This window comes from Bos indicus, chromosome 6 (genome assembly GCF_029378745.1).
Source record: "Bos indicus isolate NIAB-ARS_2022 breed Sahiwal x Tharparkar chromosome 6, NIAB-ARS_B.indTharparkar_mat_pri_1.0, whole genome shotgun sequence".
NCBI classification, from domain to species: domain Eukaryota; kingdom Metazoa; phylum Chordata; class Mammalia; order Artiodactyla; family Bovidae; genus Bos; species Bos indicus.
In genome coordinates, this window is record NC_091765.1 from 73,640,799 (window position 1) to 73,712,887 (window position 72,089).

General features: G+C 38.2%; 1 long non-coding RNA gene across 1 annotated transcript; it reads right to left on the minus strand.

Moving 5' to 3' along the window:
* Nucleotides 1-11,546: 11,546 nt before the first annotated feature.
* LOC139183641 (uncharacterized) lies at nucleotides 11,547-58,991 on the minus strand. The gene is made up of 3 exons (XR_011567207.1): nucleotides 58,792-58,991; nucleotides 18,620-21,822; nucleotides 11,547-12,699 (listed from the first exon to the last, which is right to left on the minus strand). It is a non-coding gene; the product is annotated as an uncharacterized lncRNA (long non-coding RNA).
* Between the last annotated feature and the right edge of the window lie 13,098 nt (nucleotides 58,992-72,089).

Sequence of the window (72,089 nt, forward strand, 5' to 3'; positions counted from 1 at the left end):
AGTGGCAAGGTATCATTTTTTTTCATTGGATCTTTGTCCTCGACCCTTCTGTGTAATACCACAGTTCAGTGCATGTCAATATTTAGATTGAAGTCCTGGAAAGAGCTCTAATTACTTACACTCACTCTTGGGCCTGGTTTTCATAGTCCGAACTCCTTGTATGACCTCTATGCCCTGGTATTTCAAAGGAAGATTGGATAGCATGTGATGATGAAGGTTACTAAAAATGACAAATAACTGACCCTTTAATAAGATTTAATAACAGGTTTATTGAGCTGTGAGGTTGTCAGTGGTAATGAGATTTTATTCTCATTTTCTCACATCTCTTTTAATTTACAGCAAATTGGAAAAAAATTGTTTTTAAGGGCTACCAAAAATATGATTCATGGCTTTTGCTCATGGATATGTTAAGTTCATTAAAAAAGTATGAAGATGCATAATGCCCAGGGTAAACTGAAGCCTCATAAAACATTTTACTTAAGGTAAAATTGATTTCAAATGTGCTGGGGGAGTGAATATTAGTTAGCCTTAGATTAATTCCCTTTAGCTTGGAGACTAAATGTACGGGGCAAGGTAGTTCTTTAAATTAAAGATGGCATAATTAAAAGTGCAATAAATTGAAAGAATTACTTTATTTGATATAACTCTATGCAGTCCGGTCTCACTGTCTGATTCTGTTATGGCATTGCCAATGAGTGGTGACGACCAGGTACTGATTTTCAACTATATTATTCTTCACTGTAATCACCTTTCATTATAACACTTATCTGAAAGGGTACATCGATCAGAAAATGCCCATTAATTACACTGCTAATGGTCAGCAAGTGAGAGGATTATGCTAGAATGAATAGGGAATGAGCTGTAAGTACCTTTGGGATAGCGCTCTAAGTACAGCAGTGGTACCCTGGGCGATGCTGAATTGGTAGGCAAAGCTGCCAGCCTGGAGCCAGCAGGTAGCATGCATTATTGAGCTTTCATTTACTTGGAAAACTGCAGGAGCCTGAAGCCCAATATTAACCAATGATACTCAGAGCTTCTCTGGCATGGAAAGGCTTGGGAATGTAGTCCCCTGATAATGCACAGAGAAGAAGATGTTTCTAAATGGCATGGCTTGATTATGCTTTAGGTTTTTGAAGGCTCCCCTTTTCTGTGCTGAAGAAGGATGAAATTTGAAACATGAGCTACAAGCTTTTTATACTTGAATGTAAAGTATGGCAAAGAATAATGATTTTTAGATAAATTGTTTCCAAATATCTAGTGGGTTAATGGGTGCATTTATTTAGTGTACTTGTATATTGATTTTTCTTGAAACAATTTCCATATACTTTAGAACTGTTGCAATGTTTATTAATATGTGAATTTGTCATAGAGTCTTTATGTAGCAATATCTATCTTTGACTCCACTGGTATTGAAATTACACTTTTATTTTTTTTAAAGCTTTATTTAATGTTTAGAAAAATCACAAAAAAATTTGTCTTGTTCTTGTATGGTGAGATATATTGTTGTTATAGATTTTAATTACTTTGTGTTTAAAAATTAGAGAAAAAAGAAATGAGATAATTTTGACTGACTTTAATATAGAAGTGAGGAGTAAAAAATTTAATGATTGGAGAATGAAGAAAATAGGATGATTATGGACTATTCACTGGAGAAATTAGGGTATGAATTGATTTTCATGTTTGAAGTAAGGGAAGGGAGAATAGGCAGGAGAGCTGCAAAGACTTTTGAAAGGGAGTGAAGTTACTCCTCCTTTATCCATCTTCACTGCTAACACAAAAGAGAACATTGTGGTGCTGTTCTTGAGATAAGTCAGAAGTGGGACCCATAAGAAAGAAGGAGCATCCCAAAATGAATAAATGAAGAAACGAATGACTGAAATGGTGATCTTCTTAAATATCACTGCTCTTTACTTGCCTCTTGGCAGAAACACAAGAAACTTAAAATTATTATGCTATGCCAGTTAGGTTTTTAAGAAATGAAGCACTTAGTTTTTTCAATTCGTTTCTTTGTATTCTTTATCAAACAAGTTTAATTTTATTTTTTTTTTAAGTTGTATGAATATACAGCTTCTTTGGGGGTATTAAGATAATGCTTTTGTCTCTTGTGGGTGGCAAATATAGGACAAATTAACATTCAGCATACCTATTACTTGGGAATTAAAACACTATTATATTTTTCAGAATGATTTCTTTTATTACAAAGGTATATTTAATTAGACATTTAAAAATGAAGTGTTCCTTGAAATTTGGAAGTAATTTTATTATTTCCATAATTCTCTTGCCAAATTAATTAGATACTGTGGGCCAAATGTGTAGTTAAAAATCATCAGATTAATGCAAATGACATTTTATGTATAAAATTAGATAGGAGAATTTTAGAGCTTTTAAAATTTAATCTGAAAGGCAATTCTGAAAAATAGTTCTTTATATCAAAATTAAAGATGTTATTTAAAATTAATTCTAAAGCTAAAGGACAAACATTATTTCAAATTAAATGCTATAGGACAAAGATTAATGGTGAAAATCTTTAATTAGTGGGAAGGAATTGAGTGGAAAATTATTAACTTGTCCCTTCATAAATCTTTAATACTAATTGATTAGTACTTTATATTTAAAGATATAATCACCAGAGTGTAAATAAGCAGTGTAACTCTTTTTTAATAGTGAGCTAAAATATTCCACCAGACATTTGAAAAGCAATGCCTTCTGGAATAATTGGTGTATCCTATTTCCAGGATATTGAAGGTGTTTTATTAGAAAAATTAAATAGTTGTAAACTTTAGAATCAGGAAGAAAAAAATAAAATGGCCATGCCACATGACTTGCAGGATCTTAGTTCCTTGACCAGGGATTGAGACTGGGCCTGTGGCACTGAAAGTTCCTCATCCTAACCTCTGGACTGCCAGGGAACTCCCTAGAGTCATTTCTGAAATTTTGAATCTCTCTTTCTCTCTCTGCCACAAACATCACACTAGCTATTTCAGAAATACTAAATTTACCTCTATTGTTAAAAAACTTATTTCTTGAACTGTCATTAGGTAGTCATTTAAAAAATTTCCTAAAAATTTGTTTTTAATCTCTTAACCCTTACATCTATTTTATAGAACTGTTAATACATGTACAAACTCATGCTGGTCTAAATGAGGGCATTTTTTTTTTAATTGCTTCATTAATAAATATACCTGGGAATAGTTTTCTCACCTTCAATAGTCATAGAGAAGTCTAAAGAGTAAGGATGAAATGAAAATTCAATTAAAGTTTCATTAGCATGTGATCAATTATTTGATGAAAATTTATTAGAATTTCTCTTGAGATGAGTCCTGGGTAAAAGAAGTACTTTGATAAAATGATTGTGGTTGATGATGACACCCCAAAGGCATGTATAGGTAATAAAGAAATGGTTCCTAATCTTCTGGAAATGAAAGAAAAAGAATAATTTTTGTTTTTCCTGGAAGAAAAATAGAAGATAGCAACAAGTAAGCTATCAGAATGCTGCGTGTTGTATGATGCAGTTAATTCATACAATTCCCCACAAATGCTTGCTATGAGTATATTTCTAGAAGTGAGAAAGTGCTGAATTTAGCCACACCTGTTGATATGAAGTGAAATAGATTCAGTGTACATGAAAATAGAAGCCAAGGAAAGGTTCTAGACCTAGAATTGAAATCTGAGCTACGTGAAATTACACATAGGCCCTTATCCCCAGGTAACTCAGTGGTAATTGGGAAGATTCCTTGGAGGAGGAAATGGCACCCCACTCCATATTCCTGCCAAGAGAATCCCATGGACAGAGGAGTCTGGTGAACTACAGTCCATGAGGTCGCAAAGAATCAGACTTGACTGAGCAACTGAACATGCATATGCATTATCAGCACAGTAATGAAAAATGTCTGACTCATAGTCTTTAGGAACCAGGAATGAGATTGAAGAGGGAAGCTTTCTAAGTTGTCTCTGGCTACCATAACAAATAGGGGCTTTCCCAGTGGCTCAGCGGTAAAGAATCCACCTGCAATGCAGGAGCTGCAGGAGACCTGGGTTCAATCCCTGGGTGAGGAAGATCCCCTGGAGGAGGGTATGGCAACCCACTCCAGTATTCTTGCCTGGAGAATCCCAAGGTCAGAAGAGACTGGTGAACTGCAGTCCGTAGGGTTGCAAAGAGTTGGACATGACTGAAGCCACTTAGCATGCACACATGCACACCATAACAAATGTTATAGATTGAATGGCTTAAACAACAGACATTGATTTCTCACAGTTCTGAAGGCTGGGAAGTACGAAGATCAAGATGTCAACTGATTCAGTTCTTGTAGAAAGTGAAAAGTGAAAGTGTTACTCACTCAGTAGTGTCTGACTCTGGGAGCCAGGGGACTGTAGCTCACTAGGCTCCTCTGTCCATGGAATTCTCCAGGCAAGAATACTGGAGTGGGTAACCAGTACCTTCTCCAGGGGATCTTCCTGACCCAGGGATCAAACCTGGGTCTCCTGCATTGCAGGCAGATTCTTTAACATCTTAGCCACCAAGGAAGCCCCAGTTCTTGCTGAGGGCCCTTTTACAAGACCATCATTAAGCTATATTCTCATGTGAAGGAGAGATCATCTTTCAGGTCTTTTCTTAATAGGGCACTAATCTCATTGCACTACACCCTCATGACCTTATTACCTCCCAAAGGCCCTCTCGTCCAAATACCATCATGCTGGGAGTTAAGGCTTCAATATATGAATTTTGACAGGCCACAAATCTTCAGTCCATAGCAGAAGCACTATTTACAGAAGATGGAGAAAAAAAATGACTTCATTGTAATGTATGGAAGAACAGAATTGGACAATGCCCTGGTTCTGAGGATCTCATTTTATAAAAAGCAAAGTTTTTAAATAGATCATTTCCAATAAGAATGTGGTCACTTCTTTGACCCAAATACAGTTATCATTCCTTTCTGTTTTCAGGACTGCTAAAATAGCACTCTTATTAGCAATAATTTGTGAGAAGAAGTTCAACCATAGTTGAAAGTGTCAAGTTCATTCAGCCACTCAATAACATTGAATGGTATGGGTTCAGGTTAACAATATACAGCCTTGATGTACTCCTTGGTATTTTGGTGGACATTTTATTCCATAATATATTTTAATTTTAAGGAAATGTACATATACTGGAGTGGGAGGGTATCCTCAAATATTTTTCTTTCCTTGAAGTGTATGTAATAAAAAAAATTGGAAACCAATGTTTTAATCAACTTGTATTTTTTGTGACCAGTTAGACACATTTGTATTTGATCCTATTAATTTTCCTGCCAAGAAATATTTATTGAGTGAATATTTCTGTGTGCCAGACAGTCACAGTGCCAGGCAAGAAGGATAAGGTGATGATCAAACATATATGAGTCCTTGTCTTTACCAAACCTATATTCTAGAAGGAAAAGTAGACAAGAATAAGAAGAGTTATATAAGCATAGTGACAGTTGTGAGTGGATAAGTCTTATGGGGAAAAAAGAAAGCAAGTAAAAAGTTGAGAATAGAGAATAAGGATGGTGAGGTGGTGTATTTATTTACAGGGTGATCAGGAAAAATCTTTGAGGTGGTGTTATCTAAGATGAAACTAATAGTCAAGCGCAGGATAAGGGTCAGAAGAGAATTCCAGGCAGTTATGCATAGGTTTGCTTGCTAAGTCACTTCAGTTGTGTCTGACTCTTTGTGACTCTATGGAGTGTAGCTCACCAGGCTCCTTTGCCCATGGGGATTCTCCAGGCAAGAATACTGGAGTTGGTTGCCATTCCTTTCTCCATGGGATCCTCCCGACCCAGGGATCGAACCTGTGTCTCCTGTGGCTCCCACATTGCAGGCAGATTCTTTACTGCTGAGCTACCAGGGAAGTCCTACACATAGGCATATTCTTGGGACTAAGACCAGTGTGACCAAGATTACATGACTGAGGGCGAGAATGGTACATATGTGGTTACAGGAGCACACAGGTATAAGATCATGCAGAACCACAAAGACAGAGGTTGTCAAATTACTGCCCCTGGGACAAGTTTTGCTAGTTCATTATAAGTACAGTTTAACTGAAACATAGCCATGCTCATTCCTTTTTATATTTTTATAGTTGCTTTCATGCTACAAGGCAGAGTTGAATAGTTGTGAAGGAAACTGTATAGCCCATGAAACCCATAATATTTAATCACTGGATCTTTACAGAAAAAAGTTTGTCTATCTCTGATATAGAACATGGAGACATTCTGAATTTAATCTAAGAAAAATTATAAGCTATTAGTGGGTTTTAAGCAGAAAAATATGACTATTCTGGTTTATATCTTAAGAATATCCCTCTGATAAATGAGTGAAGAATGGATCAGAGAGGATAAGTATGGAATTAGAGCTGTTTTAGGACACATTAATTGTAGCCCTGATAAGAGATGATTGTGGCTAGTCAGTCCAAAGTGGAATATACAAGACTTACTTTTAACTTAGATATGAAGGCCTGAAGGAAAGAGTAGAGCCAAGGGTGGTTCCTAAGGTCTTGGTTTAAATAACTGAAAGTTGGTTTGGCTTTCTACTGATATGGGGGAAAATGGGTTTGGTTGGGGTGTATGGAAACAAATTTTGGAAGAAAAAAATAAAGAGTTTTCTGTTTATTGTAAGAGTTTGAGATGTCAAGAAAGAAGTCAAATAGAGGAATCCAGAACTTAGAGGAGTGGTCTGGAAAGATGACATAAGTTTGGGAATCATACACATGATAATTCTAATTTATACATTTGGCATTTAATGGCATATCATTTAGAGAAAGTGAAGAGAGAACAAAATAAGCACAAAAACCACTACTGAGGTATCTCAGAACTTAGAAATCAGAGGAAGAGCATAAATGAGCCAAGGAAACTGAGGGGAAGCAGTGGAGATGGGTGATTAACCAGTGTGTCACTGAAGTTTAGACAAGAAAATAGTATTTTCAGCATGGAGTGGTCAACCTTGTTGAAAGCTTCTGAGAAATCAAGTGAGATAAGAGAAAAAAAAATTCCCATTGAATTTGGCAACACGGATTTACCCTCCATGGAGGTCCTTGGAAACTTGCCTGAAAGATTTCCCATGAAATGAGAAGCAGAAACCAGTTTGTAGAGGACCTCAAGGTGAATAGGAAGTGAGGAAGTTTGGGAACTCTTTAAAGAGAGACCGTTGAGGAAGTCTGACCATGGATGTGAGCAAAGTGAGGCCATATCTAAACCAATATATGGGGCTTAAAAATTATTTTTAAGTTATTTAATTATATATTATTAAATATGGGAATTAAAGTTATGTATTATGGATTATTTATTCAAAAAATAGTGGCAGCTACCACAGCATATTTGAAAACAATGGAAATCCAACAGTAGAAATAAAAAGATTTACAATGTAGGAAATTGGAGATTAAACCATGGGTAAAGGCTTTGTGAAGAAAAGAAGGAACTGGTGCTCAAGCACATGGAGTGAATTGAAGAGGGACTCTGTAATTGGAGAGAATAGAAGGTTCAAGTTCAATCGGTTTTTAGGATTATTTGTGGGAATAGGATGAGAAATTTGTATATAATGGCTCCAGTTTTCTGGTTGGAATAAGAGGCAATCTCACCAGGAGACAGGGTGGCAGAAAGAGGAGGAATTGTATACAAAGGGGACAAAAATTTGATACTATCAAGTGCCAATTGATAAAATGAAATCTGTCAAGTAAGTTGTGAATTTCTTTTTCAGAAACTGCCAAAACTGAATGTTATGAATGCTGTTAAGAATTTGTGACAGTAGCTTAGGTGGTTAGGACACAGATTTTGGAGTAAGGACAAATCTGAGTTCAAATTCTGCCTTTATTTCTAGCTCTGTGACTTCAGGCAAGTTACTTTTACTTCTCTGACCCTCAGCTTTCTTGCCTGTACCATGACTATGACACATAACTTACTTAAAAATGAAATGTTAGTATGTATAAAGTCCTTTGAGGAAGTAAAATAAATCCCTTATAAATGACAGCTATTGAGGCTTCTCTGATGGCCCAGTGGTAAAGAATCCACCTGCCGATGCAGGAGACACCTGGGGTCAGGAAATTCCCTGAAGAAGGAAATGACAACCCACTACAGTATTCTTGCCTAGGAAATTCCACAAACAGAGTAACCAGGAGGATTACAGTCCATGGGGTCGTAAAAGAGTCAGACACAACTTAATGACTAGACAACAACAACAATTTTTATTATACATGGTTATTTCCCTTATAAAATGAGTAAGAAAGCTTTATGTGAACCTTTAACCATTTTCTTTATTTGTGAGATATTTTATTTGTTGTTAATTTAGACGAAACTGTTTGCAGTTTGATACCCAAACTAATGCATTGCCTTGAATCTCTTTATCTTACCATGTCCCCACCTTCAATAACAACCAGAGGATCGCCCTTTTTTGAGGGAATAAAGGACAAAAGAAATCTCATATTTGTTTGCAATTAAGGAAGAAGGACTTTCCAAAGAGATGAGGGATGAGCAGAATTTTGAAGGTTAACAGGATATTGATGGAGAGAGCAGGAATGAATTTGTAGGTCAGTGGGTGGGTAGTTTGAATGAGAAAAGATATCAGATGAAAATGAGCAAATCACATGTAGGAGATGGCATGCATATTTTGCTTGTGGGAGCAGAGAGATTGCAGTGACAGGTAATGAGAAATGAAGGTGGGATGGGATCCTAGGGGGTGTAATATTAGTGGAAAACCCTGAAGGCCAGAGAGTACTTGGGATGTGTATAATAAATGACATAGGAGCACCAGAGATTGCTGAGCAGGCAAAGGACATGGAGAAAATGAAGTTAGAGGAAAATCATTAGAGTGTCTATGAGTAGATGGGATCTGATAAAAAGAGATTGGAGGCAGAGAAACTGCTTCTAAGCCATTCCTGCAACTTAGGCTTGAACTGACGAGGATTTTGGATTGGGTGACTATGAGAGTGGAGAGGAAAGGGTAGATTAAAATGACCTGATTCTAGTCCTTGTGGGAAGGAGTGTGAAAAACAGAAAGATAACAATTGAAAATAACTAAAAATGTGAAAACCTAGAGTCCAGAGAAGGCCTGGAAAGGCAGTGTTTTGAGGGGAGGTGAAGTGGAGGCAATGGGAGAAGAAAAAAAGAATGTTTTAATGAGGTTGTACATGCTTATACAGTTTCACTTATTTCACATGCTGGCAAGGCAATACTCAAAATCCTTCAAGATAGGCTTCAGCAGTACATGAACCTAGAACTTCCAGATGTATAAGCTGGATTTAGAAAAGGCATAGGAACCAGATATCAAATTGCCAACATCTGTTGGATTAGAGAGAAAGCAAGGGAATTCCATAAAAACATCTATTTCTGCTTCACTGGCTACTCGAAAATCTTTGACTGTGTGCATCACAACAAACTGATACATTCTTAGGGATGAGAATACCAGAGCACCTTACCTGTCTCCTGAGAAACCTGTATACAAGTCAAGAAGCAACAGTTATAACTGGACATGGAACAACAGACTCAAAATTGGGAAAGGAGTACATCAAGGCTGTGTATTGTCACCTTGCTTATTTAACTTCTGTGCAGAGTACATCATGAGAAATGCCAGGCTGGATGAATCACAAGCTGGAATCAAGATTTCAGGGAGAGATATAAACAATTTCAGATAGGCAGCAGAGAAGGCAATGGCAACTCACTCCAGTACTCTTGCCTGGAAAATCCCATGGGTGGAGGAGCCTGGTGGGCTGGAGTCCCTGGGGTCGCTAAGTCAGACATGACTGAGCGACTTCCCTTTCACTTTTCACTTTCATGCATTGGAGAAGGAAATGACAACCCACTCCAGTGTTCTTGCCTGGAGAATCCCAAGGATGGTGGTGCCTGATGGGCTGCCGTCTATGGGGTCGCACAGATTCGGACACGACTGAAGTGACTTAGCAGCAGCAGCAGCAGCAGATGGGCAGAGAGTGAAGAGTAACTAAAGAGCCTCTTTAGTGAAAGTGAAAGAGGAGAGAGAAAAAGCTGGTTTAAAACTCAGCATTCAAAAAGCTAAGATCATGCCACCTGGTTCCATCATTTCATGGCAAATAGATGGGGAAAATGTGGAAACAGTGACAGATTTTCTTTTCTTGGGCTCTAAAATCACTGTGGACAGTGACTGCAGCCATGAAATTAAAGGACACTTGCTCTTTGAAAGAAAAGCTATGACAAACCTAGACAGCATATTAAAAGCAGAGACATCACTTTGCTGACAAGGGTCTGTATAGTCAAAGCTATGTTTTTTTTCCCAGTAGTCTTGTACGGATGTGAGAGTTGGACCATAAAGAAGGCTGAGTGCTGAAGAATTGATGCTTTCAAATTGTGGTGCTGGAGAAAGCTCTTGAGAGTCCCTTGGACAGCAAGGAGATCAAATCAGTCAATCCTAAAGAAACCAACCTTGAGAAGTCATTGGAAGGATCGATGCTGAAGCTGAAGCTCCAATACTTTGGCCACCTGATGCGAAGAGCCAACTAATTGGAAAAGACCCTGATGCTGGGAAAGATTGAGGGCAGGATGAGAAGAGGGTGACAGAGTATAGGATGGTTGGATGGCATCATCGACTCAATGGATCTGAGTTTGAGAAGACTCCAGGAGATAGTGAAGGACAGGGAAGCCAGGAAGACCCCCCTACAGTCCATGGGGTCTGCTGCTGCTGCTAAGTTGCTTCAGTCATGTCCGATTCTGTGTGACCCCATAGACGGCAGCCCACCAGGCTCCCCCATCCCTGGGATTCTCCAGGCAAGAACACCGGAGTGGGTTGCCATTTCCTTCTCCAATGCATGAAAGTGAAAAGTGAAAGGAAAGACGCTCAGTCATGTCTGACTCTTAGCAACACCATGGACTGCATGCAGCCTACCAGGCTCCTCCATCCATGGGATTTTCCAGGCAAGAGTACTGGAGTGGGGTGCCATTGCCTTCTCTGACAGTCCATGGGGTCACAAAGAGTCAAACACGATAGCAACTGAACAACAGCAATGCATAGTTGTGTCTGATGCTTTGTGACATCATGGACTGTAGCTCGCCAGGTTTCTCTATTCATGGAATTTCCTAGGCAAGAATACTGGAGTGGGTTGCCATTTCCTCCTCCAGGAGATCTTCCTGACCCACGGATTGAATCTGCATCTCTGCATCTTCTGCCTTGGCAGACAGATTGTTTACCACCAGGCCACCTGGGAAGTCCCAGTGTTTCAATAGAGCGAGGGATAAGAAGACCAATGTATATTTCTATAAAACTTACATTTGAGTTACATGATGAAAAACTAGGACTATGGAAAACTCAGCAGTGGCCACAGAACTGGAAAAGGTCAGTTTTCATTCCAATCCCAAAGAAAGGCAATGCCAAAGAATGCTCAAACTACCGCACAATTGCACTCATCTCACACGCTAGTAAAGTAATGCTCAAAATTCTCCAACCAGGCTTCAGAAATATGTGAACCATGAACTTCCTGATGTCCTGATGTTCAAGCTGGTTTTAGAAAAGGCAGAGGAATCAGAGACCAAATTGCCAACATCCGCTGGCTCATCAAAAAAGCAAGAGAGTTCCAGAAAAATATTTATTTCTGCTTTATTGAATATGCCAAAGCCTTTGACTGTGTGGATCACAATCAACTGTGGAAAATTCTGAAAGAGATGGGAATACCAGACCACCTGACCTGCCTCTTGAGAAATCTGTATGCAGGTCAGGAAGCAACAGTTAGAACTGGCCATGGACAACAGACTGGTTCCAAATAGGAAAAGGAGTATGTCAAGGCTGTATATTGTCACCCTGCTTATTTAACTTCTATGCAGAGTACATCATGAGAAACACTGGGCTGGATGAAGCACAAGCTGGAATCAAGATTGCTGGGAGAAATATCAATAACCTCAGATATGCAGATGACACCACACTTATGGCAGAAAGTGAAGAGGAATGAAAAAGCCTCTTGATGAAAGTGAAAGAGGAGAGTGAAAAAGTTGGCTTAAAACTCAACATTCAGAAAACGAAGATCATGGCCTCTGGTCCCATCACTTCATGGGAAATAGATGGGGAAACAGTGGAAACAGTGTCAGACTTTATTTTTGGGGGTTCCAAAATCACTGCAGATGGTGACTGCAGCCATGAAATTAAAAGACGTTTACTCCTTGGAAGAAAAGTTATGACCAACCTAGATAGCATGTTGAAAAGCAGAGACATTACTTTGCTAACAACGGTCCATCTAGTCCAGGCTATGGTTTTTCCAGTGGTCATGTTTGGATGTGAGAGTTGGACTGTGAAGAAAGCTGAGTGCTGAAGAATTGGTGGTTTTGCACTGTGGTGTTGGAGAAGACTCTTGAGAGTCCCTTGGACTGCAAGGAGATCCAACCAGTCCATTCTGAAGGAGATCTGCCCTGGGATTTCTTTGGAAGGAATGATGCTAAAGCTGAAACTCCAGTACTTTGGCCACTTCATGCGAAGAGTTGACTCATTGGAAAAGACTGATGCTGGGAGGGATTGGGGGCAGGAGAAGAAGGGGACGACAGAGGATGAGGTGGCTGGATGGCGTCACTGACTTGATGGACGTGAGTCTGGGTGAACTCTGGGAGTTGGTGATGGACAGGGAGGCCTGGCGGTGGTGCGATTCACGGGGTCACAAAGAGTCGGACACGACTGAGCGACTGAACTGAACTGAGCTGAACTGGGCCACACTGTTTTTGTTTAATTTTGCCTATGGATCTAAACAAAGGAAAACAAAAGAAAGATAGTGAGTTAAGTTATGTATTCCTTGGATCCATGTTTCTAATTCTCAGTCTTCTCTCTACTGTGTCACCCTTGAACACAGGCATTTCAGGACTGGGGATATGAAAAGGGAGTTTGCCATGAGATTTGATACTCAGTGCAATACCTCGGAACTTCTACCAGCCTCTCTGCAGCTTGGGAGTGCAAGATGTTTGAGAGTTGGAATTTGTTGAGGAGATGTCTTAGAGGCCACTGATGCTATGGGACCAAAGTCTCTAATGACTGACATGGGATGAGCACTTAGCATGCCAAGCACTGTGCTTGGTCCTTTGGGGATGTATTTCATAGTCATCAGTTACACATGGCTCTCTTTGCAATCTATGCAAATAATGCAGTCTGTGTTAGAAGTAAAAAATATTTTTCCTATGCTCCTGTGAATATCTTAGTTTGAAATGTCTTTCTCAACTTTTCCTGTGCATAAGGATAGGAAAGACTGTGCCCTTTTAAGATTGATCAAATCACAGAATTACTGTTATCTTTAACACATTTAAGGTAACTTTAACTGTGAAGTAAAGTGTAAATTAGCAGGAAAACATGTTTGGTTTCTTGGCTAAGATGGGGAAGTTTTAGCAGTTGACATCCAGCTGGTTTTTGTGTTTGGGTTGTAAGCATTCTGTGTTTTTAATAGTGCTGACAAAATTAAAAAAAATAGGAATATGTAGTGAATGTAAAACCCAAGTCCTCTCTTAAAGAATCTCACCTGACTGATTTTGTATAGATGTGCATATCTTATTTTCCTATATAATTTATTATGTATTATGAATCTTATATACCTTTTGCCCACAATAGAGGTACATGTATGTCTTCATAATGTCTGCATCTTTTCCAAGTTTAATCTCCCAATTTAGTGGACTTTAATATCTTTTAATATGCTAACTTGTTGTTTAGTGCTTACTTATTCTTACAGCAAATATGGTAAATTGTGCTTATTTTACTCCATTTCTAAAAGTACTTTTAGATGGCCTGAAGATTTAAATTAAATGTGCATGTTATGTTGGCTTTTAATTGCATGCTTGCAATTTCTATAGATAGTGAAAATATTTTACTTTCTTTAGAAATAACTTTTGTATTTCATAGCTTAATAAAAATATTATATAGTTATAATGTGTGAAAAGGAGTTAATCTATTTTGAATTTGAATTTGTAAAGAATACTCCTTTAAAAAAATTAACCCAATAGTGTAAAACTATTAATACACACAATCGAGGGAAAACTCATTTAAAAGTGAGAAGTCAGATTTTAAATAATAAAGTATTTGACCAGCTGTCTATGGATTAGGCAGGAACCAGTGTGTGGGTGAAAGTCTTTATCTTTGGCCACACTGAATCACCAGAAAGTACATTCCATCTCCTTTCTTCACTTAATGGCCACGTGGGTTGGAAAGTATTTTTCAAATCGGATTCCACAGTTTTCTGAAGCATCTTTGAATGTAGTAGCTCTTTGAAATTAAGTGTGATTTTTGACAGACAGCCTTTTGTTAAAGCAGGGTGAGAACTTCTTAAGCGTGAATTGAAAATACATGTCTCATCTTCAGCTCACTTTATAAGACTTTTCATGCTTGTGTTGAAAGGACAGTGAAGATGGCTTCTCACTTAAGTGGTCTCAGGGCTTCAGTGCAGCCTATGTAAGGTACAGTAGTAGACTTCTCTCCACTCCAGCTGGTGGTCACAGTCATTCCTCAGCTCTGGCTGAGCACTGGCTGCTCTGTTCTCTGGAAGCTTCGCTGAGCCTCTGAATGATGAGAGGTCAGACACTAACCCTTCATTACTCAGCTCAGGAAGTTTGCTTTTGGCACACACATTCCCAAACCCTACCTCCAAAATCTTTTGGATAAGCTTTTTAGAAAAAAGTTTTCTTTTTTTTCCCTTCCCTAAAATGTTGGAGAATATACAAAATTAAGATGTTGGGCTTGAGAACCTCTCGTTTAGAAGCTGGGGTTAGAGGAGTACAGAAAAGAAGAAAGGCTTTTGGTAGAGTTAAATTTTTTCTTGAATTGGGTTTAAGGGTAGCTGGTGGAGAGGAATAAGTCTTAGGAACAGAATGAACCTAAGATTATTAGGAAAACTGCACAGCTGGGACTTGACACAATCAACCCATGAACCTCGTTTGTGAATTATGATCTCCAAATCTGATCTTAGATATTTTTTTATTTGAAAGTAGAAATTAAAACATTTTAGACTTTTTCATCAAGAGGAAATCCAAATCCTGATCTGTTTTTAAAAGACTAGTTTCTTTTCTTTTTCATATTTTTCAAAGCCTGCTCACCAAACCCAGGCCAGTCCAGGGTTTCTTTCTTATGGTTCCATTTACTGGAGTAAGTGGGTCATCCCACTGCTGGTCACCTTAGGCATGGAAATTCAGCATCTCCTTTAGATTCAAGCATCAGAGGTGTTGGTTCTTGACTGACAGTCAAGGCTAAATATCCATATGTGAGGAATAAATGAACTAATTAATTCCCAAATTGTCCTTCATTTTTGTGTCTTCCTACTCTTCCCACGCAACGGCTAACCTTGAAGAACATGTCTTTTGAGAGAACCAGCAGTGTTCCTTATACTTTCCTAAAGGTTGATGAACCTAAGAGAAGGTGGTGGAAGAAAACTGGTCAAAGATATTTCAGGAATGGAGGCCTCTACTTTAACCTGTTTTTGGAAGCTTACTATACTATGGGAATGGAGACTTGAGATTTCTAGATGGAAGTGTAACAAACCACAGATTTTTACTCTCTTTGTGCTTGTTAGGAATACAGAGTCAGGCAAGGGTCACTAATTTTTGTATCAGGACTTTTTTTTTTTAATAGGAAGTAGTAGAATGCCCAATTCAAACTGATTTAAGATATTTGTTAAGTTATAAAATTTAAAAACCTGAGAATAAGGTTGTTTATGAAAATCAGGAATGAAATTATTTTCACCATGACCAGATTCTCTCTCTTAATTTTGTCATGTAACCTTTATGGTATTGGCTCTTTTCACTAATGTATGCTTCCCAGGTAGCTCCATGATAAAGAATCCACCTGTGATGCAGGAGATGCCGAAGATGCAGGTTTGATCCCTGGGTTGAGAAGATCCCTCAGAGGAGGAAATGGCAACCAATTCGAGTATACTTGCCTGGGACATCCCACGGACAGAAAAGCCTGATGGGGCCAAAGTCCATGAGGTCACAAGAGTCAGACACGACTGACCAGGTACACATTAGCCTTACACTTTACTAGAGTCAAGTGTGAATTCCAGTGTCCCACAGTGAGGTTAAAGTTCTGAGACTAACTCTGTTTGAATCTAACTGACTCAACTTGAACCATTGCTCATGACTGAACCAATGCCTTATACCGAGGGGAAGAGATAATCAAATTAACCAGGCTGAGATCATATAATTCTAGAAACTGAAAGTAAACTTAGCTTTACAGGAACCATGTTTTCTGCAAATAAAGAAAGGCTGAGTTCCTGTATGAGGGTTGACATGCTGCTAGCCAAGTGAAATAAATGGATTCTGGAGATTCAGAAGCGGTAGTTATCTACTCTAACCCTGTAGTTCTTTCTCCTGAAAGTATGTTTACAGAGAGACTTAATACATATTTCACAGGACCAAGATACCTGAGTAGTGAAGTTATATAATAAAAATAGTTTCTATCAACTTACTCCTCCTTTGAAAAAATTTTTTTCTTTCTGATTATAACATATTTCATTGTACAGCTCAAGTCTATACTAGATTTACTGATGACAATGCAATCATCAAACATTATGTATGTGATGTACTCCAAATAACTGTTGCAAATGTGTGTTTATAGCTCTTTTTACAGCTAACATGAAAAGACTAACAGAGATCAACTGAAACTTGTCAAATATTTTGCATGACTGTACATAATCTTAACACATTAAAATTGCTAGAAAAATTTTGAGAAATACAGAAAGGATAAGAGAATTTAATGAAGAAAACAAAGAGAAATTTCAGTAGATGCTGAAGTTATATAATCCATTATGTATCAATTTTGTCTTATACCTAATAATCCTGTTATTAAATTTTTTTCTCATGTCTAAAGACTATTGTGATATTATTTCTTAGTACAAGTCTATGGCCAAAAAAAGAAATCATAGATTCTGCTGACATCCTATTTATTCTTATGATTTTATGACTTCAAATAAAAATCTGCCGCTGTCAGTGTTTCATCCTTTTTTTTTTTTATTTCTCAGCTTCTCTGAGTACTGGGTAGGCTTCTATCTCCCCTGTGAATGAGATCTCTTTTGTAAACAATTGACATAGCATTGTTGACAGTTCTGACAGGTCTTAGAGAGTCAAAGGGAATAAAGAATAGAAAAACATTGGCAAAATCTGCATTGGTCCAAAAGTGTGCAATATATTTCATGTTAATATTTTAGATTAAATGTTGCTCTTTGTTCAGTTATTCTGAGTAGGATACACATGCATTAGATACATATGTACACATATATTGTATTTGATGGAGGAGCCTTAATATTGGGATAATCAGGATATATAGTTTCTACACAGTGCTAGCAGGTAAAGTTTTTAATAAATTAATAAGGTGATGAGTTTTACTTTTCAACCCTGTGCTATTGAACTGAACCAATATAATTGGCCAGTTATTTTGGTGTTTTTGAAGAACATCATGTTCTTTTCCAGGAAGTAATTTGGGTCTGATAATCTCACCATTCAAAGAACTGTGTCTCAGGTTTACAGTTTTTGGTTAAGAGTAGTTGGGCCAAAATAGAAATGCAGTAAAGAGTGTTGGCCATAGAAACCAGGATCTCATGATGGCACTGTGCACCTCTAAGTGCAAGAGTACCAGAGAGATGGGAAGGCACTTCGAGGAAAGACTCAAATAGGTATTCAAAGATGGCCAATTAGTTTTTAAAATTAGGGAACAACCAATGCTACAGTTAAGACTATAGTTAATATAACCTACTGTTTGTTTCCCCAGTTGGTTCAGGAGAATCTGTGTGCTAATCCATACCTATTTGTAGAAGTTGCATCAGGATCATTAACAAGCATCTATTGAGAATCAGCCATGTAAAATACATGTGCTAGGCCAGAATATTAGAAAGTCACAAAGATTTCTATTCTTGAGGATCTTGAAAAGAAGTTGGGGAAATAGGAAATATTTAAAAGCATAAATATTAATACTAAGTAATATGGGTTACTTCATAGTATAAACTGGGGTTAGTAGATACAAAATGTTATACATAATGGATAAACAACAACATAATGGATAAACAACTAGGTTCTTACTGCATAGCACATGAAACTATATCCAATCTCCTGGGATAACCCATAATGGAAAAGAATATTAGCTATGTATGCATATGTAAACTGAATCACTTTGCAGTGTAGCAGAAATTAGCACAACTCTGTAAATCAACTATACTTCAATTAAAAAAATGAAAATAAAGTCAACAATTTTTTTTAAGCATCAGATAGTAAATATTTTAGGCTTTGTGGGCATTTGGTCTCTGTTGTAGCTATTTAACTCTGTTGTTGTAACATAAGAACAGCTATGTAAATGAATGAGTGTGATGTGTTCCAATAAATCTTTATTTGTGGACACTGGAATTTGTAATTCATATAATGTTCATATATTGTGACATACTAATCTTCATTTGATTCTTTTCAACAATTTAAAACATAAAACCTATTCTTGGCTTGCATGTTGTACAAAACCACATGGGCCAGATTTCGTATGTGGATTGTAATTTGCTGATTCGTGGTATAGTTGATAAGTGCTCTGGCTTACTGGGGTACAGTCAGTCAGTTCAGTCTCTCAGTTGTGTCCAACTCTTTGTGACCCCATGGAATGCAGCATGCCAGGCTTCCCTGTCCATCACCAACTGCCAAAACTTGCTCAAACTCACGTCCATTGAGTCGATGATGCCATCCAGCCATCTCATCCTCTGTAGGCCCCTTCTCCTCTTGCCTTCAATCTTTTGTAGCATCAGGGTGTTTTCCAATGAGTCAGTTCTTTGCATCAGGTGGCCAAAGTATTCAGTTTCAGCTTCAGCATCAGTCCTTCCTATTATACAGAGTGAAGTAAGCCAGAAAGAAAAACACCAATACAGTATACTAACGCATATGGAATTTAGAAAGATGGTAACAATAACCCTGTGTACGAGACAGCAAAAGAGACACTGATGTATAGATTAGTCTTATAGACTCTGTGGGAGAGGGAGAGGGTGGGGAGATTTGGGAGAATGGTATTGAAACATGTATAATATCATGTATGAAACGAGTCGCCAGTCCAGGTTCAATGCACGATACTGGATGCTTGGGGCTGGTGCACTGGGACGACCCAGAGGGATGGTATGGGGAGGGAGGAGGGAGGAGGGTTCAGGATGGGGAACACAGGTATACCTGTGGTGGATTCATTTCGATATTTGGCAAAACTAATACAATATTGTAAAGTTAAAAAAAAAAAAAAAAGCATCAGTCCTTCCAATGCATATTCAGGACTGATTTCCTTTAGGATTGACTGGTTTGATCTTCTTGCAGTCCAAGGGATCCTTAAGAGTCTTCTCCAACACCACAGTTCAAAAGCAACAATTCTTTGGTGCTCAGCTTTCCTTATAGTCCAACTCTCACATCCATACACAACTACTAGAAAAACCATAGGTTTGACTAGATGGACCTTTGTTGGCAAAGTAATGTTTCTGCTTTTTAATATGCTGTCTAGGCTTGTCATAGCTTTTCTTCCAAGGAACAAGCGTCTTTTAATTTCATGGCTGCAATCACCATCTGCAGTGATTTTGGAGCCCCCACCCCCAAAATAAAGTCTCTCACTGTTTTCATTTTTTCCCCATCTATTTGCCCTGAAGTGATGGGAGAAGATGCCATGATCTTAGTTTTCTGAATGTTGAGTTTTAAGCCAACTTTTTCACTCTTCTCTTTCACTTTTATCAAGAGGCTCTTTAGTTCTTCTTCGCTTTCTGCCATAAGGGTGGTGTCATCTCCATATCTGAAGTTGTTGACATTTCTCCTGGCAATCTTGATTCCAGCTTGTGCTTCATCCAGCCTGGTATTTCACATGATGTACTCCACATATAAGTCAAACAATCAGGGTGACAATATACAACCTTGACGTACTCCTTTCCCAATTTGGAGCCAGTCTGCTGTTCTATGTCCATTTCTAACTATTGCTTCTTGAACTGTGTACAGATTTCTCAGGAGGGTACAAGAATGTGACAAATTCATTGTCAATGACTGACTTCTAAGAGGTAAGTCAAATATATAAGACTATATGCTCGAATTTGCAATAACTATGTTTAGTCTCCAATGTCTTGTAGTCAACTAACTGGTTAATTATTTCCAGTGGAAGCTCGGAGGTATATGTGTGTGCCATTGGGTAATGGTTTAGTGTCTAAAGCATAAGCGTTGTTTATAAGACAGCAGTGAGAGAAAACTGAAAATGTGAATAGGAAGCAGAGATCTCTGAATGCTGAGCTGAGCGGGTTATCCTTCAAGAAAGAAGTGCTTTAGAGGCTTCTGAGCTATGGAATAATCTGTTCAGAATTGTGCTTCAGGCGGTTTAGAGTTTAGACCAGAAAGATGAAAGAAAAGCAGAGTAAGGGAACTAACATTATTGGACTTCTATTATATGTGGGAAACTGTCTAGAAGTTTGTAAAATAATTTCTCCATTTAGTGACATGAAAGGGAAAGCCAGTTTGTAAAGTATTGCAGGAATGTGATGAAAAGGGAAAGGTGCTAGAAAAGTCTTGTACTCTTTTGCTTCAGACTGAATGTAGCAAAACAGGAAAGAATCAAAGAGAATTCAAGGGTGACTGAAAGGATGTATTGGGCAGTCAAGAGGAGGAGTTGGTTTCTGGAAAGATGTTTGGGCAGAGAAACATGTACTCATCCAAGTAAATTAGCACTGGCCAACAAGTTCGAAGAGATTCAGCAGAAAATTAATTGAGTTTTAGTAAATACTGCCCGAAGATGACTTTAAAAAATGTTACTATATGCCTTAAATTATTAACAGTTGCTTGTATTGTTGCTTTGTCATTTCATTCATAACAGTGGGTCTGGGAAGTTTTGGTTATGCTTTGTGGATTAGTAAAAATGTTTGGATAGCTGAAAAAAAAAAACTCAAGACATTAAGGAAAATGAATACAAACACAGAAATTGTCACACTGAATTTAGTAGTTTCAGAAATTGGGTGTATTATGAGCAGTAATTGTTTTAGTTCCAAATTAAATATGTCAAAATCCATGTGTTTAACACCTTTAACATATGCCTCAAACATATTCTATTTCTTATCCGCCTAACATTTGGTTTATGAATTGTAAAGCAAAGAAGTTAGGGATTTGCTTTGCAGCGGCCTTACTGCTTTAGTTTGCTGACTTGTGGCACCTATTCTTTTTCAATAGAAAATCTTCAAAATCACAGACAGTTTCTTTTTGCTTTTGACTGATCCATTCCGTTTCCCCCGAGTCCTTGTGTGATTACCTAGATGTTGTCATTGCTCTTTCAGTCTTTCCTCTGAGTGGCTCAGTTACTCTGTCCACTCTGATTATTAATCTGCCAACATGTTCACGTTTTCTAATTTAGAGAATTAGTGACGATTTCTTGTGAAGCCCATCTTCAGTGATTTGCATTATTGGTACCCGTGGATGCTGAGGAAGCCTGGCTTGGAGTCACAGTTCCTGACATTTTAATATTTCCACTGCTCTCCTGAGGAGGTTGAGTGCATGTAGAATTAAGGATGAGGCATACCGCTGGGTCTGTTGAGCTGTGTAAAACCAAGAAGGCAATTTTGTTTCTCTCCTTTCTACCTCTTTCCTTCATTCCTCCTTCTTTATTTCCTGTGTTCTTTTCTTCTTTCCACTGAAGTATTCATTCCAGTCAAGCTGAGATGAGGGAAACAGAAGCCATTTAAAATCTTCCAAGTGGGGATGATTTTAATATGGGAAAATAGAGGCTTTTATAGTTACTGGATAGACTGGTGGCATAGGAGTCAGGGAAGCCATTGCTTCTTGGAATCTACACCAAAGTAGAAGATTCTCAAGCAGGTTCTTCTGCTTCTCCTTCTTAGTTTGCCAAGATATGTGCAAATTCTTCTCACTATAAGATTGTAGTGGAGAACAACATGAGGAAAGGAATTCTGGGAAACGTAGTTCCAATCTCCTCATCTCTGCCCCTTAAAACAGAGGACAGAATAGATGGAGAGAACAATGACATCAAGTTGAAAACACTCTGACATATTTGCTGAGCCTCTATCAATCTAGACAAAGCTGAATGTGGTGATTTCTATCCTCAACATGCTCACAGTCTGGTTGAAGTGAAGTGAAAGTCATTCAGTTGTGTCTGACTCTTTGTGACCCCAAAGACTATATAGCCCACCAAGCTCCTCCAGGCAAGAATTACTGGAGTGGCTTGGGATTTTCTTCTCCAGGGGATCTTCCCGATCCAGGGATTGAGCCCAGGTCTCCTACATTGCAGGCAGATTCTTTACCATCTGAGCCACTAGGGAAGCCCCATAGTCTGGTTAAGTTGACCAATATGTTATTTTCCTAAGATGGTAAATTTTGCTGAGCAACTATGCCAGGACAAATTCTCCCAGTAAAGCTGTTACAAAATGGATTATTAATCACCAGGGTTGTTTATATCCTAGCTCATATCAAGTCCCCAGATGTTAGTAGCTACTTGCAGTGAAAGCTTGTTGCTTTTGTTCAGTGACTAAGTCACGTCTAACTCTTTGCGACTTCATGGACTGTAGTCCACCAGGTTACTCTGTCCATGGAATTCTCCAGGCAACAATACTGGAGTGTATTGCAGTTTCCTTCTCAAGGGGGCCTTGTTAGACCAGGGATCGAACCTACATCTCCTGCATTGGCAGGAGGATTCTTTACATGGAGCCACCAGGGAAGTCCACAGTAAAAGCTTGATATATAACCATTCCAGAGATATAAACATTGCCCCCAGCATACGTAGTATAATGCCACTAAATTCTCAAGCTGCTTTTCACAATATTAATGATAATTAAATTATTTTCAGTTAATTTTTGATGATAAATTAATTTCAAATTACAGTATCCCTCTTGACTGGGTACATATATAAAGAGGGTAAAGGGTTATATGAGAATAACTTCATAATACTTCAGACAAGCTCTGTTCATTTTAGCACCATATATGACTACATTACAAAGATGCTTTCAAATGGAATTTAGTGACTATAGATTATTGGGGATTTGGTGAAGTTGATGTTTCCAGTCTTAGTCCTGTCATGTATATAATACCTTTCAACAGGGGCAAGTGATATTTTGAGAGATGGGTATCCTATGCATGAGAAATTATCTGCCTAAATTATATATTGTCTCTTCCAGACTTAGTTTTGTCAACAAGATGCACTGAATCATAGGGGACACAGAACTCAGTAGCAGAGTGTTATATTTAAATGTGTGCTTGTGGCTGTAATGCATGAACACCCCTGTACATAGCTGCCTTCTATGGCTCCCACATCCCACATGTAGGATAAAAATCTTAGCCCCTTATCATAGCCCAAAGCCTGGGCTCTGCAGTTTCAGAACTCAGGGCTTCCTCACATTGGCCTTCTTTACAAGTCCTTCCTGATTTGTTTTGTCATCTCATACCTGGATATCCTTGTATGTGCGTTCTGCTCAAACTGAGACTTTTATCATCCTCCCCTTCTCCTTTCCTTCATCTACACTGGCACTCCAAGCAACCTGATTCCTATTCATTTTTTATACTCTGAGTCCTGCCATGTGCTGTGTCCTCTATATCCATGGGACTCATCGCTCAACTATTTTACCACTTAAATGTTCATTTTGATGGCTTGGTTGCTTTTAAGTTTTCTGCATCAGACTAAAAGCTCCTCAAAGATGGAGACTATTCTTATGCAATTTGGCACCTTTAAAACAATTATTATTTATTTATTTGGCGCACTGGGTCTTAGTTGCTGCATGTGGGATCCAGTTCCCAGACCAGTGATCAAACTCAGGCCCCAAGCATTGGGAACTCTGAGTTCTAGCCACTGGACCACCAGGGAAATATTACAACTTGCCATCTTCAGAGCTGACCAGAAGTCCCAATACATAGTTAAGTGCTCATTAACTGATAAATGAATGAATGAACAAAGCTAGGGAGCAGGCAGCTTATAATCACAGTGATAAAATGAATAAAACAGAACTAACTTTCCACTTATCCTCATTTTATTACTTTATAACTGTAATTGTTATAACTTTTTAAAATCATAATTCTCCAAATTGAAGGAATTACAGATCTTCCATAGTGTTTTGCCTAGTGCCTTGTATTCTACTGGGGCCCTCAGTACAATCAGCAATGCCTATAATAATGAACTAAACTGGCTAATGTATAATTTTTCCTTCTAATTAATTCACTCTCCCTGGTTTACCTTGCAAATCCAGCTGCTGGGAGAAGCTCTGATGGTTATGGGGTTAAAGAGGAAATGGTCATAATTTTTATTTAGTGTTTTCCATATAAATGTACCTCATTATCTGCTGTACCTCATTATATATGATCTATTTTATGACCATTTAGTTCTCCTTAGCAGTCCTGCTTTTATTCTGTTATGCTTGCTGTCTAAACTCTCAACTTTATGACTCCATTACCCGAGCTCCCTACTGCCTGCTGTCCCACTCCCACTGCTGAGGTGGATAATACAGCTTTGCTGTTGCCAGGCCAGCATTTCTAATAAATTCCTCACATACAGACAGGCAGCGGCATAGGACACAGCGGCTCTGTGTAATGCTTTCATATCACATCACTAGACTCTCATTAGATACTTGTGAGAGAAATTACCACTGAGGCTTCTTCAGGCACAATAGCATTAATGAAGTTAGGAAATGACTCCCACAGATGTTTGACACTCAATCAATCCTACTTAATTTAATTACACTCCTGACTGAAAGACAAAAGAGATGCTCTTGTAGTCCAACGCTTGCTTTTTATTTTCTCATATGCCTTTTACCCCCTTCTGACTTACTTAATCCTTGCTGAGAAATGTCAATGTAATTAAATTATAATTATTTAAAAGTGGACTTTGTTATAATGCTTTGTATCATTTTCCACTTCTCTCCCCCTACCAAGCTGCAAGTACTTGAGAGCTCTACTATGTAAATAGAGTGGTGGAGTGGGGAGAAAATGGCTCTTATAACCTTGATTCATCCATGTCTTACACCTTCATAATTAAGGATACTCTTGATGCTGCCACTTACAACTCTATGTCATGAAATTTTGTTCAATAACATATTTTCAAGGAAGTTGAATAGATTCTGGGAAGATTTCTTTTCACCAGTCTTACCATGTTAGAATAAGCTTATAAATAACCAGCATTAAAATTAAGTGATACTATACTGTACTTTGGGCTTCCCAGGTGGCCCTAGTGGTAAAGAACTTGCTTGACAATGCAGGAGATGTGAGAGATTGGAGTTTGATCTCTGGGTTGGGAAGATCCCCTGAAGAAGGGCATGGAAACCCACTTAGTACTCATGCCTGGAGAATCCCATGGACAGAGGAGCCTGACAGGCAACAGCCCATAGGGTCACAGAGTCAGGCACAACTGAAGTGACAGCATGCAAGCATTCATACTGTAATTTATTTGCACACATAAGACTACTTCAGTCTTCACAATGGCTTAGAAGCATGAGTATAATTGTCATTTTAGAGATAAAGGATTTAGAGATAAAAGATAAAACAAATAGTGGTTAAGTGACTACCTTGTTCAAGACTTTATGGTCAGTAAACAATGATCTTAAAACTTCAACTTCTTCCCTTCATTGTTGATGTGAAGTCACTCAGTCATGTCTGACTCTTTGTAACCCCATGGACTGTAGCCTACCAAACTCTTCCATCCATGGGATTTTCCAGGCAAGAGTACTGGAGTGGGCTGCCCTTCTTCAGGGAATCTTCCCCACCCAGGGGTCGAGCCCAGGTCTCCTGCATTGCAGGCAGATGCTTTACCGTCTGAGCCACCAGGGAAGCCCATTCATTGGTTCATTCAACTAACAATTGCAGTATTCCTGGAACTGAAAAAGTTGATTAATAGACATACAGCATAAAAGCCAGGTGGTATGGCTTGGATAGACCTATGCAAAGGAGGCAATGGGAGCAATTGGAGGAAACCAACTAGGGCATGAGAGGTGCTGGTGAAAGAAAAGCCAACAGACTCCAAGAAGTGTGGAATATACACTGAAATAAAAGTGACTCTGAATTTTTTTTTTTTTCTTTTGTAATGTGATCAGCTTGAATTTTAGGAAGAATCATTTAGTTTTAGTATGGGTCACGTTAAGAATGCTTCACAGAGTGGATGTACTGCCTTATGTAAGCACAGGAAGAAAAGGAGAATTGGGAGGGAAGATTGTAATTTTCACTTTGAATGTAGTTTTCTCGTCCACGGGACATGAAGGTGGATATATCGGTGTGTGGCTCAGTAGGAGGATCTGGCAGTGTGGGTTGTGTGTTTGTTCATTATATTACTTGATATCTTATGATATTTTATCATAGTCATTTGTTTACATGCTTGTCTTCTCTACTAGAGTATAACCTCCTGAGGGCCCAAACCACTGTCTTCTTCAAGTTGATATTCCCAGGTTCTAGTAGATGTTTGTTGAATTTTATTAGAATATCATCAAATTGCTTTCTTGGAAGTTATTTTTTTTTAATTACTATTTTATTCAATATTATAACATAGATTATTTGTGTATTTGTATTAACTATACCATGAAAGTGTTAGTCGCTCAGTTGTGTCCAACTCTTTGCAACCCCCAGGACTGTAGCCCACTAGGATCCTCTGTCCATGGGATTCTCCAGGTAAGAATAGTGGAGTGGGTTGCCATTCGCTTCTCCAGGGGATCTTCCTGACCCAGGGACTGAACCCACATCTCCCACATGGCAGACAGATTCTTCACTGTCTGAGCCACCATGGAAGCCCATAGTGAAGGTTTACCATAACCTCATTTTAAAGATGTAGAAATTGAGATGTGCGCTTTTTTTTTTTTTTTTTGGCTGTACCTATGATATGTGGGCTCTCAGTTTCCAGACCAGGTATCATACCCACACCCCCTACTGGGGAAGCCGGGGAAGCACTGAGTTTTAACCACTGGACCACCAGGGAAGCCCTTAAGCTACTTTTAAAATTTCCCAATATTCCTTAACTCTAAATGCTACTAGCTGCATGATGTCTGAATATAATACTCTTGCCAGTTTTACCTTCCAGTTTTCTCTGGGGCATTGTAAAGGAGAGGGGAGCTTGAGGATTCATATTTGTATAGAATCTTTCTGCTTCTGAGACCTGCAGACAGACAGAGCAGGTTGCAAACCTAGCCCAGCTATCTGAAGGCTCTGTGGTCTTTGGCAAGTGTGTTAACCAACTTTAATTTCCTTTTCTATAATGTAAGGATAATATTATCTTTGTTACAGCACTTTCAATTAGCTAAACAAATATTTATTGGATATTAATTATGTGTAAGGCTCTGTAATGGGAGATGAATTTGAGTATCTGCCTCTTATAGTTCCCCTCCTGGGGAACTCCAAAATCTTTTTTTGCCAATCAGCACCTATTGGAAAGATGATAGCCATAAAAAGTAGCTCTTTCCTCTGAGGAAAGGTGGACAACTTGGGATAGTGAGCTTTTTGATGGGGATGGGGGACCAATAAAGCCATTTATGCCACTATAAATGTCTTTAATAAACTGTTTTGTTTCATTATAACACCAAAATTATATTGTGAAATAAGCCAAAATTTTAATGCAAGATTTTGAACTGTATGTATCCTATAAGCAGTGGAAAGCCTTTGTAAAATTTTAAGTCAGGCAGAAAAATACCCACATTTACCTTTGAACAAGACTCCCTCAGCCTGCAGAATGAAGAACAGACAAGATTTAATGCTGGGGACAAGATAGAAAGTACTATAGTTCCTCAGTGGAATCTTATAGTGATTTGGGCTAAGGTGATGGTAGTAAGATGGAGAGAAAAGGGTGATAAAGAAATACTTAGAAAATGTAATCAAATGTATTTGGGAATAGCATGAGTATAAGTGGGTGTTAAAGGAAAAGGAGTCATTCAAAAATATTACTCTTGAGCACTGGATGGTAGAGATAGACAACACAGTAAGAAGAGCAGGCTTACTGATGAGATGATGAATTGTGTTTAGTTTGAACTCGATCAGTTTTATGTGCCTGGGGTACACAAAAGTGCAGATGCTATGGAAGCAAGATTTAAGTGTCTGTATTAACTCTATAATATTCTAGCTTTCCCTGGAGCAGTCCTATTGCTTAGACAGCTTGATAAATTTGATAAAGCCTAAGAAAAACCAGGTATCCACTGGAGCCCTCTAGGTTGCTGATTTCAATTCTTCCATTGCTCTTGCTTGGGCAGATGGGTGGCTGTATTACCAGGTACATGCCTGATGGCTCACAGAGGCAACTGGATTGGGAATGGCTTAACCAGCTAGTTTTTTCCAACTTCAAAATCAGGACAACAGATAAGAATTCTAAATTGGATAATCCAGAATGCCAATAACACAAGAATCTAATTTGGAAACAAGCCATTTCATCTTAATGGGCTTAGTATAATTAATATAATAATTATATTATTAATATTTGTTGTATGTTTATTTGGATTCCATGGTGGCTCAGATGGTAAAGAGTCTGCTTGCAATGCAGGAGACCCAAGTTTGATCCCTGGGTCGGGAAGATCTCCTGGAGAAGGAAATGGAAATCCACTCCAGTATTCTTTCCTGGAAAATCCCATGGACAGAGGAGCCTGGCGGGCTATGGTCCATGGGGTTGCAAAGAATTGGACATAACTGAGCGACTTTTATTTATAGGACTGTTTAGTTATAGGATCTTTGTGTCACATTGTGTCACATACAGGATTACATGGCATAACAATGTTTTATTAATCTGTTAAAAGGGATTTCTTGTAATTTTCTCTTCCTTTTTATTGCCATATATATTGCAAACCTCCTTCCTGTATGTAATAAAAGAACACTGTAGACGAAACAAAGCAGACCTTATGTGTTTGGTTGGTATTATATATTCTTGCCATTCTTAATCTTACCATTTGCAGAAGGTGACTAATTTGAGAAGGCAAAATGTGCAATCAAGGCTTAAAAAAATGGTGATAATTACTCCTTTTCCGTAGGAGTAAAGCATTATCTATTCTGAAAATTGAGTGAAATTACACAACAGTCTCAGGGGACAAATGTGTCCTATTTATAAATCAAAAGTTGATAGGTAGGCCTTTAGCACATGCTTTGAATATTAATAAGTAAGGTTTAATGTCTGAGCATTGGGCTATTATTTTATGACCGCATTTGCTAGAACAAGCAGACCTAGTGTTAAATGCACATCTATGAGACTCCAGGGATTGATAAAATGATTGGAAATAATGAAAATTCTAATGAGGCATGTTGTAGATAATAAGGGCCCCGGTTCTTTCTCTCTTTGCAAGCACACCCTTTGCCTTGTGACTGCAGTTTCTTCTTCTGCTGCTGTTGCTGCTGCTGCTAAGTCGCTTCAGTCATGTCCGACTCTGTGCTACCCCATAGACGGTAACCCACCAGGCTCCCCCGTCCCTGGGATTCTCCAGGCAAGAACACCAGAGTGGGTTGCCATTTCCTTCTCCAATGCATGAAAGTGAAAAGTGAAAGTGAAGTCGCTCAGTCGTGTCCGACTCTTCTCGACCCCATGGACTGCAGCCCACCAGGCTCCTCTGTCCATGGGATTTTCCAGGCGAGAATACTGGAGTGGGGTGCCATTGGCTTCTCTGGGCCTTTATGCAAGTTTGCCCACATGATTTGCTTTGATCAGTAGCATGTTAGGAGGTGTGGTGAAATTGAAGCCTTGAAAAGTATTTGCTCATTTGGGCTTGTTATACTATCTATCCCCTTGCTATGAAAAGAATCGGTCTTAGTTCTGTAATTCTGGGAGGATTACAGGGATCAGTGGAGCAGAGCAGACTTCTGAGAAGCCCAGCCTAGAGCAGCCAACCCTCTGACCCTTAGATCCACAAGAACAAATGGTTGCTGTTTTCAACTGTTGAGGTTTTATGTGGTATATAAGGCAACAGTAATATGATATTGGGCTTCCCAGGAGGCTCAGTGGTAAAAAAAAATCTGTGTGCCAATGCAGGAGACACAGGAGATGCCTGTTCAATTCCTGTGTTGAGAAGATCCCCTAAAGAAGGAAATGGCAACTCACTCTAATATTCTTGCTTGGAGAATCCCATGGACGGAAGAGACTGGTGGGCTACAGTCCATAGGGTCATAAAGAGTTGGACACAGCTTAATGACTAAACCACCACCAACAATGTGATATTAGCTAAATAATATGGGGGAGTTGCAGACTCAACAAAAAGACCCTAGCTAATGTTAGTAACAGAGAAGGCGATGACACCCCACTCCAGTATTCTTGCCTAGAAAATCCCATGGACGGAGGAGCCTGGTAGGCTGCAGTCCATGGGGTCGAGAAGAGTCGGACACGACTGAGCGACTTCACTTTCACTTTTCACTTTCATGCATTGGAGAAGGAAATGGCAACCCACTCTGGTGTTCTTGCCTGGGGAATCCCAGGGATGGGGGAGCCTGGTGGGCTGCCGTCTATGGGGTTGCACAGAGTCGGACGCGACTGAAGCGACTTAACAACAACAACAACAACAACAACGTTAGTAACCAATAAACCTGAGGGGAAACGAGAGAAAAAAGAGATGGAGAGTGAAAGTAAGAGCAAGAGCGAGAGCGAGAGAGAGAGAAGGAGAGGGAAGTGGAGCGGGAGACAGACAAAAGAGACACACACAGATTGACATTGGATCAATACATAATTCAGTGCAAGAGAACACAATGGTTCTGAGGTTAAAGTGAAATCACTGGGGAAAGTCAAGGGCTTGGCACACGAGGAACGGAAACATGAAAGCATCCAGAAAAAAGGTTCAAGCAGATTTCAGTTCAAGGAAAATAACTGAACACCAATTTGTGAATGGCCTAGACAGTGGGAGTTACTGCAAGAAAATGTTATCTGTCCTAAGGTTAATCTTCCCTTTCTCTGCCCTCTGTCTTGCTTCAGCCCCTGATACACTTGTTCTGCTGGCATAGTTTGGTCCCCTACTGTCTAATCCAAGAGACATCTGGTCATGACTGGAGTTTCGACCGTCATGACTAGGTGGATCAGGGCTACTGGCACACACAGTGTGTGGAGGCCAGCAATTCTGCTAAATACTCCATAGTGCACAAAGGCAGCTGCCGACAACAAAGAGCTATTCTGTCCAAAATGTCTATAGTGACACGTTTGAGAAGGCTTGCTTTGGAGATAACTGGTGTGGCCTGGCCTTGAGAAATTCCTGAAGCCTAACCAAGAAAGAAGACCAAGCAAAAGTTAGACAATTTATTTTGGGGGGCCTTCCACGCACCAGACCCTTTATTAGACACTAGGGTTATAAGCATGAAAAAAATTATTTTTCATAGTTTCCTAGGCCTTTTTGAAGGCCTAGGATCCTTGTATAAGAGTAATAATGAGCCACTGATGGATTTAAAGAAATGGTATGCTTATAATTATATCTTAGAAAGATGGCTCTGATTACCCAGTAGATAAAGATCTAGGGGCTCACAGGAGGAAAAATCACCAGGAAAGGAAGGATTGATCCTGGAAATGGCCCATAATGCAATTCCCTGGTATTTCACTCACAGATGAGGGAATTCATCTGAGGTGACTGAAAGAAAACTAGAAGCTGGGGAAGGGACTGACGCATGAAAGCAAGTAGCTCAGAACCTCCCAATAACAGGGAGGCACTGGGCAGGGCTCTGGTTGGTATGGGTAAATGAAGTGGCAAAACCTCTCTTACCCACAAGAGTGAGTGGAGAAGCTCTAACTAGTACTTCTTCCTTTTACCCTGCAGGTAGGTAATGGCATAGAGGGCCCTCGGTATCATTAGGTATCATATTTTCCATACAGTCCTCAGGTCAGTTAACTTAAATAAACATATATTGGAGCCTACTGTGTGCCTAAGGTAACAATCTATGTTCAGTGTCTGCTTTATTAGCAGTAGGACTTTGGTAAATTTATTTACTGACTCGCAGCCTCAGTTCTCTTCTGTAATATGAGAATAAAAATACTGCTGCATCACAAGGTTGTTTGGAGGATTAAAAAATTTTGTTCATGTGAAAACAGTGTCTGGTAAACATTCTTATAATTGCTTGTCGAGCACCAGAGATAGAAAGATGAATACAAATGATCCCAAATCCCAGGGAATGTACGGAATGATAGACAGACAGTAAACATATAATTTCAATAATGAGATTAATACAATGATAGAACCGCATTCTATAGAATTGCAAAAGAAATGTGTCTTTTACAGAGCTCTCTGTCTCCAGCCTGGGATGTTCTGTGGATTTCTCAACCTATGTATCTCTCTGCTTTGTGGATGTAACCCCTGGAATGTTCCAAAGGAAATGCAGGTGCCCTTATTTATTCTGTTGCCTGAGGGAGAAACTTGCATGTCATTCTAGTGCCTCAACCTCATTGCTGCCCAATCAATCACAGGTTTGGCAGTTTTAACCTCCCAGTATCTCTTACAGCCAGCTGCTTCTCTCCACCCTTGCTGTCATAAACTTTGTTCCTAACAGCTTTATTTTTTCCCCTAGATTACTGCTCCCAGTTGATCTTCCTTCCTCTAGTGTTGCTCCTTCTATCTTGCCTGCACTGCAGCCTGAGGGGTCTTTCCAGAACACCGAGCTGATGGTATTATTCCCCTAACTAAAACTCTTCAATGGTCCCAGTTGTTTCAGTGTGAAGTTCAGCCTCCTCAGGCAGCATGCGATGTTCTTTATACACGTGACTTCTCAGTCTGCCTTCTGTGGCTGTCCTCCTTGCAGTAGACACTTCCTGCATTCTGAACAGCGTGGCAGTCTATGAACACGGCACTTCCTCTCTCACCTCTGTGTGTGTGCTCTGTCACTTCAGTCATGTCTGACTCTGTGGGACGCTATGGATTATAGCCTGCCAGGCTCCTCTGTCCATGGGATTCTCCAGGCAAGAATACTGGAGTGGGTTGCCATGTCCTCCTCCAGGGGTTCTTCCTGACTCAGGGATTGAACCAGCATCTCTTGTGTCTCTTGCATTGGCAGACGGGTTCCGTACCACTAGCGCATCTGGGAAACCTTCTCTCACATCTGGGTTTTTACAAATGTGCCTCTGACCTTTTTATTCCTTCTTTGATAGAGAGTTAATGCAAGACCTGGAAACCTGGGGGAACAAGCAAATTTCAGTGATTCACCCCACAGTGTTCTTTCTACAGAGCATACGTGAGAGGCCATTTTCCTCCTCATGCTTTCCCCGCCATACACTCTTTTCCTTTTGTTGTGGTGTAGGGATCCAATTTCTTGAATAAATATTTGAAGTTTACCACTTCAAATATTTATTTAATAAATTTGGAGGTAAATATGGAAAAGCTACAAAATACAGAAATTTAGTTTATTAAATTCCTTTCAATTATAAGAAAAATATGAAGCGTGCTTCACATCTGTATTTTTTATTTTGAAAATATTGTGCTAATAAATCCTAAAGTCAGTGCATTGAAGGTATCAGCAAGACTGAAATCACTACATTTTTTTTTTCTGAAGGAGTAGAATATATAAATGCAAGTCATTCCTTATTAATCCACTCTTCATTTATCTCAAATATGGCACTTTTGCTTCTGTTTTCTAGGATAATTGCTATGCATTGTATCATAGTTCTCCTTCACATTGGATTATTAGCCATCTCTATGACATGCATATATGACTTCAGCTGACTTGTTATAGGATGATTATTGGTTATTTTGGCTTTCTAAATTTCAAAGTGATACTTCTGTCAAAACAAACCTTCTTTAGAGAGTATCTCAGCTTATATTCTTTAAAAAATTTTCATGAACAGTTATGTTAAGAAGCTTGACCTTTATTTTTTGGACTTAAGCCAATGGTCTGATTAAATTTTTTACATAAGGACCTTTGACAAAACAATATTAAATCACACTACTACTTAAACTTTTGATGAAGTGCCTAATAGAAAAAAAAAAGTTAAAGCATCTGAAAATAAATGCTGAAACTCCTCTATGGGTCAGAAATCTAGTTAATGAGAATCAGAGAGTCCTTCCTCTAAAGGACAGTTATCCTTAAGTAGCTTAGCTAAGTAATAATCATGGGACTAATACACTGGTCTATAAAGAGAAGTTAATTGCATTTTCTCACCTTCAACTGAGCAGATACACATATAAAATCCAGCACTGTTTTCCCCCACCCCTAGGGTTCAAGGTTCAAGTATCTTAGAAGAAAATTCTGTGTAGCTTATGTTTGGATGTGACCATTGATGATAAGCGTGATGCAGTTACTTGGACTAGCTTCCACCATTATGTGCAGTGCCATTATTATACTTTGGGCATGCAAGAGAATACAAATCTAACAAAATTTAATAATCAGTCAGTTCAGTTGCCCAGTCATGTCTGACTCTTTGCAACACCATGGACTCAGGACACCAGGCTTCCCTGTCCATCACCAACTCCTGGAGCCTGCTCACACTCTGTCCATCAAGTTGGTGATGCCATCCAACCATCTCATCCTCTGTCATTCCCTTCATCTCCCACTTTCAATCTTTCCCAGGATCAGAGGCTTTTCCAATGAGTCAGTTCTTCACATCAGGTGGCCAAATTATTGGAGTTTCAGCTTCAGTATCAGCCCTTCCAATGAATATTCAGGACTGACTTCCTTTAGCATTGACTGGTTGGATCTCCTTGCAGTCCAAGGGACTCTCTAGAGTCTTCTCAAATACCACACTTCAAAAGCATCAATTCTTTGGTGCTCAGCTTTCTTTATAGTCCAACTCTCCCATCCATAAATGACTACTGGAAAAATCATAGCTTCAACTAGACAGACCTTTGTTGGAAAAGTAATGTCTCTGCTTTTTAATATGCTGTCTAGGTTGGTCATAACTTTTCTTCCAAGGAGCAAGGGTCTTTTAATTTCATGGCTGCAGTCACTGTCTGTAGTGATTTTGGAGCCCCCCCGCCAAAAAAATAAAATAAAGTCTTTCACTGTTTCCATTGTTTCCTCATCCAGATGCCATGATCTTAGTTTTCTGAATGTTGAGTTTTAAGCCAACTTTTTCACTCTCCTCTTTCACTTTCATCAAGAGGCTCTTTAGTTCTTCTTTGCTTTTGCCATAAGGGTAGTATCATCTGCATATCTGAGGTTATTGATATTTCTCCCAGCAATCTTGAGTCCAGCTTGTGCTTCATCCAACCCAGGATTTCGCATGATTTACTCTGTCTATAAGTTAAATAAGCAGGGTGACAGTATACAGCCTTGACATGCTCCTTTCCTGATTTGGAACCAGTGTGTTATCCCATATCCAGTTCTAACTGTTGCTTCTTGACCTGCATACAGATTTCTCAGGAGGTGGGTCAGGTGGTCTGGCATTCCCATCATTGAAGGATTTTCCACAGTTTGTTGTGTTCCACACAGTCAAAGGCTTTGGCATGGTCAATGAAGCAGAAATAGATGTTTTTCTGGAACTCTCTTGCTTTTTCTATGATCCAACGGATGTTGGCACATTTTTGGTTCCTCTGCCTTTTCTAAAACCAGCTTGAACATCTGGAAGTTCACAGTTCACATACTGTTGAAACCTGGCTTGGAGAATTTTGAGCATTTCTTTGCTAGCGTGTAAGATGAGTGCAATTGTGCAGTAGTTTGAACATCCTTTCATTGGGATTGGAATGAAAACTGACCTTTTCCAGTCCTGTGGCCACTGCTGAGTTTTCCAAATTTGCTGGCATATTAAATGCAGCACTTTCACAGCATCATCTTTTAGGATTTGAAAGAGCTCAACTGGAATTCCATCACCTCCACTAGCTTTGTTCTTAGTGATGCTTCCTTAGGCCCGCTTGACTTCGCATTCCAGAATGTCTGGCTCTAAGTGAGTGATCACACCATCATGGTTATCTGGGCCATGAAAAGCTTTTTTTGTATAGAAGCTATGTTTTAATAGTAATGTAACCTAGGTGGCTGAGGGAAGGTTCACTTATGGTGGCACTGTCTAATGGCTTTGGGAGATGGAGCACCTGGGGCAAAGAGAAGGAAGCTCTCTGATCTGCAGATGGGAAGTAGGTATGCGTGGAGGGAAGGGAAATGGTGGGCCTTTACAGCCGGTTTTATTTAGTGCTGAAACTAAATAAGGAAAACTCTCCTCTCTCATCTATGTAGTTTATGTTCTTCTATTTAACTGACCTAGGCCCTTTTCTTTATAAACAATATTCCTGACCTTATGTTAATAGTGAATTTGCCCCTTCTCGTTCTGTATTACATTACCAAACTCATATACATTAGCTGACAGCACATACTACTAGGCCCAAATGGCTTTTCTTTGCCTCGTATTTCTCTCCAGCCTTTACAGAGGTATAGGGAAAATGTTCGTTTTCCCTGACACAATAAAAAGAAATGAAGAAGAAAGGCAAGGTATTACAGGAAGTTTCTCCTTCCCTATGAAGCTTGTCTTCACCTCCCACTGCCCCTGGCTGCATGAACTACTCTTTCATTTGTGTTTACCATATGACTTCAATCAATTTGTTGTAATTATCACAATGATTACTGTATATTACTAATTTTTCTTATTTTACTATGTCTGTAGGTTCAGTGCTTGGAAATAGCACTTGGAATTTATTAGGTACTCAATTTTTTAAAAAAATGAACAACCAAATTATCTCTGGCACTAGAAATATTATTGACATTCAATAACTAATTTTTAAAATAATAACAATAAAATAACAACTAATATTTTTTTAGCACTTACTATGTGATAGGCACTGTGCTAAATCCTTTATATGGATTTTATCATTTAAATATCATTGATAGCCTTCTAGATTTGGGTACCAATATTCTCTCCCTAAAAACATGGAGAGGTAAAGATACTTCTCCCAGGTAACATACAGCTTGTTAGTGGTTTGGATTAGAGCTTCATTGCCCATACTCTCTTAATCTCTGCAGTAGACAAATGGGAATGGGTGTAAATAATTGTAATACTATGATTAATTGAATGATAGATCTATATATTTGGCCCAATTGTGGCAGAGAGTATAAATGATCAGATTTCTCGAACAGTCAGGGAAAATTTCCCAGAAAGTGCAAAAGATATTGGCAGACATGCGCAATGATGAGAACACTTGGCCTCGTTTTCTTTATGGTGTTGCCACCGAGTTTTAGTAAATTAGGCAGACCTCCTGAAAAATATCATTTGTTTCTATTTCCTCTTCTATAAAAGAAGGATTGAATTAAATGACATCTTAAATATTGTGATTCAAAAGAAATTCTTTCACTGGAGTGTGTGCCTTGCATACAATATAAACTCTATAAGCATCTACTGAATTGAATTATTTTGAAACAGAGAGAATACACCCAATGAACAGAATTGCTGAAGCTAAAACCATCATCTGTCTAGACTAATACACTTTGTTTATCTTATATAGTGAACCACAGCTTAGATAACTTTCATTTCCCTGTGAATGCTCTGCGTGACCAGAAATGCCGTGTATCCAGTTGGCCAATCCCCAAACACTCCAAAATCAACTTCAGACTCTATACCTACTTTATCATTCCTTCTTGTCCCAAATAAGGTTGACTGTGTGGCTCCAGTCAATCAAACATTTTCTATTTTTCTCTCCCTTGTTCCTTATACTTTAACTTGTAAAATCTGTCTTCTGCTCGATTTTGCAGTTCTCTGAAAGAAGACTGTATATTTTCATGAAGTGTTAATTAAGGCTTGTTCGTATTACCTAAATTGTTTTTTATAATAAATTTGTGACAGGTTTTGGTAACAAGGAATGAGATCTGAAGCTGATTGCTAATGGCCTATGGGACAAGGAGACACTCAGACCAGGTGTCCATGGAACCCTTCCAGTTCAAGAGCCTCTCACCATTACCAAGGGCCATGGGTAAATCACTCTTGGATTTGAGCTCCACTCCCTTGTGTGCAGCTCTCCAATCCAAAAAATCAGTATTAAAATGTTATTATTATTTTATGTATTACTGCTTCCAGAAAGTTTCCAGAGTAGTTTTATTAGGGGTCAACAACAGGTAGCAGTTGTTAGGGAACTCACCAAACATCAAGGCAAGTTTACAGTGTAAACCACTAGGGGACTTAGGAAAATAAACTGATGAGAAATTTGTACTTTTTTAACTCTTGAAATAAAAATCTAAGTAGGCATAAAGCATAAGTCAGGTTATTAGAACATATGCCACTACAAAGAAATCATCTCATGAAAGAGGAAAATGTTAACGGGAATCTTGGAAGTCAAAGCTGCAAAATTGGTGGGCATGAATCAAACACTTGAGTGCTGTTCTCTTATGCTAAGATAAGTTGGTCATGGAGTTGGTTAGATTGACATTAGGTCACCTGCCAACCTCAAGGTTGTACTTGCATGTACTTGCATGTACCATGGAAGGAACTTGCATGTACTTGCATGTACCATGCAAGGAAGTACTCTGTAAAACACCACAAAATCCTAAATCTAAAAGCACAGCACTTTTAGGAATTAATTTGATTCAAGAAACTCATGGCTTAGCTTAAAAAAAAAAGAAGGATCCTCAACTTTCAAAGAACTGTGTGTTCTTTGAAATTATTTATTTTATGTCTAAGATCTGTGGTCCCAGAAACTGTAATATCTATAAATATGTTGATATTACATAATTATTTATTTTATATCTAAGATCTGTGGTCCCAGAAACTGTAATATCTATAAATATGTTGATATTACATAATTATTTATTTTATATCTAAGATCTGTGGTCCCAGAAACTGTAATATCTATAAATATGGTGAAATATTATTAAGACAACCACCTAGAATTACAATGGCCATTATAGGGAATATTTCAGTTAGACAAGATTGTTCATTTAAGAAGTGTACTTGAGGACTTCCCTGGTGGCTCAGTGGATAAGAATCTGCCTACCAATACAGAGGATGTGGGTTCAATTCCTGGTCCGGGAAGATGGCACATGCCTCAGAGCAACTATGCCCTGAAGCAAAACTACTGAAGCCTGCACACCTGGAGCCCATGCTTCACAACAACAGGAGCCAATGCAGTGAGAAGCCTGAGCACCGCAACAGTGAGTGGCCCCTGCTTGCTGCGACTAGAGAAAGCCTGTGCACAGCAAAAAGGACCCAGTGCAACCAAAAATTTAAAGAATTAATTGACTTCAAAAGAGATGTACTTGAAAGCAAGAGTTCCCAAATCAACAAAAAGAATGGGATAACTATTTTAATATTCCAAAATATGATAGCCACTAGCCAGATATGGATATTTAATTTAATTAATACCCATCTTTTATCCACAAGAAAAAATTTTCTAATTGATCCTATGACTTCAAGAGCTTGAGATATCAGACCAATAAAGCAACTGAGATATATTAACTTTTCATTCTCCCTTTTTTATTTTCTTGAAAATATAGAAAAGACAGTTATGTTTCTATATTTTACTTAAGCAGAGCTCCAAAAGAGAAGAAAGTCACCTCCAATCTGTCTAATTTTCAAAAACACAGTTTGATATATTTTACGTAGACATATATGTGTATATACATATATCTAGCTTATTGAAGCTTCACGTTTCTAATTTTTAAAAATTAAATCAATTTAGTTTTAAAATTAAGGTTTAGTTTTTTAAATTAAATTTTAAAAACTAAATAAAATTTAAATTTTAAAATTAAATAAATTTACATTTAAATTCAATTTCTTAGCATATTTACAATGCTTTTTTAGCCACTTACGTCTAGTAGCTATTGTACTTGGCGTTTCCACCATTATGGAAGGTTCTCTTGTGCAGCCCTATTTTGGTTGACATCTTGATCTTGGTCTTTAAGAGCTTGCTACTGCTAACAAGATTAAGTGTAGAGAGACCAGTCTGAGAGTCAGGGAAATGAACTTCATTTATATGAGGCTTAAGCTGTCCACTCAAAGACTTCTTCTAGAAAGGGTTTTTATCATGAAGGAGGAGAAATCCATGCTGCTAAGTCACTTCAGTCATGTCCGACTGTGAGACCCCATAGATGGCAGCCCACCAGGCTCCCCCGTCCCTGGGATTCTCCAGGCAAGAACACTGGAATGGGTTGCCATTTCCTTCTCCAATGCATGAAAGTGAAAAGTGAAAGTGAAATTGCTCAGTCGTGTCTGACCCTCAGCAACCCCATGGACTGCAGCCTTCCAGGCTCCTCCATCCATGGGATTTTCCAGGCAAGAGTACTGGAGTGGGGTGCCATTGCCTTCTCTGGAGAAATCCGTAGGATGGTCTTAATGCATACCATTCCAAAGAAGAAACTATATGACAAAATAAATTATTCCATTTGAAAGAAAAAAGGATTTTCACTGTTTTTGTTTGTGTCATCAACAATATAGTGGCTAAAATAGTGTTTTAATCAGATTCTGGCCTTGGGGGTGGATGGCATTTGAGGTGATGCTGGTATGATGTGAGCTTCTGAGACTGTAACTTGGGATAAACTGAGAGTCCAGGTGGGAAAGGCTTAATACCTTTATTCTTGATATGTGCTGTGTGCTTATTTAATATCTAGCTCTCTTACTAAACTGAAACCTCCATCCTGACACAGAAGGTTAGTTACATTCACCTTTGATCCTCAGAACATAGCAAGATGTCTGGTGTTTAGAATGAATGGATACTATTTTGGAAGCGGTTTACTCTTATTATTTGATACTATATTACTCTGTATCAAGTTAATGAAATTTGATTTATTCAATAAATAACATAAATCATGTTAGCTCCTATAACTTTTGTTCTGCTTTCCAACTTTTCACTTCTCAAATGTACATATCCTAGAATTTTGTGTGTGTTTTTAAACTGACCTAGAGGTTCTTTCACTGAGCCCAAGTTGATTCATACTTGGGCTTCAGGCACATATGTGTATATGCTTGTATATATTTTTCTGGTGAACGGATTCTTAGATTTCATTAAACGTTCAAGTAAGTCACTAAGTCAGTATCCCTCTTCCCAATATTATTAACAATTAGATTAGTGAGTGCTGTACATATTTTATGATATAACTGAAATGTTACTTTTCAGTTCTGTAGCATAGTAAAGGATAAAGAGTGATTAATTGGGATCTAAGAAAACTGGATTTAGTTGCCTTGTTAAAGTCCTTAGTCTGACTGAGTTCCAGATTATTATAATTAAAATGAAAAAAAAAAAAAAAAAAACAATGAAAGATGACCTTATAGATCCTGGTACCTTGAGTTTTACTATATTTTACATCCTGAGTCACTGGTTTCCCAATAAGCTTGTGGAACCTTGTGTTTGATAATTTGAAGTAAGTTTCCACTATTAACTGAAGTTCAACTTACAGTTCTTTATGAGTGCATTTAAGAAAGTTATGCTATTTGTCAAGTATTATTTCTGTAGGCATTTTTTATTTCTCCTATCTACCCAACTAAAGAGATACTTTTTCTCTGATATCCTTGTTCTCCCACAGCAATTTGAATTCTCAAACTTTCTTCCATGGTACTGGGCTTTGTGTAAAGTAGAAGGTGTTGCAGTGACACTTAAGAGTCCCAAAGATCCCTATGGGGTTTGTGAGGTCAAAACTATCTTTATAATAATACTAAAATCTTATATACTTCTTTTCACTCTCATTCTCTTGTGAATATATGATACAATTGGAAGTAACAACTGATAAATATGGAAGCAGATGTAAGGATCCATCTGTCTTTTTTTAAGCCAGGTGTTGAAGACGTCTGCAAAAATAGAAGCCAGTGCACTCTCTGACTAAATTGTTTTTGTGACCACATAATTAATTTTTCATAAAAATATGTAATTTATATTGATATGCAATGGATTTATTATTGTTGTAATAAATTAATAATTTAAAATAATATATTTTAATTTTAAACACAGTAGATATCCATAGATATAACTTGCAATAAGCAGGAAGTTCTTTGGGGTTCTCAGTAGTTTTGAGTATAAAAGAGGTCTTGAACAAAAAGATGAAGTGGAGGAATCATAGTAGATAAGAGCAACATTCCTATTCCAAGCCTTCATCTTGTGTTGTCATTTAGAGGTAGAGGAGAAATAACATCACCCTTATTGCCTTTGATTTTACATTTTTAAAAGTTATGTACAGTGGTATATTACTCAACCATAAAATAGGATAAATATTTGCCATTTGTAACAACATGGATGCACCTAGAGGGTATTATGTTTCGTGAAATAATAAATCAATTACTGTGTGTCTTCATTTATATATGGAATCTAGAAAATAAAATGAATGAATATAACAAATAAGGCAAACTCACATACAGAGAACAAACTAGTGATTACCAGAAGGGAAAGGGGTAGGGGAGTAGCAAGAAAGGTGAAGGAGATTAAGAAGTAAAAACTACTAGGTACAAAATAAATAGGTTACAAGTATTTGATATACACCACAAGGAATTTAGCCAATATTTTATAATAACCTTATATGGATTATATAAAAATATCAAATAGCTATGTTGTATACCCAAAACTAATATAGTATTATAAGTGAACTATATTTCAATTTGAAAAAGTGCAGGTCACCAATGTACCATGATCAGGTTAGCAAATGAAATCTCTAGGTAGAGAACTTGCCGGAAACTCACCTTGAAATTTTTGAGGGTATGATTCTCCTCCCATATGAACTCTCCCCTGTGTTAGAGATAATGAGTGGATTCAATTTTAAAACTTTGTATAGAAGTTAGATTGCTAATTAGTAGCTACCTAAGTAAGTCTAAGGTACCATCTTTTTAGGGCGATTCCTAACCCCAAAGAGTTTGCACCATGAACTTCTACAGGAGAATGTTATTTATTTATTTTTCCTTTAAACAGCTGCTTATCTCTCTCAGGGAGTTTCTTCTGAACAGGACATATACCTGGTATTTCACAAATGATTCACTGAAGAATATGAGAACTCTTTTTATGTAATCATTATTTAAGAAAAAAAAGTCCTAGAGGCTTTTCTGCCAGGCGAGCCCCATCTTTAAGCAATTATTTTTGGGTTCTGAGTACTAGCAGTACCCAAGGGCTTGTTGGAAGCAACATTTCTATTATTGATAACGATGAAAATGTTTGGCCAGGGAGTATATTCATTTTCCTCTTTGCCATTTATAATCGATTAATCATGGTAATCTTAAGTGTAGAGTATATTTTTATGACAGTTGTGCTTCAGAAAGAGAACAGGAATCTTGAGTTATTGGTTATTAAGTTTTGCCTATCTGTAACCTGCCCATTTTCAAGGCAGCTGTGGAAGTAGAAGGTTATTTTCTTTTTAAATGCATTTAGTTTCTTTGTCAAATTATTTTTACTGTATCTTAAAATAAATGAAAATATGGCAAAACATGTTAGTACTAGATGTTAGAAACGTGAAGCTTCAATAAGCTAGATATATGTATATACACATATATGTCTACGTAAAACATATCAAACTGTGTTTTTGAAAATTAGACAGATTGGAGGTGACTTTCTTCTCTTTTGGAGCTCTGCTTAAGTAAAATATAGAAACATAACGGTCTTTTCTATATTTTCAAGAAAATAAAAAAGGGAGAATGAAAAGTTAATATATCTCAGTTGCTTTATTGGTCTGACATCTCAAGCTCTTGAACTCATGGGATCAATTAGAAAATTTTTTCTTGTGGATAAAAGATGGTTATTAACACATATGACTCTTCCAGAGGATAGGAAATAAGCAAAGTCTAAAACGAAGAGAAAAACCACAAATATAAATGATAAAACCTGGCAACACATCACCTAGTAATGATGCTGTTTTAAGTGGTTTAAATAGAAGGTAAAGGAAACAGAGCTATATAATGTAATAATGTAGTTTTGGAGCCCTTCACCATTAATACTGATCACAGGATCTCCTGGAGTTTTGGGATATGAAAACTGATCATAAGAAAACTTTAAAAATTGAGTGTTGAATCAGTTTGGTAAAAATTGATGTTAGTTGAGATTGAAATCTAAAGACACAGACATCCTTTTTAATAGTCTGTTGGTGGCAGAACACTCACTTCAGTATGGCTTATATTAAAAAAAAAGTCAAACTTTGTTACATAGAAATAAAACCTGAGAGAAGAAATATTATAGACATTTAAATATTATCCTGATTAGTAATGCTGTCTTTTGAAAAAAATCTGTCCTATTTCTCTAAGGTCTTTGCTTTAAACTGTGTGTGTGTGGGTGGGGTGTGTGTGTGTGTGTGTATGTGTGTGTGTATGTGTGTGTGTGTGTATGTATTGTGTCAATACTAGTAGAAAAATTGGAATCTGACAGTTGTCACTAAAATCCATTTTTAGGCCTTTATAGCAGATAAAATCAATCTCCTGTTAGTAACCATAACAAAGTAAAATAGAAAATAAAAGAAATGTTTGTATAAAAACCAAAATAGACTCAGACACAGCAAACAAACTTCTGGTTCAAAGGGAAGAGGGGAGGAATAAATTAGGAATCTGTAATGAACAGAGACACACTACTATATCAGATCAGATCAGATCAGATCAGTCGCTCAGTCGTGTCCGACTCTTTGCAACCCCATGAATCGCAGCACGCCAGGCCTCCCTGTCCATTACCAACTCCTGGAGTTCACTCAGACTCACGTCCATCAAGTCAGTGATGCCATCCAGCCATCTCATCCTCTGTCGTCCCCTTCTCCTCTTGTCCCTAATCCCTCCTAGCATCAGAGTCTTTTCCAATGAGTCAACTCTTCGCATGAGGTGGTCAAAGTACTGGAGTTTCAGCTTTAGCATCATTCCTTCCAAAGAAATCCCAGGGCTGATCTCCTTCAAAATGGACTGGTTGGAACACGGACTTACTATATAGCAGAGGGAACTATATTCACTATCTTATAATAACCTATAAAGGAAAATAATCTGAAAAACTATATATATATATATATATATGTATATAACTGAATCTATTTGTTGTAGACCTGAAGCATTGTAAATCAACTATACTTCAATAAAAAAAACTAAAAAAATTTTGCAATTAATAAAGGTACTCTAGTTGTCTTTTTACAGAAATATAATTGAGAGTTAACAATATTTAACTTAATTCATTAATGAATAAACAAGTCTAAAGTACAACTTTAAGAAAAAAGTTTCCAAAAACTTGGAGAAAATACTGGAAGATGTCAATAGAAGGATATAAGAAATAGGTAGAAATGAAGGGTTCTAAAACAAGGTTTTTTGACTATACAATCACAGATGATCTCAGGAAGGAAGTTGAGGAAACACTGAAAGAGATCAATGTGTCTGTATAGAGAGCTCTTTGAGCTCAGACATAAAACGATCGTATATAAAAGAGGCACATGCCAAGGACAAGCACAAAAGAGCGGCACATTTCTAAAGAGCAGGGTCAGGAAGGCTAGAGTCCAGAAAGACTTTGTGAGAAATGCTAATGGCTACAAAAGTCCCGAAAGCTATGTTTGGAGCAAACTAAAAACAAGAAAAGGATAGATTCAAACTCAAGGAAAATAATGTAATGTCAAAAGAGGGCAGAGAGAAAGCAGAACTTTCTAATTCCTTCTCTGCCTCTGTGTTGTCTGTCAAAGACTAAAATTTATTTATTTGTTATCAACTTAATGAGCATGCCTGCCTGCATATGCAGTCATGTCCAACTCTGCTACCCCATGGACTGACATCAATTTATATTCTACTCGAAGTATGGTCTATTACAGAAAAAATTCTGTTCAAAATGCTTTAGTTTTTAAACATTTTGATATGATAGGGACATGTGTGTGTGTGTGTGTGTGTGTGTGTGTGTGTGTGTGTATGAAGTTGCCTCAGTTGTGTTTGACTCTTTGTGACCCCATGGACTATAGCCCGCCATGGGATTGTCCATGGGATTCTCCAGGCAAGAATACTGAAGTGAGTTGCCATGCCCTCCTCCAGGGGATCTTCCCAACCCAGGATTGAGCCCAGGTCTCTTGAATCTCCTGCACTGGCAGGCAGATTCTTTACCACTGTGCCATCTGGGAAGCATAGTGAGTTATTTCAGAGGTGAAGGGAAAGGATTTATGGAATGATGCTCTAACCTGCAAAGTTATTATAAAAATTGTTCAATAATGAGTGTTATTAACTAAACTAGTCTATCTAAGAATTTTCACATGTGCTCATGCTTAGACTCATCTTACCCACTGAAATGTAATACCTGTTGGTCATTCCACATAGAATTTTTTTTCTGAAAGAATGTCACAAACAACACACCATTTATCTAATCAACCAGCATGTCCTTTAGCTTTCTCTTCAACATATATCCACATTCTGACTACTTGACATTTCCATAGTCATTACTTCTCACTATGCCCATTGCCACCATCCAGCTGCCATTATCTTTCACCTGAACCATTCTCATAGCTTCTTATTAATTAATTTTTTACAATTTTTTTTTGTCTGTACTGGGTATTCATTGCTGTGTGGGCTGCTCTCTAGTCTCTGTGCATGGGGTTCCTGTTGTGGTGACTTCTTTTGTTTTGGAACCTGAGCTCTAGGGTGCACAGGCTTTAGTAGTTGCGGCACATGGGTTTAGCTGTTCCATGGCATGTGGGATCTTCCTGGATCAGGAATTGAACCCATGTCTAATGCATTGGCAAGCAGATTCTTTACCACTGAGCCACCAGGGAAGCTCCATAAGTTCATAACTATTTTCAACTCTACCCACCTCTACAACTTGTTGTCCATGGCCCCCAGCATACACACAGACACACAGACACACACACACACACACACACACACACACACACACACATTACTATAGTAATAATATATATAAACAATTCGATGAAAAGCCTAACTGTGTATACGATCTCGGCATGACTATTTTTTATCCCTCACTTCTCCTTTAAGTTTTATTTCTGGATGAAAACTTGGTGATGCTCCCTGACTACTTGTCTATCCAGGGTAATAGACAGTTTTACCACCTCTTTAAGTTACACTCATGTCAGAAATTCCCTTGATAATAATCAAAACCTTGAGCTTGTTTAAAATCAAACCTTTTACACTCCTGAGCCAGACCCACATGAGCAGGTCATTTACAATAGGGAAAGAAGGCATCTTGCTCTCTCTTTTTCCAGCTGAGTAGGTAAAGATTCAGACCCCCGCTGACTTAAGTGCATGGACAGAGAGAAGAGGAAAGAATAGTGTGTTGGTTTTAAAATGTAGCCACCAATTCTTTGCTACTCTTCCCATTCTGAGGTTGGGTGCGTATGTAATACCTTAGAATCTTGGTAGGTCTGTGACTGTCCTGGTCAAGAGAGTGTAGCAGAAGTTATGTTTGAAACACCCCCAGTCATTTGAATCTTCCCAGCTGAGGTCCAGATAACATGAAGCAGAAATAAGCGTCCCCTGCTGTGCCCTCTTTGACTTCCTAACTGACAGAATCTCTGAGTTTAATAGAGTTACTGTTGTGTTAAGTCACTAAATTCAGGGTAACTTGTTACATAGCAGTAGAACATAAGGCGGGGATTTTCTGTACTGAACTTGAACTTGTTACTTAAGTTATTATTTTTGTGGTCTCTGGGGTTGGTTAATGTTTAAATTGGACTCTTTCCCTCAAGTCATTTTTAGACTCTCCTCACAGATCCTTTCTAGTGGCAACTCCTGTGATGAGAGAAGAGGATGGGGCTCACAACATATCATCTCCAAAGAATTTTCTCTCATCTCCACTTCCTCCTCTGCCCTCTCTTGCTCCTTTTCTTGGAGTGCATGAAGGTCTCATGATTAAAGGGCACCCAAGTTGGGAAATAGGCTCTGAATATTTCCTCATAAATTCCACTTAACAGAGTCTGCTCACATGTGCTTTGTTAAGTACTGGTACTTCTACTGAAATTGAAGTCTCATTTTAATATCCTATTAAACAGAATATAATATGTTAATTTTATTTTACTTACAGAATTCATTAGTAATCTTATATTTATAGGATGGTTATTGATATGCAGGCATAATTTTAAGTGTTCATTTATACTTGATGCAGTTTAATTTTTGCCTTTGCTGTATTTGACATTTTGAGGATCTGTGAAGGACCTGGGTGGTATTTCCTGCAAATCTGAAAGGCTATTTATATCTTGCATCAAGTACAGAAACAGTGATAGTGAAACCATTGTTCTCTCTTCTATTTACAGCCTGGTCTGCCTACAGTACCATTAAAGATGAGGAGTATCAAGATGGGCAATTTATTGATGTGTCAGATGTTCAGAGTCAAGAGCCATCCTTTTGTTGTTACTTTTACAACCTGCCTGAGTGGTGGGAATAGTGCCTGAAAACCCCACCCCCCGACCCGTGTGCCTGGAACTTAGCAGACACTCAATACATATTTGCTTAGTGGTAAATATATTCTTTGTGGGCCATATGGATTTTGTTGCAAGTATTCAACTCTGCTGAGGTAGTGTGCAAGCGTGCATACAGTATGTACATGAATGGTCATGGCATGGGCCAACCCCTGCTTTAGATTCAGACAGGTCTTGGTTTTCAGTTTAGCTCTACTCTGTGCAAGTCATGGAATTTTAGTAGGTCATGTAATTTATCTATCTGTGCATAGGTCTCCTTATCTGTAAAATGAGGGAGAATCATTGCTTCTTCCTTGCTGTTACAAGGAATTTTATAAGATATGTACATGAGGCAGTTAGTATAGTATCCAGGACATTCTAAGCATGTGGGAAAGTGATGATATTATCATTTTTCTTATGCTTCTTCAAGACTTTGAAGTACTGGCCATTTCTTTAGACCATATTTCCATCATTCCTGCTTTGCCCAGAATTAGTCTTGCTTCACAGGGAACTGGGAATGCTCTTCTGCAGAGACTTTTGATCTGTCTGAGTTACTCCATTGCTGATTTTGAAAGATGTATCAATCTCTTTATACCCTACCAGACACCCTCAATCCTTTAGGAATGTTTTTCAAATGTTTCACTCCTCCATTCTCGCTGTCATTGATCTAGTTCAGTTCCTCATCACAAGAGCTTCCTTATTGTACTTTTGTACACTGAGATCTTAATTCCTCAATGTACCTTCTACCTATCTACCTAATTTAGCTTTTAAAAGCATACCATGACATCACTCCAGTAATTAAAAATATTTGACTGCTCCTAGATGATTATAGAATGAAGTGGAAATCTCCTGCTCTGGCATCCAAGATCCTGTATCTGGGTCCATTCTGCTTTTCCAGGTTCATCTCATATTTTCCTCATGATCTATATCCTGGCTTTACCAGATAACTCACATTTGCCTTTTCATCCTGAAAAAGTATCATGTTTCTTCCTTGTGCTTTTATATTTCTTTTGTATTCATAATTATGATTGGCATAAGAATCTCTATCCAGCTAAACTTTGACATTCTTAAAGATAGGGGCTACTTTCTTTATCTTAAAATTAATTTTGGACTGTCAAAAAGGTAATGTAATGGTCAATTTCAATAATCTCCTTGGGAAGGTTCTATGTGAAGTGCTACAGCTGTCTTTTTAATCTTCTCTTCCAGAATCTCATTTTCCAAGTCAGAGATGAATATTAAATGACGGGATGAAAAACACAGAATCTTTATGTCCTAGGGGGGAAAAAAAACTACACACAACCTGAGTTACTACATCTAAAAACCTATTAAACCTTCCTCTCAACACTGGTGGGGTTTTCATTCCTATTTCTTAAATGCTATTTGTACAAATCTCTTTCAGCATTTCTCAGATTCCACTGTAATTGTTGTTCACACATTTTTGTACTAGATTTAGAATTTTCAAGGGTAGGAATCATGTTTTATTATCTTAGTATAATATCATAGTAAGTATTCAAAAATTTTTGTTGAATGGATAGATGGATGAATGGATGACTGAATGGTTAAGTCCCTAAGCAATAGCCTTTTTAATTAAATCTATTAAGACTACAGTGTTTAGTTAATATGTTGAAATTTCTTTCTGCTTCTAAGTGTTAAACAAGTGAAAAAGGAGCTATTTAAGATGACAAACATCTTCAAACATTGCTTCATACTATGAATAGCTTTGAAAAATCCTGAAAACTAAACAAAAAAGCAATTAAGGAAAGCAAATTGACGTGAAAGGTTGAATCACTAAAGAGATAATGGGAGAATTATTTTATGTGTGTAGATGTTTAATGCATAAATGTCAGTCAGTGTCAATAGTGTACTGTTCTGTTTAACTTGGAAGATTTGTGATACTGAGAAGTACAAAATGTTGGGGAATAAGGAGACAGAAAGCTAAAGTGATTTGTTGTTTCAGAATGATGTTCTCAGATTAGCCAAATGTGAAACTTTAATTATGATTAGCCCTGTTTACTTCGCATTTGACAGAAGTAACACATGCTTCAGAAATGTCAATTCAAAAATCTACTTGCCTTTTATTTCCCTCTGAAATTCTGAATGTTAACATTCTGTGCAATTCAGTCCATAAAGTGTATTGTTTTTGGTCATGAGTGTTATTAAAAAATAGAATTTATTTTTTTTAAGTATATGCAGGCCTTCAATTCATGTCCATGTCTTTAATAAATCCAGAAGTTTCTCCTTAAGTAAATAACAGACACACCATGATTATAATATTATCATCAATTAAACAATTCTAAATATTTATTGTATTTCTTTCTAGCATAGAAATACTATAAATGTAATTTTATAGAATTTGTGTTAAACAACTTGAAAAAAAAACATTTTCCTACACTTCTTTAGTTGTTGTTGATTACTGGGGATAATTCGTCTCCAAGTTTAGAAAGTTAGGCTTTCTAAAACAGAAGTTTTTTAGCAGTTTTTGAATCTTAAGTAGTTCTATACCATTTATTCTAGGCAACGTATTTTTTAAAAAGAAGTTAAAAAAAAAACCAAACAAAACACCTGGCATTTTGGACATCAAATGGTGTTAGTTAAAAGTAAAAAACAAAAACACAAAAATGGAAAAAAATAACCCACATACACACCAAAATTCTGTGATGAGCATGCTGGAGAAATTTCAACAGGAGATTCTTTGTAAGGGCCAAGTTATATGATCATTGACATAGATAAACAAAGCAGAAACCCACAAACTGAATTTTTTTCATGGAACTCATGCCTCACTTACCAGTTAAGAATTCTGCTGAATTGCATGCCCTTGCCTTGTGACTAGAGCTACATAAAAGCATTGAAAACACTATTAATTCTCTCAAAAGACTGAAGAGAGACCTCTTTTTGGTATTTCAGGTGGATCTATGGAAATGGTTGTCATCATGATTAAGGAACGGGAATTCCGGTTGAGCTTGCCATAGAGGCAGAGAGGAAGAAGCTGTGGGAGTGCTTGGCAAGAACTACTAACACTTACACAGAGCTCCCCTTTGTCAAAGCATCACACATATGTGAGCTTATTGGTCCTTACCATATCTTAATATAATTACAATTTTCCTTTTTTGAAAAATTGTAAAGAACTAAAGTATGGATCAGTTCAGTTCACTTCAGTCGCTTAGTCATGTCCGACTCTTTGCAACCCCATGGACTAAGCATGCCAGGCTTCCTTGTCCATCACCAACTCCCAGAGCTTACTCAAACTCATATCCATTGAGTCATCCAACCATCTCATCCTCTATCCTCTCCTTCTCCTCCCGCCTTCAGTCTTTCCTAGCATCAGGGTCTTTTCTAGTGAGTCAGTTCTTTGCATCAGGTGGCTAAAGTATTGGAGTTTCAGCTTCAGCATCAGTCCTTCCAATGAATATTCAGGACTGATTTCTTTTGGGATTGACGAGTTTGATGTCCTTGTTGTCCAAGGGACTCTCAGGGGTCTTCTGCAACACCACCGTTCAAAAGCATCAATTCTTCCGTGCTCAGCTATTTTTCAAGGCTTCTTGAGGGGTCAAACAATAAAACTATAGGTCAGGCAAGTGGCACTTCCAGTGTTAGATGCAAGAACTATCTCTAAAAACGTTGCTTTACGAACAACAAAATAACAATCTATTTTCTCAACTAAATGGCAGAAGGGAAAATAATGATGTTAGTTGTTTATAAATTGCTGCAGATAAATAGTAGGTGAATCTGAAAAATAATTGTAAACTTTCTTTGGGACTGGAATGAAAACTGACCTTTTCCAGTCCTGTGGCCACTGCTGAGTTTTCCAAATTTGCTGGCATATTGAGTGCAGCACTTTCACAGCATCATCTTTCAGGATTTGAAATAGCTCAACTGGAACTCCATCACCTCCACTAGCTTTGTTCGCAGTGATGCTTTCTAAGGCCCACTTGACTTCACATTCCAGGATGTCTGGCTCTAGGTGAGTGATCACACCTTCGTGAGTATCTGGGTCATGAAGATCTTTTTTGTACAGTTCTTCTGTGTATTCTTGCCACCTCTTCTTAATATCTTCTGCTTCTGTTAGGTCCATACCATTTCTGTCCTTTATTGAGCCCATCTTTGCATGAAATGTCCCCTTGGTATCTCTAATTTTCTTGAAGAGATCTCTAGTCTTTCCCATTCTGTTGTTTTCCTCTATTTCTTTGGATTGATCACTGAGGAAGGCTTTCTTATCTCTTCTTCCCCATACTAAGTCAGTATCTATACCCAACTGAATCTTGACCTCAGGCTACCCTTAGATTTTTCATGCTAAGAAGTGTGTAGTAATGGTTAGGAGTCTGACTCCACCTATCAAAGGTGAGATAGATCAAAGTCTGAAATCTACCTGCCTCTTACAAACTGGGTGATATCACCAAGCATCTTTCTAGACCTCTCCAAGCCTCAGTTTCCTCATCTGTCTACTGGGGATAATAGTAGTATTTACCTCAGCTCATGCATGTAAAAGGCTTTGCCCAAATGCTAGGGAAATATCAAGTATGAAATACATTTAAATTATTGTTTTTTCTTCTCTCTCTTTTCCTCTTATCTCTATTTTTCCTTGTTATTATCTTGCTCTGATAATTAATTCTTGCCTAGATGTTAAAGATTTAATATCAGATATCCAAAGCCATTTTCAAGTAAAGAAATGCTTTATGGTTGATGATGCCTTAACCCATTAATTGTTCTGAGCCTTAAGTGCAGAGGTTTGGTTTAACTATAATATTCAATTTATTATACATGCAAGTTCTCTCTAATTTACTTATTTGTTTGGTTGCTTTCTGTTTTCATTCCTCACACTCCAATAGTAACCACTCTAATGTATTTAATGCATATCTTTCTGTTTATATTTTTGTCAAATATGTATTTTTATTTTATTTGCAAGTATTTTATTAATAATTCATGTAAACAGTATACTATCTACTAGTTCTCATTTGTTTTCATGTCTTTTCACTTATGGGATGTTCTTTACTGCTGCTGCTACTGCTAAGTCACTTCAGTTGTGTCCGACTCTCTGCGACCCCATAGATGGCAGCCCACCAGGCTCCCCTGTCTCTGGGATTCTCCGGGCAAGAACACTGGAGTGGGGTGCCATTGCCTTCTCCTGGGATGTTCTTTAAGATTCAGCCAAATCTGGTGCCTCATCTTTAACTGCTGTATAGTACTTAGAGGTGGACATTAATTCAAATCTTTTCCAAAAAAAAAATTTTTTTTTTAACCAAGAACTGCTTAAGATTTAGGAAAGTGAACTTATACCCCTATAGCCTCTTAAAGTGGAGCCCAAAGTTCTAGGCTCAAGCTCCATATTTCTTTGAAACAATTTGATTTATCATATAGAAAGAAATCATGGATTTTGCAGTCTATTTCATAGTATGTCCATTGTTTACTACAAAAATAATATTTTTTATGGTTAAGTTGTTTAATTTTAATCTTCACTAAATCAATGAACTTGGCCCTCTGTAAGATGCACTATTTTCTCCCCATGAGTTTCCATGCTGTCTGCATACTGCTGGGCAGAACAAGTTTGAGAAATGTGGTCTTAATCTAAATATAAACAGCTTCTAAAAGTGGGATTTCAGGCAAAAATTTGCTTAAGTGACAGAGAGTAATACTTAAATCCCCTCTTATTATGAAAGGCAGCCCTGATAAATATACTTAGCACTGAAAACTCAAAGTATGTCATTTCCCACAGTAAACAGCTAAAGCCCCAACTTCAAAGGATAACTAATTGTGTTCCTAAAGGAAAATTCTCTGAAAGATGCCAAACCTTTAGGAGATTTTCTACAAGGTATAGAGTTGACACCAAGAGATATTTTGGTTTGGCAAACCTCCCCTCATTTTTACTAACAGTTCCCCAAGTCACCTAAAAGAAACAAAAAAACCTAAGTAATAACTTCAGATGTCACCTGTTCCAACCAGATGGCTTCCCACATCTATTTTGCCAGACATGCTAGCCCCAGCATATCTGCTTTCACAACTTTGGTGGTGGTGTCCTAAGCTTTCCCTTCCTTTTTCACTGTTTGTTCTTTGCAGTTTGGGTCAAGGCTCATCTATTTACTTGTGCTCTGTTGGATTTCATATGTCATTCTGTTTTTTTCTGAACTGCCTTGTCACTTAAAATCTCTTTAATTTAGCTCTTTTTCTTTCTGTTTGTTTCATGTATGTTAATCTTGGTTGTGGGCTTCCCTGGTGGCTCAGATGATAAAGAATCTGCCTGTAGTGCAGAAGACCCGGGTTTGGTACCTGATTTGGGAAGATCCGCTGGAGAAGGGGATGGCAACCCACTCTGGTATTCTCGCCTGGAGAATTCCATGGACAGAGGAGTCTGGCGGAATATAGTCCATGGGGTCGCAAAGAGTCAGATGCTACTGAGCAACTAATGTACCACACTACACTATATTGATTGTAAGCTCCCTGTGGGAAAAGGTTATATTCTCTGTATTTTTCTGAATCTTCCTTGGTATCAAGTATAGAAGCAGACATGTAGTAGATCCTCAGTAAATGCTTATTATTTGATTTAATTGCCTTACCTTCAACAATTTGGTTGAATTTTAATTGTATATCTTCTAAGCAGTGCCATTCAAAGAGTGGATCATAGACCAAAAGCATGGGCATCATTTTTTAGAAAAGTAGGATCTGAGTTGTTCCACCTCAGACTTACTGGATCAAAATATGCATTTTAATAAGATATCCAGGTGACTCATATGTACATTAAATTTGAGACATACCTGGTATTTCTCAAGGCCCTAGGTGTCAGTAGGTTAACAAATTTTATAAATGCTCAGTATGATACATTTTATAAATGTCAGTATCATTAAATGTTATCTAAAGCTTGGAGAATTTGAAACCAGAGTAAGGTGCAGAACATCTTTTTAAAACTTAATATCTAGATATTACCCTTGGACCAAACCAGGCCCACGCCATGGCTGGTCCATGGCTTATGAGCTACGAATGGTATTCGCATTTTTAAATGATTGAAAAATATCAAAAAGATGTTTCATGATATATAAATGTTATATAAAATCAAATTTTAGTGTCCATAAAGTTTTATTGGAACAAAGTCACACTTATTTGTTTATATAATGTCTATGGCTGCTTTCCCAGGTGGTGCTAATGGTAAAGAACCCACCTGCAAACGCAGGGGACATGAGACTTGGGTTCAGTCCCTGGGTAGGGAAGATCCCCTGGAGGAGGGCATGGAAACCCACTCCAGTATTCTTGCCTGCAGAATCCTATGGACAGAGGAACCTGATGGGCTGCAGTCCAAAGGGTTGCAAAGAGTCAGACACGACTGAAACGACTTAGCACTCACACACATGGCTGCTTTTGCTCTACAAGAGCAGAGTTAGGTAGTTACAAGGGAGACCTTAGAGTCTGCAAAGCTAAAACTATTTGCTCTCTGGTCATTTACAGAGAAAGTTTACAGTTTCATGATGCTTGTTTATATAGGAGAAGCTCCAGAGAGATCTAGTTAAATTTGTGGAAAAGCAACTATAAATTTTATACATTTGTTGGCTATAATATTCTATGTCTATACAATGCATCAAGAGGCTCACTACTGTATTATAAAATTACATGCTGTGAAAAAATTATTTTGAAACATCACAAGATTATTATTTTGTGGGATAATGGCTTTCTTTTCTAACCAGTCAGGATAAGAAAAATAAAAGTGCTTGAAAATATCCAGTATGTCATTGTCATTTGGAACTCAATAAGCTATTACAGTTTTGTCAGGTTCAATCTCTAAGGAGGTGAATGAAAATATATATCTTGGGCAATTTGACCCCCATCAACATCATGCATCGTGGTTACTCTGACATCTGAAGAGGAGCAATTCTGCCCTGTCAACTTGGAGACTCAAAGCTGCTGGTAAAGGTCACTCCTTCCTTCACCTTTAGCCGCTGGATATCAGATTGAAACTACAGTGCGGAGATATGGAAAAGGTATTCTACATCCTCTGTCAAATTAGCCTAATCCCCATTAAGTTGTACTGCTAATTCAGCATGTTCCAGAGGCTCCTGACGCTATGAGAAATGTCACCCTATGACTTTAAAGGGCTTAAAGGATATGAGGCTTCTTGGTTTGAGTCAATTCTTTCCTGATACATCCTGGGGATTAAGGGGGTGGGGACCCTTCTCAGCTGCCTACGGGATCTCTGTACATCTTCGTATTTTAGGAATACAGAATGGCAGTCAAGTTGATTGACTGAATAAAACATAAAGCAGGAGGAATCCAAAGGCTGCCTGAAGTACTTGTGCACTTGTGTCCTTCACGTGCAAGACTTGTTAGAGTGAATGAGTGACACTCTAAACATAAATATGCTTAAAAATTAATAAATTCACTTTGAGGGTTGCACCCTCAAAATTAACAAACAAAATCCCACCAGAAAGGGCTAATTGCTGAGTTTTGAGCTCATGATTAAAAATATTCATTTTGAAAATCTGTACTGTTTAGTTGACAGCTTTCTGGATGACAATGAGAAAAGCGTGGGTTATGCTCTTCTCACTAGTAAAACACTTTGCATTTCTTGAATTCAGATTCTTTGCTGAGTAAAATAGACTTTTACTTTATCCCCTGTAAAAGTCTATTTTACTTTTACTGGCTTTTTAGAAAAATAAAATTCTATAATGTTAAGTAACAATTGTACAACAGTGTTTGGGGTACTTTAAATGAAGGGCTAGGCAAATAAGGTCATACTGAATAGCACAGGGAAATATATTCACTATCCTGCAATAAACCATAATGGAAAAGAATATTTAAAAAAGAATGTCTACATATGTATAACTGAGCCACTTTTCTGTACAGCAAAGATTGGCACAACATTGTAAATCAACTATACTTTAATAACTTTTAAAAGGGCTTTCAATTTAATTTAAAGGGCTTTAATTTCAGTCACTCAGTCTTGTCCAACTTTGTGTGACCCCATGGACTATAGCCCACCGTGCTCCTTTGTCCATGGAATTTTCCAGGCAAGAATACTAGAGTGGGTTTCCATTTCCTTCTCCAGGGGATCTTCCCGACCCAGAGATAGAACCCACATCTCTTGTGTCTAGTTTCCTGATGCTTGTTTATATAGAAGAAGCATATAAGACTGGTTCCAGTTGTCTTACAGGATTGGCAGGCAGATTTTTTACCAATGCACCACCTAAGAAGCCCAGCAATGTAAGTATCCATATAAACAAATCTCCCCAAGTTATAATGGAAACCCTCAACTATTTCACTTTTTTTCTGTTCCTTTTCTGGAAGAGAAGAATTATAGTGAATAAATAAAGGGATAATACTATATAATAATATCAAACTTGAAGCACATTAGAAAATAAAATCCTCATTTTCCTAGATGTTACAAACCTGGATTTAGAGATGAGGCTATTATAATAAAATGATAGCCAGAATGTTCTTATCTCTTGCTCCAACCTTTAATATAGAAGTTCCAGGGAGAGGCAGGTCCTCAGCCTGGCACTACTGTCCTTCTGTCCAGGTCTGCTGCTTTTCCACCAGATCCTGGGGTTTCAGAGGGTATTGTCAGTGTTGGGTCAGGTACTGTGCTTGATGCATTACAGGCCTTGAAGTATCCAATTGTTCAGGGTCCTTGATGGATTGGGAGGCAATGTCTCTTTCCTCTTTGTTAGACTGTTTCAGAATTTCTATACTGCTCTTGTTCATTGCCATTTTACAATGTCAGAAAACCCTCTCAATTTTTAATTACACATTTTTCTCTCTCTCAGATAGAACCCCGGCATATTCATGGGCCCAGTCTACAGGCAGGTTTAGCTGATAGCTACAGTGAATCGACATTCCCATTCCTGATTTTGTCATTAGGTCAGTTCATTATGCCTTCCTCTTTGTCTCCGTGGAATAAATGACTACCCATGAATCTCTCCAGTGCCCAGGCAAGTTGACCTGACAGATTTCCTTTACCAAGTCAATGCTTGTTCATCCCCAGACTCATCATAGCCTAGCAATGAGCAACTAAACTTATCTTGGTTGGGCCGTCCTCTGGTCCACTAGACGTGACTAGACACATCTGACTTTCAGCAGTGGACACAACCTTAGCTAAGCCAGTTGATCTGTGGGGGCTAAGGAATTTCCTACTGCTGTATTTGTATGCCATTCTTAAATGGAAAGTGGGATCAGCGTTTCCTCTCTCTCCCTATGAAACCTAGGAAGCACTGAATAATACACTAAGTTGAGGCAGACAGTAAGTCTATTTGAAGTAGTGTTGAAGGGGCTTCTCTTGCTTACTGAGTATCTATTATTCGTCAGGCACTGTGCTATGTGTTACTTAGTTTAATTTTCAGAACAGTCTGCTTTGCTTTTACAGTTATATTGTTAAGTCAAAATAAACAATCCTCTCTCCCAAGACTGAAGGTTTCAATAACCTGCTCAGGTTTATACAATTAGAAAATGGTAGGGATTTCAAATGTTGGTCAATTGGACTGCAGAGCCCATTTTTTTTTTCACTCTAATATGCTGAAGGTGTTTATATATCCTTCCTACTTATTTTGAAAATTCGCTAAATTCCTCTCTATATTTGGATTCCATTTACATATTTTCTCCACTGCATTATTCACAATGACAGACTCATCCTTATTTTCTTTTTAACCAGAAACTTTTCACAATTACCTCTCCAGAAGAATTGTTGCAGTGTAGTCTCACAATAGAGAAGGAGCTGCTGTTAAAACAAATACGTCTAAACACTACTATCATTCTCAACACCTTGTACTGACAAAAGTTAGCTACTTACATTCCTGGAAGGGTAGGCTGGACATCTGCCATTTCCATTAGTAGAAGATGCTTCTGCCCAGTGATAAATTGGTTCCAGTTGTCTTACAGGATTCAGACATCTACCATGTCAAGCCAGGAAACCATCAACCCCTTTATCAATTGAGAAATAAGAGCAAAGTTAATGCCAAAAAAGAACAACAAGGTATACGATAGGTTCATAGTACTCTCTGTGTGTGGACCAGGAGGATTATGTCATAAATATGCTTGTGACAGTGCTCTGCTTGGAACTTCAGTTACAGAGACAATGGGTGTATCTACAGAACAACTGCTCTGTGTATTCCAGCATTGTTCTATACGTTGTAACAAAGAAAATAAGTAATTAGTGGCTTTTCATGCTAAATGTTTTAGCTGCAATTTTGTTGACTTTTTGGAAATTTAATTATTCCAGTGTCAATAAAGTAATTTTTGGTAAAACATACTTAATCAACCAAGGAGACTCTTATTTTATAGAATAGATAAGTCTGTTCCAGGCTTTCCTTGTAACTGTGACTATTTTCTATATGTGATCAGTTTTAAGATGTTAAATATGACTTTTTCATATACTTTATCATATGAAAGGCATGAAGTCAGTTAATGTGACTGATAAGGAAATTGAAGTGTTTTTTACTAAATATAAAAATAGGTTTTAAAATTTTGGCACTGTGCATGGTTGTCTCAGAAATTTTCTATTGATATGCATAAATAATGAAGTATATATTTTTTATGGAAATATTTTATTTGCTCTGTTCAATATAGTTAAGAAATAAAGTAAGCAAGAGCTGCAATACTGGTAGTACTCTTGAATGCATATGTAAGTGGCTAAAGATGACAAGAGGTTTTTTTTATTTCTTTAATATACAGTGTGGAATAGTTTTCATAATTCTTTGATGTCAGATTTGGAAAATATTGGTAATTATTTGATGGTCTATTCTGCGAAGGGAATGCAACATACATTGTTTTATTGGTGGAAATTAAGTTATAATTTCCTAATAGTTCATGTCACCCAAAACAATTTTGTTGTGTGCCTTCAAAATGAAACTATCTTAAAAACTTAAACGCTGGGATTTGAAATTCTGCAATTTGTGGTGCATACATAGAAATGATTCATAAATCAACACACAATTTGATGATTAAGAGATAAAACTCCGTCATATAACAAGGATACTCTGAATAAAACTTTGGGGCAGGCAAGGAATATTCAATATTGAAGCTATAGAAGTGACCCTGTTCTCAAGGAACTTTTCTATCCTGACTCAGATGATTCAAGATTAATTCCACTAATCTATGTTTTGATAATTTTTAGAATAAATTTTTAAACGCTTTATGTAACTCTGTGTCCTAAAGATTTGTAAGCTAGATATCATGGTAATGTAGACTTAAAGAAATATATGCTAACTTTTCAGTTCAGTTCAGTCTCTCAGTCGTGTCCGACTCTTTGCAATCCCATGAATTGCAGCACGCCAGGCCTCCTGTCCATCACCAACTCCCAGAGTTCACTCAAACTCATGTCCATAGAGTCAGTGATGCCAACCAGCCATCTCATCCTCTGTTGTCCCCTTCTCTGCCTGCCCCCAATCCCTCCCAGCATCAGGGTCTTTTCCAATGAGTCAACTCTTTGCATGAGGTGGCCAAAGTACTGGAGTTTCAGCTTTAGCATCAGTCCTTCCAAAGAACACCCAGTACGGATCTCCTTTAGAATGAACTGTTTGGATCTCCTTGCAGTCCAAGGGACTCTCAAGAGTCTTCTCCAATTCCACAGTTCAAAAGCATCAACTCTTTGGTGCTCAGCTTTCTTCACAGTCCAACTTTCACATCCAACATGACCACTGGAAAAACCATAGCCTTGACTAGACAGACCTTTGTTGGTAAAGTAATGTCTCTGCTTTTGAATATGCTATCTAGGTTGGTTATAACTTTCCTTCCAAGGAGTAAGCGTCTTTTAATTTCATGGCTGCAATCACCATGTGCAGTGATTTTGGAGCCCCCCAAAATAAAGTCTGACACTGTTTCCACTGTTTCCCCATCTATTTCCCATGAAGTGATGGGACCAGATGCCATGATCTTCGTTTTCTGAATGTTGAGCTTTAAGCCAACTTTTTCACTCTCCTCTTTCACTTTCATCAAGAGGCTTTTTAGTTCCTCTTCACTTTCTGCCATAAGGGTGGTGTCATCTGCAGATCCGAGGTTATTGGCATTTCTCCTGGCAATCTTGATTCCAGCTTGTGCTTCATCCAGCCCAGCGTTTCTTATCATGTATTCTGCATATAAGTTAAATAAGCAGGGTGACAATATACAGCCTTGATGTACTCCTTTTTCCTATTTGGAACCAGTCTGTTGTTCCATGTCCAGTTCTAACTGTTGCTTTCAGACCTGCATATAGGTTTCTCATGAGGCAGGTCAGGTGGTCTGGTATTCTCATCTCTTAAAGAATTTTCCACGGTTTATTGTGATCCACACAGTCAAAGGCTTTGGCATAGTCAACAAAGCAGAAATAGATGTTTTTCTGGAACTCTCTTGCTTTTTCCATGATCCAGAGGATGTTGGCAATTTGATCTCTGGTTCCTCTGCCTTTTCTAAAACCAGCTTGAACATCTGAAATTTCATGGTTCACATATTGCTGAAGCCTGGCTTGGAGAATTTTGAGCATTACTTTACTAGCTTGTGATATGAGTGCAATTGTGCAGTAGTTTGAACATTCTTTGGCATTGCCTTTCTTTGGGATTGGAATGAAAACTGACCTTTTCCAGTCCTGTGGCCACTGCTGAGTTTTCCAAATTTGCTGGTATATTGAGTACAGCACTTTCACAACATCATCTTCCAGGATTTGAAATAGCTCAACTGGAATTCCATCACCTCCACTAGCTTTGTTTGTAGTGATGCTTTCTAAGGCCTACTTGACTTCACATTCCAGGATGTCTGGCTCTAGGTGAGTGATCACACCTTCGTGATTATCTGGGTCGTGAAGATCATTTCTGTACAGTTCTTCAGTGTATTCCTGCCACCTCTTCTTAATATCTTCTGTCTCTGTTAGGTCCATACTATTTCTGTCCTTTATTGTGCCCATCTTTGCATGAAATGTTCCCTTGGTATCTCTAATTTTCTTGAAGAGATGTCTAGTCTTTCCCATTCTGTTGTTTTCCTCTATTTCTTTCCATTGATTGCTGAGGAAGGCTTTCTTATCTCTCCTTGGTATTCTTTGGAACTCTGTAATCAGATGCTTATATCTTTCCTTTTCTCCTTTGCTTTCACTTCTCTTCTTTTCACAGCTATTTGTAAGGCCTCCCCAGACAGCCATTTTGCTTTTTTGCATTTCTTTTCCATGGGGATGGTCTTGGTCCCTCTCTCCTGTGCAGTGTCACGAACTTGCATCCATAGTTCATCAGGCACTCTATCTATCAGATCTAGGCCCTTAAATCTATTTCTCATTTCCACTGTATAATCATAAGGGATTTGATTTAGGTCATACCTGAATGGTCTAGTGGTTTTCCTTGCTTTCCTCAATTTCAGTCTGAATTTGGCAAGAAGGAGTTCTTGATCTTAGGCACAGTCAGCTCCCAGTGTTGTTTTTGCTGACAAACAACAGCAATGACAACTGTGCCTACATTTTTAGAGGTTGACAAAACAACTATTAACAATGAGGAGGCAAAGGAAGAAAAATATATGTTCTCAGCTCACACACACACACACACACATAAAATAAAATGCTCCTAAGTTGGCTTAAAGCTCAACATTCAGAAAACTAAGATCATGGCATCTGGTCCCATCACTTCATAGGAAATAGATGGGGAAACAGTGGAAATGTGTCAGACTTTATTTTGGGGGGCTCCAAAATCACTGCAGATGGTGATTGCAGCCATGAAATTAAAAGACGCTTACTCCTTGGAAGGAAAGTTATGACCAATCTAGATAGCGTATTCAAAAGCAGAGACATTACTTTGCCAACAAAAGTCCGTCTAGTCAAGGCTATGGTTTTTCCAGTAGTCATGTATGGATGTGAGAGTTGGATGGTGAAGAAATCTGAGCCCTGAAGAATTGATGCTCTTGAACTGTGGTATTGGAGAGACTCTTGAGAGTCCCTTGGGTTGCAAGGAGATCCAACCAGTCCATTCTAAAGGAGATCAGTCCTGGATGTTCTTTAGAAGGACTGATGCTAAAGCTGAAACTCTAGTACTTTGGCCACCTCATGCGAAGAGCTGACTCATTGGAAAAGACTCTGATGCTAGGAGGGATTGGGGGCAGGAAGAAAAGGAGACAACAGAGGATGAGATGGCTGGATGGCATCACCTACTCGATGGACGTGAGTTTGAGTGAACTCTGGGAGTTGGTGATGGACAGGAGGCCTGGCGTGCTGCAATTCATGGGGTCGCAAAGAGTTGGACACAACTGAGTGACTCAACTGAACTGAACTGAATAATGTAACTTAAAAAGACAGCTCAATCTTTTATTGTATTACTTTTCTTTTAGTACTAAGATAATTGGTCTTGTGAAATAAACTTTTAGAGAATAGATCATTTGGATTAAATTGGTTCTAACATTTAATAATGAGAGCCACCTCAGAAGCAGAAATGCCTTTGGAAATAGGCATTAAATAAAAATATACACGAAGTGGCTGAGTATAACATAATAAGTATTGTGTGAGCCTATGGAAGGCTTGGTGAACTATAGAGTCTAAGAATTGCTTAAAGATATTAATATTCCTTTTTTTTAAAAAGTTTTCTGTTGGCTAAAACAAAACAATTTGATTTGAAACCCTTCTTACATTGTTAAACCTAATTCTTTCCATTTTCTTTCTGAAGCATCAATTTTTGAACAACTTTAAGTTAGTTTAAATGGCTTAGATATGACTTAAAAAAAAACTACCAATATTTTCTAGTTTTGAGATGGAAATTATTAATTAGGGGAGCAATTTCTTTTTGGAGCTGTAGGATCTGACACCAAATCCACAGCAAGTTTCAGCAGAACAAGGCATTTCTTCCTACTGGGAATCACTTATTCAATTAAAGCATGCCTTCCCCTTTCAGTTATCAAGACAAAAGAAAATGGAAGATAATCTCTTATACCTAAAAGTTCAGGTTTGTACAAAAAATAAGGAAGATCATACGGTTGTATCAGAAACTGGCTTTATATTTACAGGAAAGAAATGTTTTCTTGCAATGAAGGAATTTGGAGTTTCATGTATCCCACAAGTGCTCAGTGTTTCTAAAATCACAGGAAACCGTCTCCTCAACCTGACAATCAGAATTTTGTATTTGGAAATGTGTTCTTTCAAAACCTTTTTACTTATATGAGAAAGGAAATATAAGACTGAAGAATCACTCATGCTACCATATCTTTTGAAAAACAATACTGGAATCTCTTATGAATCATTAAATGAATGTATTCATCCTAAAACATAGATAATCTCTTTGCTATAAATTTTCATTTCCTCAGAAAATATAAAGATCAAAGAATTTCATTTTGTAAAGCATGCATTAATGACCACTATGGTTATCAAAAGATTTTAAACCGCTCTGTCCTTGCCCTTGACGACTTACAAAGAACTGCCTTTTATGATGTGATTCTCCCAGGAATCTGGGATACCATCAGTAATTGATTTTGCTGAGAGATCTAATTGTTTGATAAAAGCATTATTTCATCCTTTAGAAGAGTAACCTTGGAGGACCAGGTCTTGACTCTTCTTCCTTTACAGTCTTGAAGAGATACGTCTCTAGATTGAATGGTACTGCTTGGTTGACTGTTTAGAATTAATTGATTGGTCAGTTCAGCCAAGTAGCCACTTTATCATATTTTTCCTCTTTCAGTTGAGTTGATTTTTGCTTGAGCAGACTGAAAAACTAAGCTTCAAGAAGATCAGAACCAGAGATTACATTTTCCCCAGGTAGAAGCTAATGGCTGAAAGTCTTAGAAGCTCTTAATTCAGAATATTTTTCATAAAGGCATAAGGATGTCAAATAGCCCTTAAAAACCATCTGTAATTTAGCATATCCTAAAGTAAACTTCTTTTGACCTTCAAATCTGCTCCTTCCATGATCTTTTACCATCCATAACTCCCTTGGTAGAACTAAGCTATGATCCTCTGCTTAAAAGTACTCATTGGCTCCCCATTGCTTATGAATCACAGTCATTCTAGGATCTTTGAAATCTGGTAGTGATTTGCTGATAATCCACTGAGAAGATACTTTATCACCTTCCACAGCAACCCATGTAGAGTTCTTTCTCTTCTCTGAAGTTTCCCTACCTCCATGTCTTTGCTGACCTGGTTCAGCTGGAGCAAATGCAGGTCTTCTGTGAATCCTCCTAACAGTTAACTCAGTGTACTGCTGCTGCTGCTAAGTCACTTCAGTCATGTCCGACTCTTCACGACTCCATGGACTGCAGCCCACCAGGCTCCTCCGTCCATGGGATTTTCCAGGCAAGAGTACTGGAGTGGGGTGCCATTGCCTTCTCCCAGTGCACACTCCTCATTTATGTATTTGCAGAGCTCCTCCAGGCCACTCTTTGGAAGAACTTTTCCTCATTTGTTTCCTCCTCTCTTTTCCTCTCATTCTAGCCCCAGCTACAAGGTCACACCATAGCCCATCCCCCCCCCCCCCCCCGCCTTAATGTAGGGAGTTAGGGCTTATGCCTATACATAAACCTCTGTGTGTTCACTAGGAAAAACTCAACTCACCTTGTACTTATGTCACTATTTCTTCCCTTCAGGATTGACTATATTTTTTCAGCACTGCTCAGAACCTTGTGGATATGTGTCAAGTGTTAAGCATTCACAATATTAGCAATGCCAAAGAACTGCAAAGATGGAAAACCTATGATGCAAACCATACAGGTTCTTAGGGACACTAGCCTTAACATAAATTGAGATGTAATTATCATCTCTGCTAAGATAAATCTACAGTGGTTGTTATCTTGAACATCAATGAAGTAATTTATCTGAATTGTTTATGCCTCTGGGACACAGTCTGGAGAACAGAGGAATACTGGACATCTCCAGAGATTGAACGTATGTATACCATTCAGAAAAAAATAAAAATAATTCTGTTAACTTCAATACATCATGTGGCCTTGACTCAAAGTTGGACTAACTCCAAAGCTGCTAGTGCTCAGCAGCCTTTGTGGTACACTATCTTTTTTGCTGTTGTTCCTCAAAGCGGAATAATATTTAATTCTGCAGTGTTTTGCTTATGCCCAAGGCCTAATTCTACCTGTTGAGTATATGCTTAAACCTCTGCACCTGATGATTAGAAATATTTTCCTGTTACCTCAGTGATGCACTGGGCTTCCCTGGTGGCTCAAGCAGTAAAGAATCTGCCTGCAATACAGAAGAACTGGGCTTGATCCCTGAGTTGGGAAGACCTCCTGGAAAAGGGAGAGGCTACCCACTCCAGTATGCTTGCTTGGAGAATTCCATGGACAGAGGACTTGCTGGCTTACAGTTCATCTGATCACAATGAGTCGGACATGACTGAGCAACTAACACACACATACATACAGTGATGCACTTTAAATCACATCTACTTCAAGGGACTTGATTTGGTTGAGACTGTAATTCTCTCTAAGATCTAAGACCTCAAACAAAATTGATCTCAGACTAATTAATAATCTGGATTTAAATCAGCTATTACTTAATACGAGACTGTATATCACATCAGATCAGATCAGTCGCTCAGTCGTGTCCGACTCTTTGCAACCCCATGAATTGCAGCACGCCAGGCCTCCCTGTCCATCACCACCTCCCGGAGTTCACTCAGACTCACGTCCATCAAGTCAGTGATGCCATCCAGCCATCTCATCCTCTGTCATCCCCTTCTTCTCTTGCCCCCAATCCCTCCCAGCATCAGAGTCTTTTCCAATGAGTCAACTCTTCGCATGAGGTGGCCAAAGTACTGGAGTTTCAGCTTTAGCATCATTCCTTCCAAAGAAATCCCAGGGCTGATCTCCTTCAGAATGGACTGGTTGGATATCCTTGCAGTTCAAGGGATTCTCAAGAGTCTTCTCCAACACCACAGTTCAAAAGCATCAATTCTTTGGCTCTCAGCCTTCTTCACAGTCCAACTCTCACATCCATACATGACCACAGGAAAAACCATAGCCTTGACTAGATGGACCTTTGTTGGCAAAGTAATGTCTCTGCTTTTGAATATGCTATCTAGGTTGCTCATAACTTTCCTTCCAAGGAGGAAGCATCTTTTAATTTCATGGCTGCAGTCACCATCTGCAGTGATTTTGGAGCCCCCAAAAATAAAGTCTGACACTGTTTCCACTGTTTCCCCATCTATTTCCCATGAAGTGATGGGACCAGATGCCATGATCTTCATTTTCTGAATGTTGAGCTTTAAGCCAACTTTTTCACTCTCCACTTTCACTTTCATCAAGAGGCTTTTGAGTTCCTCTTCACTTTCTGCCATTAGGGTGGTGTCATCTGCATATCTGAGGTTATTGATATTTCTCCCAACAACACAACTTAGTGGTCCAGAAAAGTTAGTTGCTACTTAAAGTTAGTTGCTTTGAGGAACAACAGCAAAAAAGATAGTGTACCACAAAGGCTGCTGAGCACTAGCAGCTTTGGAGTTAGTCCAACTCTGAGTCAAGGCCACATGATGTATTGAAGTTAACAGAATTATTTTTATTTTTTTCTGAATGGTATACATACTTTCAATCTCTGGAGATGTCCAGTATTCCTCTGTTCTCCAAACTGTGTCCCAGAGGCATAATGAGAACTTCTCATGAGATATTTCTCTCATATTTATCTCATTTGCATGAAATATTTCTCTCATATTTATCTCATTTGCATGAGATATTTCTTGAGACTGTATATAAGACAATGCTATTTTTATTGTCAAGTACTAAGTGACCCAGTGGCAAAGAATACTGCCAATGCAGGAGACACAAAAGGTGCAGGTTTGATCCCTGGGTTTGGAAGATCTAATGGAGTAAGAAATGGCAACCCACTCCAATATTCTTGCCTAGAAAATTCCATGGATAGAAGAGCCTGGTGGGCTACAGTCTACGGGGTTGCAAAGAGCTGAACACGACTGACCAGGCATGCATGCAAAAAGTCTCTAACCTATTACATTAGGGTTAACAACAACACAACTTAGTGGTCCAGAAAAGTTAGTTGCTACTGAAAGAACTTCCTTTAGGCAGAAGTTTCTCTTACTGTGGATACCATCATCTTTGAAGCAGTAGAGAATTGAGCCTCTGAGCATTTGCTTATTAGGCATGGAGTAAATAGATAAATGAATTGTACTGAGTTGATAGGATTTCCTGTGACTTTTGAGAAAGCATTTTTCCAGTTATTCATAACTTTTCACCTACCAGTCTCAGAATGTTTTCAGGCTTACATTAGGAGTTTTGGATATTCTGGATTTGGGTAAACTGGACTTTGCTTGATGCACTGGGGAGTATTTAATTTTTCAACTTGGTCTCTGCTTATTCCATATGTGTATCATTTTAGCTGAAAATTGTTGGAGAAATTGGATCCTGCAGTCTTGAGAAAATGAAAAGGGGTTATGAAGTTTAAAATTACCAGGCCATAAACAATTTTGAGGAGTTAAATTCTGAATTTTAAAAACCCCAGAGGATTATTTTGGTCTGTTTGACTTGTTGCATAGAAACAGAAGTTTGTTACCTGAGAAAATGTCATCCTCCATTTCAATAAGTGGTTTGTATCAAATTCTAGCCCTCAATAACTGTTGTGTGTTTAGGCATCTTATCTTGTCAGTGGGCTGATTATTGGAGGAATGCCTCATGGTATTTGGCTTAATTTAGGTTGCTTAGAAGGAAGAGCTCTTGACCACTTAGAAACAGTTTATAAAATGAGGTATAACAATCAAAATGCATAGAGAATTGTAATATACTATAGTAATATAAAGTATGATTATTTTAATGGACATTTTATGATTTTACTACACATGGTGCTTATATACTTTTTCCATAGTTTATATTGCTTTGATGGGGAAAGAAAGTCTATATTCATGATGAACATAAGCCCAAGAAGTTCTCATTTGCATAAAACATGGTATAGAACCAGAATTCATGATTCAAGGTGTCAAAGACTGTAAATAAAAGCAATCACAGAGCTGTGACAAATTTCACTAGTCATATATCTACATACACAAAAATGCTGTTATGTACATTAGGAGCTTCCAGTTGCCTCTGAGGTACGACAGTAACATGCTGTCATCACTTTCTCACTTTCCACTCACACCTCCACCCTCAACAATCTTGCTCATGTCCCCGCAATGCTGTTGAAACTGCTCTTGTTTTAGCTTGCAAAGATCTCTTCTTGCTCATTCCCAGACGTTTGACTTCTCTGCAACATTTTACACAGAGCTTCACCATCTTGAATCCCTTTCGTCCACTGGCTTAACAACATATTCTTTAATGAAAGTGCTTTTATTCTTCTGGTCTACCTCCTACCCCTTTAGTCATTCTTTTTTAGTCTCCATCAAGTCACCCTTTCTCTCCCCATTAAACCTCTTTTGGCCTTCTAGTCCTTCTATACACATTTTCTCTGAATGATCTCTGTCTTCTCTCATGGTATCATTTCCATCTATATGCTGATGGCTCCAAAAGCAGACCTTTCTCCTTAGCACAGACTTAGATGTCTGTAGTAAGCATCTAAGGGGTTTTCTGCAGAGGATCCAGTTTTCAGGAATGACTCTCCCTTTCTAACTGTATGTTGAAGTTGTATTGCTGTGTGGCCTTTCCAGGTTCCACAGCCAATATTTCCAGGGATGAGTGTTTCACTGAAGCTTGGACCATAAATTTATGCCCTGAGATGTTTGGATTTGAGACCGGGAGTCAGGACAGCCTCTCTTTGAGATCCGGGACTGAAGTTAGGGTGGTGGTTGTCTCGAATGCATCTAGTGTCACATAGGGCCCTATATTATCGGTTGGCCCAACTTATTAAATAGTTTAGACATCCTCTAATTGTAGGGCTCAAAGTTTGGGATTTGCAGGCAACTGTATATACTCTCATACAGACCGTATATGTAGAGATGGACAGTCTATAAGTCAGATATTATGAAATTTATTCTTATATGAGTTACATCTCAATACTAAATAGTTTTTTAAAAGTTAAGTAAATAAATGAGAGAAATGTCCGTGTCCTGAGGTAGTAGGTCTCTGATCATCTATTTGCTGAGGTACAGTTACATCCCATCCCAGTACATTTACAGTGAGGTTTGCTCTTGGTTAAAGCTTGATCGACATCTGCCACCTTTTATGAAAATGGCCCTAGTGAATAAGACATCCTGCTGCTTATAGGACATTTCTAGTTCAATGTCATGTACCTCTAATTCTCTCCTCATCTCCCACTGCACCCTTACTTCTGAGTCTGCTCCTCCTTCCATAGCTCAGTAAATGGCATCTTTACTTATTCAAACAACTAAGCTGCTTATTATCTTTTATTTTTCCTATAATGTCTTGCCCTTCCATCCAATCAGTCAAATCTCATTCTACTACGTTAGTTCCCTTTGTAATTCTTTTATTTGATCACCTTGTAACTGGTTTTGTCCCTTCTATACTCTGCCATCTTCCAGTGAATTCTTACTCTAAAGCAGTCTCTTCTTGGCTTCATATTCAGAACCCTCAGTGATAAAGTTCATGGTTTCCTCTCTAGCTTTGTCCCCTGCTAACACCTTTGTTAATATGGGTCATACGGTTCAGTACAAGAATCACAATAAAATGCAGATAGGTGCTCTATATCAATTCCTCTTTCTGAAATGACTTTTATTCCCTTGTCACTATCAGAGCACTCTGAACTATTAATTGACTATTTACCACTAGTCTGTAAGCTCCTTGAAGCCAGGGATAATGTTCTGTGATTGCATTACTATTGTATCTTAACATAGTACCTGTTTTATGGTAGACATTCTGTAAATAATTATTGAACAGATGTACACGTTAGGAAAGTGAAATGCTGCTGGATGCAAGTACAGAGGGAGGAAGTAGAGATTTGAACTTGGAAGTCAAGGACAAAGTCCTTTCCCCCGAACAGAATGTTGGGAGGAAAGCAAGACTGTAACTCTGGGTTCAGTGTTTTGTGAATTATCACTTAGTGATCTTAATAATCTTGAGCATGCAGCTCTTCATGCACTAGTTCATGTTCATCTCTCAGGACAGGCATTGATTCTTTGACATGTAACTAGTCAGGTAGAATAGATTTTACTGTCTACAGCTGGTGGCATTTTTCTCTGTGCTTTCAGTTTTTAGTTCCTTGACATTTTTTTAGATATTGCTGCTTTGATTTTTCCCAAGCACTGCAGTATGAAGGCTATTAGATTATTAATGGCAACAGCTGTGCACATCCTAGAAAAATTAACTACTTAATTGCATTAATATGAGCCTCTTGAGGCTTAGTGCTGGGTTCATATTGAAGTGATTGGATCGGCTGAATGATAATATAAAATGTGGTAGGTCATTAGAGATTTACAATTGTGCTTGATTTCAAACTACTCAGGCTTAAAAATAGAAGGATACATAGAGATGTTTGAAAGCAGATGCTTAGAATTGAAGGAAATCTCAAGTCTTGATAAGGCTCATAAGTCATTTGTTCTACCAGTTGCAGAGTGAGTAATAAATTTGTAACCAAGATGTGAACTAGTTTCACTTTGCCCCTAAGGATTTAGGCAAGACTAGCTCATCTCCTCATTCTTCCTCTTGTAGAGTCTTCTGCTTTTCCAAAGACTTCTGTCAGTTCCCAAAAGGCTTATGCTTTGATGGTCACCTGACTGCAGTGTCCTGCCTCTATTGCCTTCTTGTCATTAGCTCTTGTCTTATACTTGTTCCTTTATCTCTGATCTGTCATTGTTGCCACTAACCCTAATTGATACAGAGCCCCTTCTTGGTACCTTATCGAGGCACCCGCAGATACCACAGATTTGTACACAGTAGAACGAAGTTATTGAAAGTATATTATTGGAAGTTAGTCAGTCGTTGTTAGTCACTCAGTCATGTCTGACTCTTTGCAACCCCGTGGACTGTAGCCGGCCAGGCTCATCTGTCTATGGAATTCTCTAGGCAAGCATACTGAAGTGGGTGGGCACTCCCTTCTCCAGGGGTCTTCCCTACCCAGGGATCAAGCTTGGATCTCCTGCATTGCAGGCAGATTCTTTACCATCTGAGCCACCAGGGAAGCCCAGAAGTTAGTCATCCTTGCTCTTAATTCACTGCAAGTCATTATCACTGGCCACACTGCCTAATGAGGGGCCCACTTCTATTCTTCTTCTTCTGAATTGCCTCTGGGAATTCAGAATTCTCAGTCAATTATATAGC